At 43.4% G+C, this 63,811-nt stretch overlaps 1 protein-coding gene across 2 annotated transcripts; it reads right to left on the bottom strand.

Annotated features, from left to right (window-relative positions):
* Positions 1-4,244: 4,244 nt before the first annotated feature.
* Positions 4,245-35,527, bottom strand: HTR1E (5-hydroxytryptamine receptor 1E). Of its 2 annotated transcripts, XM_084512568.1 has the most exons (4): positions 35,391-35,527; positions 21,432-21,509; positions 20,385-21,304; positions 4,245-5,970 (listed from the first exon to the last, which is right to left on the bottom strand). In XM_084512568.1, exon 4 carries the CDS (start codon positions 5,789-5,791, stop codon positions 4,697-4,699), a length of 1,095 nt encoding a protein of 364 aa, XP_084368694.1. In that variant the 5' UTR covers positions 5,792-5,970; positions 20,385-21,304; positions 21,432-21,509; positions 35,391-35,527; the 3' UTR covers positions 4,245-4,696. The 2 variants fall into 2 exon arrangements, with proteins under 2 accessions (XP_084368694.1, XP_084368693.1); XM_084512567.1 differs by having other exon boundaries at positions 20,385-21,509.
* Between the last annotated feature and the right edge of the window lie 28,284 nt (positions 35,528-63,811).

The raw sequence follows: 63,811 nt of genomic DNA, 5'->3' as shown, positions 1-63,811 counted from the left end.
GCAAACAGATCAGTGCATTGGGGCTCATGGATGTGGATGGGTCACATCTGAGTGGCTCAGTAGCAATTAATGCACTTTTGCTGTGCCTAGGATGTGTTATGCACTAGAGAAACATAACGTAACTTGGGAGATGATGTGACCTATGTGATTATGCCCATGTTTACTCTTTTTCTTTCAACAGTGCATTGGGTTTACAAGGCAAGGTTTTGGTAGTGGGGGGCTACAGGGGTGGTCTCTGTGAGCAGAGCCCAGCAGCTGCCCCATGTCAGATCAGAGCCAGCTCCTGATGGCTCCAAAAAGGACCTGCTGATGGCCAGAGCTGGGCGAGGGAGCAACACTGGGTGGGCCTCTGGGAGAGCAGATTAAAGGAAGGGAAAAAAAAACACCTGCTGTGGGACAGCAGCTGAGAGAGAGAGTGAGAAGCAGCCCTGCAGTCCCCAAGGTGAGTGCAGCAGGAGGGCAGGAGGTGCTCCAGGCAGGCAGCAGCAGTTCCCCTGCAGCCTGTGGAGAGGCCCCTGTTGAAGCAGGCTGTCGCCCTGCCGCCCATGGGTCCTACATGGAGCAGATCTCCACGCTGCAGCCCCCCCATGGGTGGAGGAGCCCCCGGTGGAGCAGAGGGATGTGGCCTGGAGGAGGCTGCGGCCCATGGAGAGCCCCCGCAGGAGCAGGCCCCGGGCCGGAGCTGCAGCCCGTGGAGAGGAGCCCACGCAGGAGCAGGGGGTCTGGGGGGAGCTGCCGCCCAGCCGTGGTGGCCCCGTGCTGGAGCAGTTTGCTCCTGGGGGATGGACCCCGTGGGACGGAGCCGTGTGGGAGCAGTGCTTGAGGAGCTGCTGCCTGTGGGCAGCCCCTGTAGGCTCAGTTGGGGAAGGACGGCATCCCGTGGGAGGGACCCCAATATATTATATGAATTTCCCTACACCGAGTTTGTTTTGCCCACGATGATAATTGTTGAGTGATCTCCCTGTCCTTATGTCAACCCTTGAGTCCTTTTCCATCATATTTTCTCCCCCTTTTCCTTTGAGGAAGGGGAGTGATAGACCAGTTGTGGTGGAGTTGAGCTGTCCAAGAGGATGAAACAACCACAAAGAGTCATGTCAGAAGTGGGTTAGGGAAAGAAAAAAGCACCAGCTGCAAGGAGGGATGTGGCACCATGTGGTGAAGTGAAAGCTTGCAGAGAAGAGAGCTGAGGCTGACACAGGCAGAACAGAAGGGCTGAGTACAACATGAGTTTCCTGTGCAGGTATGGGTACAAGACCCTAAAAGTGAAGATAGGAAAGTTGATTTTAATGTGGTAGAAAAGGAGCAACAGATGTAGGGTACAGAAGAAGGTTGACAAAATAAAAATAGCAGGTAAAATAGCATTTGAAGAGTATGTCTTCTGAGGAGGCCAGCTGGTTGATGCGTGAGGTATTCAGGGCTAAGGATATACAAACTCACAGCAAAGCACTGTCTGCTTACAGAGAGAAAATATTCCCTGAAGATGTGAAGCACATGCAAGAGAGAGTAAAAACTTTCAGACTTGAACACCCATGACCATGAGAATCTTGCTAACAGCACTGAGACCTGGGCTGAGATGGGAGGAGAGCGTGGAGCCTTGTTCCAGCAGGACCACATTAAATTTGGGATTAGAGGGAGTCAGAAATCCAAAGGTGGGATGGTAAATTGGGGGCGTAAATATAGGATGAAACAGTACCCACTGAAAGTATGTAGCCTGCTGTAGAGATAGGGGATTGATACGGAGAGAAACCTTTAGATACAGACAGGAAGAAAGGTGATAAGAGAACTGATCAAGGAGACCATCAGAGAAAATAAGACTTTGAGGAGAAAAGACGTTTCAGAGAGGCTAAGGTGGATGTTGGGTGAAGGTCTTGGATGCTTCATTAAGAGCTTGCTGGGAGAAGCTTGCATGGCAGGGCATAGTGTGGGTGGGCCCGGGCCAGGCCAGGGATGAATGGGTAATTGCCATGGACAAGAAGTCTAAGTTCAGGAAATGTCTCCAAACCTTTTGTAAAATCAGAAAATACTTAATGGAAAGAAAAAAAAAAAAAAAATATATATATATATATAAAAACTTGCTAAATAATGATGCCAGACTAGCAAAGGTTTTTATTTCCATCAGATAACAGGTAATTTCTGGTCAAGTTAAATTGTTATAAGTAAATAGTACTTTAAACTCTTCCTGACTTTGTGCGTGCGGAAAACGTACAGGACATCTTCATCAGTCTAGTGGCATTTGTTAGAAAACATAGCTCTGTGTTTAGCTAATGACTTAATTAGAAAAGCAGTAGTCAGCTGGCAGTGAATGGTGAGTCTTTATTTAACAGGGAAGCACGAAAATTAGCCAGCCATCTGTTTTTTCCTGTTAATTACCTCTAAATATTAAATCTAAACACAGTCTTCAACCTGACACTGATTGGTGGTTTGAGTGATAATAGTGCAGACCAGATACTAGAAGGACTGCTAGAAATGAAGATAATGCAGCCCCTCTATTTTACAGCTTTCATACCTGTCTGAAATATGTCTACCTACCTGCAGCAGCTACTATGGAGATCATGCTCATCACTTCTGGTCCTTCAGCCATTTTTTTCCCTAATAGCATACGTACTCTGTAAAGCTGCTTTGAGAGTTTTGAATGGGCAGGGTCAGGCCACTGTTCCCAGATTCAGTTGACAGTTTCAGTCTCCAACAAGTTGAGAAAGGGAAAAAACACTATGGATCTCTGGACTTTCACACTGGAAGACATTCTCAGTGGTTGGGATGATTGTTTTTTCCCTCATTTTAGATATTAACTAGTAGGAAACCTAAAGGCAGATGGGAAAGGCAGCAGTGAGGAGAGCTTCAGAAGGGCAGCTGGAGATAAGCCTCCTAAATCTAGGCATGGGAAACTTGTAGGCCTTGAAGCAGAGTCCCACTGGGATGTGGGTAAGCAGTAGGTCACACTTTTGTCACCTTCAGATTTGATTTACACTCAGCTTGCAAAACTGCATCTTTCCAACTGAACGCTTTCCTTCAGAAATAAGGATGTAATTTCTCAGCTCCATCTGGAGTTTATTACTCATGTTACTTACACTTCCTTGACTCTTGATAAGAAAAATGATCGTTGTGCTGTAAATTTTCAAAACATTTTTCAGGGCTGGCTTCCAGTGCTGTTACAACATTTCTGCTACCTCTAATATTTGTTTTGATGGATTTGGAGCTGCCATGTTGTAGTTCACTGTTATTGCACGTCAGCTTGATATATGTGATATTTTCTATATGGTATATTGGTTTAATTCAAAAAGAATTTGTCCAGAAAAATGGACAGGGGAGAAGATTATGGTGCAAGATAAGTAATCAATATCTAAGCAGTATTTAGGAGTTACTAATGGACAGTACCAGATTCTTAGTTTGGATTTTGTCTCTTCCCAGCCTGATTTCCAAAATGTTTGAACCAGGGCATGTTAACTTCCATAGGCACAGAAGACAGCATACGAAGGACTCTGTCTCTGTATGGACAAGGCAAGTAACTCCTTGGTGGACTGCCAAAACAAGAAATCCTACTAGAGGACTTGATCATAGGTTAAGTTTCAAGAATGCCATTGTGAATTTTAAGATGAAGATAAGAGGGACATGCATACAATAGACTTCTATTTTAAAAAGTTCTTTTCCCTATTTTTTTTTTTCTTCTGCTGCTGCTGTTCAAATAGAAAGTAATTTGTTTTTAGATGATATTTCTGATCACCATACATTACTGGCCTTCTGAGAAGACACACAACACTCTGAGTCTGTGGGGTAAGGTTTGTCAATCCATGGGGTTGTGCACTGCAAGGTCCACAGGAAGCAGGGAAAAACTGAACAATGCCACCCCACAGCTGACCGAGGCACAAAGCTTGAGCCCTGAAGAAAGATGGTAATAAATAGTGGTATTAAAAGGTGACCAGTCAGATGTGCAGCTGGTCGTACAAGCACAACACTTGATAGCTGTGTTTTCTCAGTTGTTAAACAAACTTCAGAGTCTGTCCAATACTTTTAACATAAATCAGGTCACTTGCACAAAAAAAAGAGCCACTTATTTTGGACTACGAGATGCGATCTGCTTTTAGGAGACACGAACTGAACTTTGTTTTCTGTTTTGGCAGTGTATTTCTGTGGGGGTAAGAAGAATAAATGGTTTATTTTTGTTGTAACCTATGCTGGAAATGGTGGCTACTATCCTTCTAAAAAACTGTTACAGTTTTTTCAAAATGCCACAATAAATATTTTCTGTTTAGATGTTATGACCATGAAGTGTTTATTAATTTTGAATGCATATATATGGAATTCAGTTTATAAGTCTTCATATTACTACAGTGCATGTTAAGTTAGACATTTGCTTCTTAAATTAAAAAAGTATAAAAGAAATGTGAATATTGTTTTCTTCTCAAGTCATTGATTACACAGAATGCCGTAAACATGACTATCTAATGTTTTGTTTGTTTGTTTCATTGCTAAAAAATCTGTTTCTTTGTAGAATAAATTTATTTCAAACTCTTTACCATGAATGACACCAGAGTTAAAAAAAAACAGCAAAACAAATTTACAGGCTAAAGAGAAGTCGAGCAAAGAGGCAAACACAAAAATCCCTTTTTCCCTTTGTCAAGGGCAGTGACAATAGTCAAATTAGTTTTCTCATTCTTAAGGCCAGGAGTCATGTCATCATCATCATCTCCCAGTACTTTTAAGAATGTTCTCGACACCTGATGAGCTTTCTGAAGGCCAGTTTGAAATCTTCATTAAAGCTAGTGTACAGCAAAGGGTTGATAAGGGAGTTGACATATCCAAGCCAGGTCAAGAAATCTGCTACTTCTGGAGAGACAGTGCAAACGTGGAGGCCCACCAGCAGCTCCTTGATGAAAAAGGGCAACCAGGACAAAATGAAAGCACCCAAGATCAGTCCCAAAATGCGAGCAGCCTTTCGCTCCCGTGTGGTGGAAATCTGCTGCCGGTCACCAGCCAGGTCCAGGTCATTCTCAAAAGGAGGGATCCTCACGGACGCGTTGATTTTATCAAACTCCATGGTTGGGTCGGAGGTGGAGAAGTCCGAGACGCAGAACGTCTGTGTGAGCTTACAGCTGGCAAAAGAGTTTTGGCTGTCGGTGCTCCTGTTGCTGAGGTGGCGGCTTGACCCCCGCTTCTGGTAAAGGCTCTTGGCAGCGTGGTAGATCCTGTAGTACAGAATCAGGATCAAAGTCAAAGGTATATAAAATGCCCCGAATGTGGAGTAAATAGTGTAGATGACGTGATCATGCTGAATGCGGCACTCGCTGGGAATATTGACGCTGTGGTGATTTCTCCAAAACAAAGGGGGCATGGATATGAAAATGGAGATAGTCCACACGGTGACGATCATCAGCCCAGCCCTTTTGGCTGTTCTTTTCCTGGCATATTCGATGGCATCTGTGATTGCCCAGTACCTGTCCAGAGCAATGACACACAGGTGAAGAATCGAACATGTGCAGCAGGTCATGTCGACGCTAAGCCAGATCTCACAGATGAAGTATCCCAAAGTCCATTTGTCTATCATTATGTAAGTGATACTCAGGGGCATGACAAGGACAGCAACAAGGAGATCCGTCACAGCTAGCGAACATATTAAATAGTTTGCTGGCTGGTGGAGCTTCTTGGTTGTGGAGATTGCCGCAATCACAGCTGAATTCAGCAGCATAGTCAAGGTTGTGATTGTGGCCAGGGTCAGGGTAACAAGCATCTTTTCAGTTACAGTTTTTGGCTTTGCAGCCACGTTGGCTTCAGTGGTGCAATTTGTGAAATTCATTTTCGCCCTGCAGGATGCACAGTGAAAGAAGTGGCTGCTGCAGGTAGCGGGGTAGTTCCAGCTTCAGAAGTCACCCATTGGAAACAGGGACAGAGATGCTCCAGGTACAAACGTTTTTATATTTCCTTATTCAACAGTGCAGCAAAAAGCTTCCAGGTTTTCTCCCGTTCATTGTTTTCCTAGAAGACAAAAGTACATCTTTTAGCAAATCTAGGTAAATCCCACTTTTTGGCAAAAATCCCACACTTCTAATATTAGCACCTCAAATACAAATTTTGCTCATTTTTCCTCCTTTTCTTCTCTCCTTCCTTTTCTTCCCCTTTTACTCTGCAGTCATTTCTTTCTCATTTTGGGCCAGATTTTTCTGCTGGTGTGAAGTGCTTATTTCTCCTTTGACTTTGAAGATGTCACTTGAAGTGGGAGGTTAGACTAGAAGACCTTCAGAGATCCCTTCCAACAAACATTTCTGTGATCTCTGTTAATTATTGATACTGGCAGCTAGTCTTTGCCTGCTTGTTAAATAGGCTCCAGCAAATGAAGAGTTCAGGAAATCTGCCTTTTCACTTAAATTGCTGTATGAAAGGGATCAATTACTTCTATATATCACCTTTGAAAAAAAGAAACGGAGCAGCCTACATCAGAATAGACATGCCAAAATTTCATAGTTTTCTATTCTGCTTTTTCATATCCATGACTTTATTAATATCTTGGAAACAGTACTTAAAAATTACTCAGGTTGCCTTTAACATGCAGGTTTCAAACAATGTTTAAAGCTTTATGGTGAACGCTTAGTTTTACACTGCACATTAGTGTTGCTAGGAGCTTATATAGTTTTGGCTAATTATTCCTGACATTTCACATATCCCACTGCGTGTCTTTCAAGGAGACAGACAAAAAGCTTTTGCATTTGCTTTGAGATTTCTATCAAATTTTGCTGCCTGTCAGGCAGTCCACTAAGTCCACAAATCCAAGTCCACTGCAATATAGAAATAATATATATATATTTAAAAAAAGGTTTACTTTTGTTTCAGGTGTTTATTTTGTGAAAACATGTAAGTCCTTTCCATGCATCCCAAATGCTGACTGAGGCCAGAGTTAGCAACCTGTGGGATGCAACTTCAGATACCCTCCAGGGCCTTGCGTTCTTGTTTGTAATTTATTTCCTCATAAAGGGTGTAGGAAACTGAAATCCTGACCATCGTTTACCATTCAAATAAACCAAAAGATTCCTTTCCCTGGCTTTACTGATCCAAAAGTAAGGAGTCCTCTAGGCTAGTTGTGTAGGCTCCCGTGATGAGGAGTAGATTGAGATAGCTGCTGCCAGAAACATATTTGTCCCCTCTCCAGACAAGTCTATAAAGCAGATGGTATGAATCACCCCCTGGAAACATTGATCCTTCTCAATTTTGACTACAAGTGGCTCTTCCATACTTGCTCTTAGAATACATGCCTGATTTTTCAATGGCTAAATTTGATAGGTAAAACCCATTCTCATTGACACCAGTGGGACTTGGGTTAGGCTCTGAGAGAGAGTTTGCATATGCAAGCTAATGAGTAATTAAGAGTCTGAATGAGAAATTATGAATGTAAAGTTAGTCAGCTGCTTCTGTCTGTACATACACTCTTATTCAGAAATTGGAGTGCCATCTTCTGAATGAGCCGAATGAGGAACAATCAAAAATAGAAACTTAAAAAAAAATAAAAGAAAAAAGCGCTGTACTTTGCAGATCAGCCCTAGGAAAGAAGATCTGTTTCGTTGCATCACTGCAGACTGTAGGCAAGCAGAACATGAGTTTTAAATCCCTAGATGACCTTTCATACCAACATAACCTTTCTGAGCTCTGCCCTCCTTCTTTGCACCACCACAAAGATACTCTGAAAAAAATAACATATATATATATATATTTTTTTTTTCTTAATGAATTTGTCTTTAAACAAAACCTATCATACTTTGTCAGGCCCAAGTGCTGTGGCTTCCATTAGAAAAAAAAAAAAAAAAAGGATGCTGCTGATTGCATGGAGGAGTTTGTTTAAGTCTGCTCACTGCTCAGCAGGTATGATTTTTTTTTTTCCCCTTGGAAAATCACTGCAATAATTAAAGTCAGAGTAGAAATATAAACAAAGCATCCTCCCTGCAGAAGACAAGCTCGCAGGTACCTCAGACCAGGCAGACACAGTGTGTCATGTCAAAGACCATCACAGAAGAGCTATTTGGTTTTAATTCCCACATTCTTTATAGGAAATGAGCCTTTAGCGATTCAGACAATAGAAATACCACATACAAGAACTGTATTAAACCAATGTTATTAGGGAAGTATATTTAAATGCTGAAAAATCTGGAGAAGTCAGGCTGAAGATTTCCTCTATGGCTTAAGCCTTCCCCTGTTCTCATCCCTTTCACCCATTATGAGGCATTCTTATGGTATGGGCACTTCTCCTACTCATGGTAGAGGCACATCAGAGAGGTTCTGGCCTGGTACAGACAGGTCCTGGCATCACCAGCCAGTTCTCACCGAGGTGAGGACACAGCAGACACTTTTTTGGCTGAGTCAGAGCATTTGGAGCTGTTGCACAGGTAGCTCAAGGTGGTGGCAAAGCTGGAGGCACTGGTGAGCTCCCATCCTCAGGACAGACCAGCACTATCTTGCCTAGACCTAGTCCTTCCCACCACACTCCCAGTGGGATGGAGCAACAGAAATTTTCTTTCTCCTGCTGCTTGGCCCCTTGCTGCTCCCCATTTTCCAAACCATCCTATAGGATCCAAGCATCCTATAGGATCTAATCACAACTCCTGCCTCCCAGAGCACGTGCAGTCCCTTAACCCTAAGCTCCCTGTGCTGGACCAGCTTGAGACTCCCCTGACTTTCTGCTGCAGCCTCAGCCTCTACCTCCAGCAGCTCAGCCAGCTTCAGTGTGCTTGCCCCATCCCTCACTGTCCTCGCTTGTCCAGCTTTCATCTCTTTGCCTTTGAATCAGAAGGCACCCTATACAAAATATCTTGGCCCAGAAAAGAGGTGGGGTTCTAAACTGGGAAGTGACTTTAGTAGATGTCAGTGACTGACCTTGCTTATTAATATAGGACAGGATTTAAATGATACTCATCACTAATCTTTAAAAATGCAGGTGTGACTGTGGTCACACATTTTCTAGATCTTGTATTTTAATTCATTGTCTGCTGTCTTTTGAGGTACCTGTCAACCCCTGCCCAGTGCCAGGGACCACATAGTTGCTATTTATAGCATTACTATCACTATAGTGATCGACTGTGGTTTTATAAGTCACTTCTGGGAAGCGTCATTAATAACATAGTTATCTTATTTAAAGTACTCTCACTAAAAGCACTGCCATGCTTTTGGCTTGTACTTGTATCCCTTCAGGCTGTCAGTCATCTCGCACAGAGACTGATTTTACTGGTTTGGTGGGAGAAGCCTGCGTGAGTTCCTCCAAATGAGAATCAATCACATTGCATATTAGCTCATTATTGGTAATGGCACTGAGTGCTGTCTGGGAGGGAGAAGGGGAGAAAAGGGTGATTAATTGTTCCCTAAAAACAACAGGACAGGTTTAAGCTGTGAGATGGCAGTGTCCTTGTCTGCTCTTGCCAGGAAATATCTCCATCATCTCAATAGAGTAAGAATATTTTGCCACATGGCACAGTACTCTGAATTTCTAATAGATAAGTGGACGGGATGACTCCAACTCCTTGACCACTGAACTTTTCACTGTTTCTTAAGAAATAGAATAAAATCACTTGCAGAGAACAAGGACAACTAGCATTGTATGTCTGCATGTGCCTGTGTGCATGTGCATGTGGATATGTGTGCAGAGGGGTTAGTTCCTTTATAACCATGATTTTACATTGCCTTTAAGCAATTAAGGCACTGGGCAGTTACGGTACTTCATGCTTTTGGCAGCAATAGATCAATATGACTTTGTTACACTCTGAATGGGTCTGAGTGCTTTTCACTTTCAATATTTCCATTTCCATAGTTGTGAAGAGCAAGAACTGCGATGTGCTTTGTGAAACAGGTGGTTAGCTTATGGAAAATATTACTTAGCACATTTATGATAATGTTGATATTTCAAGCTATGGAAAGATGTTAAACTTCCAATACTCCTCCTTATTATCTCAAAGAGGTTGGCTCTTCCAAGTTCAACACAAAAAGCACTGAAATTCAAGCATTTCACATTGAAGTTAGGTTGCAAGGTTTTGCAACTTTCCAGATCATCCTTGTACTTTACTCTTGTAAAGTCAAGACTTTCTGGACTCCTTCATAGCCAACTGATAGAGCTGATTTTAATTGAGGATTACAGGTGCCAAGTACCTTGTATTGTTTTCTGTCATGCTGGTGTTTCTCTGGGTTTCTGAGTACCTCAGTGCTGCAGAGGTAATGCTACAGCAGCAGTCTTAATTAACTACAATTTATATAGCCACTTGATTCTGATTGTAACATCATATTACAAAAAGTGGTACCCAAGAGCCAACCAAATGGAGGTGGTCAGAATCACACCAACCCCTGGAAGGATTGCCAGCAAGATAAAATCCTGCAGTCACCAACAGCTCATATTCACACTCACAGCATGAGATTTCTGATGCTGACTGTATTGAAGGCAAACTATCAGAAGGTGGGCTGAGACTGCCTCACAACAGAGTAAACTGATATAGATAGGAGAATAAATGAAGTGGCTATTTTCGTGCTAGATCAGAAATTTTCAGCCTGTCTGTGGGAAGTTCCTAGCTGCATTATAGTTCTCAGGTTTACGGATGCAGCCTTCTTCAACGCAGACTGAATGAGGCCCAGAACAAAATTACTATGACATTTGTATGGATTGAGGTACAAATTTGACCTTCAAGTCAGGTTTTCACTCTGCAGTGGTGACCTGAGCAGCATGCAGTTTCATCAGAGGGGCTCAGCACCAAGCAAGACATGCGGAGGCTTGTCTATTTGTCTATTTGTCTATTTGTATCTCTGACTATCTGACTAATCCTGATATATATACTCACCCTGACATAAATAGCCAGGGTGCAGTACATTACAATCAAGGTGATAATGGCCTGCAGCCTATTCTCCATCATGCCTGTGTAGTGAAGATTGCTAGGGCTGTGGGGACCCTTAGGAGTCCACAACCTTGCAAGATCCACAGCACCTTGGTCACCACATCAGTAAGTGAACATATGGCTGAGCTTGCCTATGAAACTGTATCAGAAATACCAGATTTAGGTATGGATGTTGCCAAACTGGGACCAAGGTGCAGAAGGTAATTCAGGCAGGGTTGTCCATCTGGGAGGAGACTGGGATGGAGGAAAGGACGTTCAAGGCTGGTGAAAAGGAGGGACAAGAAATGGCAGAAGATGTAACAAGTATAAAAGGGGTATGTATTGCTTGCCCACAGTCAGTCAATAAGCCAACCGGTTGCTCAGACCAGAGCATGCGAGTCCAACCCACCTCCGTGGGCCAGCTTGGGGCCATGGGGGGTGGAGGAACGCAGCACCCTGGTGTCACGGTGTCAGTGGCTTCCCCAGACCTGGTGGCACTGGCAGCAACCCACCACCTCCTCAGAGTGACGAGGTGCCAACCATGGCCTCTTGCCTGTCAAAGGGCAAAAACCAAGTGCTCATACAGGCCATTTTTGGATGTGTGTGCACTTTCTCCAGGGGCAAGGTATGCAGCTTTCTACAGACTCTTCCCATCCACATCATAAATGCTTGTGTCATGTTGGCAATGCTCAAAATCATTGTATTTGAAAACAATTACACTCTAACCTGAAATACCGACTATATGAAACTGTTAGTCAAATACCTTAGAGTGGGCTTATTCATTTGTTTTCAACAGGTCACAAACCTACTTAAGTCAAATCGATGTACACCAGTTTTAAGCTCATTCATGATTCTCCAGGAGAAGTTTTACAGTGACGTTTGAAAATGAACCATTTTGCCTAATCATTGCAAATTGGGGCCTGAATCAATCCAATCCATAGTCAATGAAAGACCCCAAGCAGGGAGCTCTGTGAAGCAAATTTTAAAGAAATCCTTTCAGGATCACACTTCAGAGCTAAGGTTTTCTGGTGTAGATCTTGGCACATTCAAATGAGAAACAACAACTGGTGACGATCTTCAAACCATGCTTCCTCCCACAAGCAGCAGTATAATTGTCATTCACAGATGACTACTCATTTTTATCTACTTTTAATACAAAAATTACTCAGTCTTAGGCAGTGCAAGCTCATAAGACAGTGCTGAGCTGCAATCTGATACAAACTAGGACTCAATGTGGATTTCATCCCGTCTTTAGTTAAATATATGTAAAATCCTCTGTTCAGGTAAAATACCCCGATTTCTCATTTACAACTCAAGGAGATGCCTCATTTGTAATAATTTGCTTTATAGAGACTATCAAATTAAAAAACTGACTTTAAAACTCATCACCACTTGTCATAACACTTTAGACTCTTAACACTGTACATTAAAAAAGTCTCTTTTGTTTTATAGTACACAAAATACTCATTTAAGTTTCAGCTCATTCATTGCAGCTGACTTCACGTTCCCCTTTTCCTGCACTAACTTAAATCCTGAGTTTAATCCCATGAACACCACAGGCTGTATCTCCCCATGTGCTGGAGCCAGGAAACATGGGTAGCTGGATCCTGCAAACTTTTTTTTTGGACAGAATTTGTAATAATCAGTCGTATAACTGTATGTTGCCAAAACATGCAAGTGCTGCCTTTCATATTATGTTGTGGCAGAGACCTCCTTATGTCTCTCTTCTTTCTTCAGAGATGAGTTATGGATATTTGGAGCTGCTATTCAGCATGATGAGTGGACTGAGGAAGTAAAAATTGGTGTAAATGATGAGAAACAGCCTTGTCGTGTGAGCTAACCTGATGAAAGAGCTGACAAGCCCTTCCCTGGCACATAGGGCATCTGTTAGCAGAAGCACCAGCTTGTTTTGGTTGCGCTGAGGCAACAACCTTCAGAGCTGTGCTTATCAGCAGATCTCGCCTCAGTACAGAGAGGGAGCTCTTGATCCTTGCTGACTTCCTAATTTAGTAGATAGCTATAGCCAGGAGACATGTAACCTGCACACTTAACCTCTTGTCTGGGAAAGAAAAATATGGTCTGCGCAGGTTGCTGACTCTTGCAATGTTCACGCCTAGCTGTTACTCTCACACAGACAGGTTGTTCTCTGACTTATTTATTTATTTACTTATTTTTAGAAAGCCTGTGGTGCAGATCATCTTACTCAACTCTACATTGCTAAATGCTTTTCATCACTAAAGAAGCCCTTTTCTCTGAATTTTCTGTTTTACCTCTGTGCACACATCTGTAAAAGATGCTGGGTTGCCAACATTCCTTCTCCTGTGTTTTTTAACTAATTTTTTAAACGCTGTTTAAATTTTTTTTCAATTTTGTTGTTTTATAAGACTGACCATGGCACTGATCTCTGAGTGGTTTTACTGAATGGCTTAGAAGCACACACACGTGCAGAAGGAAAGAGCGCCCATGCTGAGCATTGGCGGATCTGTGGGGCCCTCTACTACCCTTCCTCCTACTGCTCCAGCTTCCATTCAGACTGTTTATTCATTGACTGCATGACTAAGATCCACAATCAGATAAAATACAGGTGGGAGGACAGCTCAGATAATGAGATGCCACGTTAGATATTGCCAGCTAAGTGTAATTTGTAGAAGGGAAGGAAGAGGACCATGCCACTTCTAGCACCTACAACCTTCCTTAGGGAGGCAGCAGCTAAGATGCAGCTCCATCCACAATGAGTCCCAGAAACGTTTTTCCAAAGAGAAAGGAAATGCAATCACATTCAAAACCCTAAGCGAATCACTTCAAAAACTATAGCCAGGGATTCTAATTGTGGGGGCTATGCTGTCATGAAACTGGAAGGCCATGGGAAGACATCCCCATTTCCTAGCTGGGAAGAGGCTAAATAGTGTCTTGGTGTTTTGAGGAAACAGAGTATGATGCATCAAGGAGCTGGAGGACTTAGGAAGAGAGGAGTTCACTTTATTATCTTCTGGAAAAACAAACAAAACCACTTCAAAAAATAGACCCAGGGTCAAAATATTTCAGTGTCCCTTTGGTCACTAACAGCTTAGCTTAACAGCTAAGCAAGAAATCTTTTTTTCCCTTTCAAATGGACTTACAAAAAGAAAATCCAGTATGTAAAACCTTTTGATTAACGACTTACTTTTTTTTTTTTTTTTTTTTCCAGAGAATGGAAGTTCATTCATAAAGCTTCAGGAACCAAAACTTTTTTTGCCATCAGCTGGACTTCAGTCTTTCTCCTGCCTAAAGGGTCTGAGTCTGTGCGGTCATTCACAAAAACACAGACTCCCAGAATGGCTGAGGTTGGCAGGGACCTCTGCAGGCCACTTGCTCCAGCCCCTGTCCAAGCAGGGCCACACAGAGCAGGCTGCCCAGGACCATGTCCAGGTGGCTTTTGAAGGTCTCCAAGGATGGAGACTCCACAACCTCTCTGAGCAACCTGTGCCAGCACTTTGTCACCCTCACAGTCAAGGAATGTTTCCTGATGTTCAGAGGGAACTTCCTGTGCTCCAGTTTGTGCCCATTGCCTCTCGTCCTGGTGCTGGGCAACACTGAAAAAAGAGCCTGGCTCCATCCTCTTTGCGTCCTCCCTCAGGTATTTATAGACATTGATAAGATCTCCTGAAGCCTCCTCTTCTCCAGGCTGAGCAGTCCCATCTTTCTCAGCTTCTCCTCATGGTAAATGGCTCTCCTTCATCATCTTGGTGGCCTTCTGGTGGAGACTCTTTCCAGTCTGTCCAGGTCTCTCTTGTACCGAGGGGCCCAGAACTGGACCCAGTACTCCACGTGTGGCCTCACCAGTGCTGAGTAGAGTGAAAGGACCACATCCCTTGACCTGTCAGCAATGCTTTGTCTCATACAGAACTTTCTTTTACAGAGGAACAAGCCCATTATAGAGGAGTTACATTATTAAAGATGCCTTAGTCACTTAACTCCAACTGAGAAGAAACCCTGGTCCATAAAGACCCTAACTCTCATATAGAGATTGTGAAACACTGGCTGATGGGTGCATAAATCCTTTCTGAAAACAGGAATGAAGCCTCCAAATTACTTGAATGTTTAGGTTTTCTATCTGAGGAGTGTTTCCAGGCTTGCAGCTTGCAATATAACACAGCATGAGCAGTGGAATCAGGAAACTTTTGGCAGGAGCCTATCATGCCATGGTCTGTTATTATTTTGTTACTTCACATTTCAACCAATATCTAGGAAAAGAAGTATCTGCTTGTCAAGGTCTCCCAAATGCATTGAGAAAAACTGTGAGAAAAAAAAAAAACAACTAAAAATCTACACTGAATTCTCACCTGCAAATGCATTTTCCATCTCAATTTCTCATCTTGCTGCTTAGAGATATGTCAGAGACACACAAATATTTGCTGATGAATATCATTTATTCAGCTCTGGGGAAATGGTGCTATTTGTATTTATATGGAGACAATCACTATTCAAGCTAAATGTCACTGTACATGCATTGTTTTTCAAGTCATTATTTGCTTCTTGCTGCTATTCCCTGTCAGGAGACCGATGTCAATGGGGTTTATTTGATCCACGTGACTTGGTTCTGTACACAGCTGTTCTGCAGTTCATAATGGCCCAAATGAAGAAATCTGGCAGACTAAAACTTAATGGTGTATTAAAGACATGGAAGATTGATCCAAGGCTCTTTGAAATCAATGGAAATGTTTCTGTTGTGAGCAACAGATTTCAGATTAAGCCTTAGTGAATATATGTCCAATTTCTAGCTGATAAAAAAAAAAAAAAAAAAAAAAAAGCAAATGACTCATACAATGGCTCCAGACTTGGTTTGGAAGGAAAATTTTGTGACAGAACAAATAGTTTTATCATAGCAGAAGGCAACTGTGAGTCCTTCCTAACACTGAATAATGTCTCGTGACGGTGAGAGTTTTGTGCTAGTGGCACGAGACTGCTGCTGGGGGCTGCCAGCGTGGGATTTCCATCTGGCCAGCACGCTCGCTGCAAGTGCAAGAGAAATGAATTACTGACAGCCCACGTGGTGTAAAACACCCAGCAGGTCAAGGACAGGCTCCTGCTTAGTATGGCTCTGCCACAGCAAAATTGCTGGCGATGGCCCTGAAACCTTCGGAGAAGGCAGTTTTTCATCGTATTTGCCAAGTGCAGGTCAGCGGGGCCAGGTTTCCTGTGCTGGAGCATCATGGTGAAGTCTGCGTATTTGCTGAGTGGAGTTAGACAGAGTGGGGGAGTGTTTATAGCACTGTCCCTAGCAATATACCTAGCTAAGAACTGAAGTCACAAACCAAACCCAGTCAATAGCACCAGAAAAATCACATGAAAAAGAGAATTGCTGCTTTTGTTTCCAAACTTTGTTGGTGGTGCTAACCAAGAGATCAATGTCAGAACTCACTGAGTTGACAGCACATATGGAGAATTTTTTGGTTACCAGTGTGATACAGTGACTATTGTAATACTGCAGTTATGTTCTTTGGAGTCCTAGCAGTAACTAGTTCTAGCTGTAGCTTTGATATGAAGACCCTTCATTACCTACAACCAAACTAATGTGCTTAATTTTGTCCATTGCCTGGGATAATCCATATCTTTGTTCTTGGAAACTTTTAACTTTGTCTAACCTCACATAACTGGCACTGTAACTACATGTCTGGATCAATTACCATGTAGATACAGGATAAGTAAAATATAGCATTATGAAACTAATTCAATATTAGACATGTCATTATATGAATTAGTGGTAATTAGCTGTCAAAACCCATAAGCGCTATATAATTAACCCACAAATACAACATAAATACAGAGTAATTATGAAAGTTCATCCACTACAAAGATTGAGCTGTCTTTTAACAGGTGTAACAAAATGTGATGAACCAAACTCTGCTGGAAATAACATATATTTTGACAGCAGGTGTTTGCGTGTGTGTTGGAGAGACAGAAAGACAGAGAGGAGGACAGTGTTTGGCTGTCATTCTCTATGATGTCTCTATGTGAAAACATGCATTTTTCAGCTATGTACCATATATACCATATTTCCATTTTCCCTGTTTGTAGTAGATTGGTTATAATGAGTACAGAAGGCTGTGGGTCACACTCAAAACATCCTACGACTACTGGTACATCACATCCCTCTATTAGACTCCTAATGTGGATATTTGTCCAGCCCTTGGTTAGGTTTTGCTGCAGCAGCTAATAGTCATAATAAATAAGAATTCTTAAAATTATGCTAACAAAGGAAATGTCACAAACACATAGACACATACAAAAAAAAACAATGACCAAAAAAAAATAAAATCAACCATAATCTCCTCTACTGCTCCACCCTGGTGCATGTCTCAGTGGCAGAAGACTGATTTTAAAGGCAAGATAGATTTCATACCTACTGTGTGCATTTCAAATATGTTTTTCTCATTAAGAACAATATTAAATTCTGGAATAAACCAGAGTGCTTTAATCATCACCATAAGCAAAGCCTTGATTTACGCCGCCTCAGAAAATGAAGGAGATGATGAGGGGGTAGAAGATGAAAAGCGTATGCCTCATTCACTTTACCAGACGTCTGCTTCAGCAAACTGCAGATGCTTGCTTGGGTAGAACTCACTGTGGGATCAGAGGTGACTCTAACAAAGCAAAGTGTTTTAAAATTCATCAGTTCTATAAAATTCAAACAGCATATATTCTCTAAGTCATACATGGGCTGAAAATGCGTATCTGCATGTGCATACACAAATCCAATGAGACTGTATAAAACAGTATGCTATTCCTTACATTCTTGCTGAAAGTTTGAGGAGTTTTGACAAATGCCACCACTATACTGACTCACCTGCCTCTGAAGTGATAAAAGCAAAGGAGCCAGCACTGTGCGACTTTTGTAGCCCCCAGCAAGAGATGAACAACACTTTCTTGGTGTTTGAGGCTTCCTCATCCCACATGGTAAGACTTGCTGGCTCCCTTTCTGGATCATGTCAGCTTTGCACCTGAAACCCAGCCCCGTGTTACTTGCAGTAAGAGATGATGGGCAGCATCCAGCTGTACAATGCCAATCCTTTGCAGACAGGCTGTTAGGTTTGACACCCCTCCTGTTCTCTTAAGTGTGGACATTGCTCACCAGGCAACGCTCCTCTGTCTCTAAAGTGAGCTCATACAGACCTGAGGAACATCAGCTGGAAGGAGAGTTAGTTTCTGAGGGACTGTCCTGAAAACCTACCAGAGCAAGTAAATTTTTCTCTGTCAAAAGTTGTGTTAGGTAAATATTCCTTTTCCATTTAGTGGAGACCGTAGGACACTAACAATGTAAAAGAGCAGAGCTTGGGGTAGGAGAAGGGGCTGCTGTGGTTCTGTGTCACTGTTATACAACTTTATTTCTAGGCTAACGTGATAGTAATCATCATGAGGAATTCAGAACTCAGTAATCATGAAACAGAATAGATCCAAAGGAATGGTTTAGAAAATAAACAGAAATACCTGTTCCCAAACAGAAATCCACTTTGATGGCAGTTTAATTACAGGTATAGAAGAACCAGATCCCCAGAATGCATGAGTGAGATTATTTCCTAAATTAATAATCTGAAGGGCAGTGACAGAAACCTTTGCAGAAAATATAAGGTTAGGTAGCTATGAGATGATTTTCCCTCCTACCTGTTCACCTGTGGTGGTCTGGTGGATGCTTTGCATTTGGACTCTTCAGATAAGGAGAGGACTTGGTCTAGCTTGGAACGTTTTCTGGTTACTGGTCAAGAACAAGTAGCCCGTCTGTCTGGGCCTCTACATCTGCAGGCTAGAGTAATAGATAAGTCTGGCAGGGTCCAGCAATCTAATATCATTTCCTAGGATGTCCAAACCACCACTAAGTTGTACACACAGATTCTGGAGGAAGTGGAGATCATCTTCTGGTGTCAAGTCACTGGGCTCAAGATGGAGCAAACTTTATTGATGGGCACATAGAGTAGTTCCCACCATTACCAGAGTCATTATAAACCAGAGTTTAGCAAACTCTGGTTTAATCTTCTAGTCTCAGCTTGCCACCAAAGCTCCTTCAATAGATAAGACAGAGACCTCTCTGTAGGGCAATTTATCCTTCCTGCCTTCCTTCAGTTCTGAGCTGTGCAAGTGCTTGCACCATGTGGGAGAAATTAAACTTCTTCCCTACTACCAGAACAGCAGGAGCTGATGTTCTTGCTCAGACTTGCAAAAAATCACACAGAGGCTGAAACATAGGAATTCTCAGCCCACGGGGGACTTATGAGTAGCTGCAGAGGGTGAGGGCTGACTGACAGGAGGTCAGACCCAGTCCACAGCAATAATCCTCATAATCAGGTGTTGACTCTTGCCCCTTAATGGCACCATTGCTTTGGACAGCACAGTGCAGAAGTGCTAAGGAGTCAATGAGTGGCAAAAGCAAAAATGGAACATTTTTCATCCTACACACCTGCTGTCAACGTGCCACAACAGTCACCTCTAGCCCCAAATCCCAGCACTGATGTACACAGTGAAAGATTTATAATGGAAGCATCCAAAAGGAGTAATCTTTTAGCACCATTTTAGCATTGCTTTTCTTTTCCTTTTGTTTTATTTTTTTTTCCTTCTTTATTTTTATTTTTATTTTTTCACCACAAACTTCACATATCCATTTCTTTGCTCTGTGTAAAAGTAGACTGCATTTATGAAATACAACCTAAAAATGCTGCTTGTGCGTACTGCCGTGTTGTGACCTTACAAGAAAGAGCTCTATGAAAATCTGACTTACAAGGAAAACCTTTTATTCTAGTGCCACCACTTTTGTCATCTTTGGTGCTGAAGATCAGTGGCACACAAACAAATGTATGTCTACCATTATGGAACATAAAACATCTTTCCTCCATCGCTTCTGAGTACAGATTAACTAAATTTCCAGATACCCTTAAACATGCCACTTTCATTCATTCTCACTCTGCATTATCTGCCAGATAATGCAGATAATGCACAGGAGTGCATTATTCTGGCTGCTACTATGAATGAGAAAAGTTAATTTGCAAGAGTATCTAGTTCTCAGGGTGTAGTAGCTCCATAAACTCACTACCAATACATAGTATCCCCCAGCTGGTGTAATGATCATGGACAGTCAGCTAAAGATCAGACTCTGAAAAGAAGATTGAAGTTTTCATTTGTTCCCCTCTTGACCCTGGGCTTCTTAAGTATATTTAGATAAAATCTAACTTAAGCTCTCTAATATATCAGTTTACATTTTCCAGGCCATCCCTAACTGTACAGCAGCAATCAAGATCGCACCATGTCCTGTACTGGCAGCCAATAACCAAGCCTGCGAGTGAGCCAACATACTCTCACAGCAGCTAAAATTGAATCTTACTGCAGCAAAAATGTTTTTCTTGTTCTAGAGCTTGGGACACTCTTGCCACCTCTCACCATCCTGGGGGGACCAGTGAATCCCTGCCGTAGCACTAAGCACCACCATGGGGCACAGATGGCACAGCGTGGTAGTGAATCACATCCTTCCCAAACCACAAAACAGGACAGGAGGTTGTGTCTGGAGAAAGCCCACTGAGATGCACCAACCTGCTGCACAGCCTGGGTGCTCCCGAAGTTCTTGCCCCAGAGGTGGTCACCCGCTCTCTGTGGGGACAGCCAGGCCCCGGGGTGCCTCCTGCCTCTCCCCACGGCAGTTTCAGACGCCCAGTAAAAGGTGAGGGACCTGCTGAATGCTCTGAAGGCATCACACCGCTCTGTCAGTGCTGAGGTGCTGGTGACGCAGGGACCCCTCTGCTGGGACAGCATCTCTCAGGGCACCAGTGGGTTGTGAGAGGGAGGCTGAAGCAGCTTGGATGGCTGTAGGTTGCTGCAGCGAATTATGTATGATGAAACTCAGTAGACAGTTTTATATGCTCTATTCGCTGTATTAGACCTTCTAATCAGAATAATGTACCGCTGGATTCTGCACCACAGATGCGAAAGGCCAAACCTCCTCTGGTTCAGGTCCTTTCCACAGGCCTTTGGTAGAAGATACATCCAGTAGGAGTTACCAGGAGGTGGAATTTAATCTGGAGGCTATCCCAGCTTTGAGAGAGGAGAATGAAATTGTCTGTTTCTCACCACATTTTGACCAGTTCGAACACTGCCCGGTACCACCAGGCTACCTCACGGAGGTGAGGCCTGCAGAAGCTGACAAGCAGTGGAGGAGCAGCTGGAGCCCTTACTCCTTGTTCTCTTCTGCTGTGTTGGCACTGCCTGTGCTCTCAGTAGGAAATACCAAATCCAAATTGGTGTTGCAGTTCCCTGGAGACTGTCCATCAACTCTTCATATCAATGACCAAGTGAGAGATATTCCAAATTACAAACCAGGTCAAACTGCTTCTCACCTAGCACTGGTTGAGGAGAAGATGATCTCCCACTGAGTGTTGCATCTACTCAGCGTGGTGGAGTCACTGCCAGCTTCATCCATTGCTGAGCGGTGGCAAACACACCCCTGGGCTGACAGTCTGCAGCAGGAAAATGAGGGAATTCAGGAGATTATCTGCACGTGTCCCAAGCCTCTTGGAGCTTCTGCAGGCAGGAATGTGGTGCTGCTCCTCACGCTCCTCTGCATCAGGATATGGAGACACTCACCTCTGATGGATGACTACTGCTGGATGAGCTTGCTAATGGCTCCAGTCCTGTCGTTCTTGAAGCTGATCTTTGCAATTCCTGAAAGACCCCATTAACACTGCATTAGAATCCTGATGGCTTTCACTTGCTGAATTATTTAATTACTTAAATTTTTTAAACATTTCAGAATACCTTCCAAGCAAAATGTGACCTCTTGGTCTTCCATGAGGGGGCTGACCTTGAGCGCGTTTCAGTGCGCTGTTGCAGCCTTGCTTTTCTCTTCACACACACTCTCCCTACAGCACTCAGCCTTGTACCTTCAGAAAAAGGTGTTATTGAGGAAAGCAGCTTGCTAAGTGGTTTTCTTTTTTGTGATTTATCCAAGTGCCTGTTTGCTCCCACATGCTGTGAGTGGATAATAGCAGTTCTCAATCAAAGTTAAAATTACTAATGCTCTTGTCTGTGGAAAATTTAGTGCAGCTACAAAAAGAAAAAAAAAGAAAAAAAAAAAGAAAAAAAAAGAAAAAAAAAAAGGTTAATGATGCTGCTATACTACTGATTGTACTATGGCTTGTCATATCTTCATGGTGCACCCTCGTGCAGCATTATTATGTCAGCTGTTTATTCCAGTCCAGATCTCCACTGAAACTGGTATGAGACAACTGTATCTGATATTCTGCTATAATGGTGAAACTAGTGTAAAAAACACCATGCAAAAAACAACAGAAAAATAGTTGTTTTTTTTTAGACATCATGTACACCATCTGGTGACACTGACAGTTCAACAGTATGCTGACAGTGATTAGCACAGAGCATTACTCTGTCCTCCTCTTGAATATATGTTTATAGCAACAAATTTTGGCTACATATTTCCTCACAACTGGAAGCTGTTGAAATTATTTTTGCATGGGATGTTGAAGCAGTCTGAAAAAAACTGAGCAACAACAGCAAACTCTCTTGCTTCAAGTTATTGCCACTTCAGTGTCTGCCTGCAGTTCAGACATACACAGACAATATACCACTAATTCTCTTTTTCTAATTGTGTTCACCCAAAGGTCTTTTGTGACTCACAAGTTATTATTACTTTTTAGTTGTAGTCTACTATGATTTTTTGTCAGTCTAAAAGGGCAGAGAGCTGATTCCTTTCACTTATATATTCCCAGCCTTCTACTGAACACATTTATTTTATGGAAACTGAGGGACTAGAAAACGGGAGAGCATTAAACTTTCATATATTCATGTACAAGGTCATTGTTAGTTGAGATAGATGAACGCTGATGGATCACGCAGGGTCAAATTATATGCCTGTGCCTGACACTGATGTAGTGATGGAGTGGTTTGGCCATGTCACTGTAGGCTCGTTATCTGAACAGATCCTGTATTAGGCATCTGAAACCACTCTCAGGTGCTTAATCAAGACCAGTCTGGTTTGCAGGGGTGGTCAGCATGCATGGGTCACTGCCTAAATTGCTCCCTCTGTATGGTGATAATAACTGATGACTGCTTGTTAGGTGGTCTAGGATCAAGTCACCCTTTAGTGGAGTGCTTGGTCTCTGACATACCACAGACTTCAGGGGATGGGTGAAATTATCCTTTGGGTGCCTCAGGTCTGATCAGAGCCCCATCAGATACTTCTAGTTCCTTGTGACTCTGCAGGGAGACATTAGCACACTGCAAAATTTACTCTGAAGATATAGTTATGCCCTAGGCTTGTCCTATTTAAGTTCTCTGTGAATCACCCTCCACAACCATCTGCCAACAGCCAGCATGGGTGCTAAGGCCATGAGCCAAGCCTGCAAGGTGTTGCCCTAGCAGGTACAAGACCTGTCTCTTTCCCTGAGACCTTACAGTTCTGGGTGCGCTTGCCTTAGGAGCAAAAGGGGAGCTAACTCAGGCCCCTCTAAGACACTTCTTGCTTTAATTGTATTTGCACAGGAATAAAATAGAGCAGAAGGAAAACTCCACTATCATCAGCACAGTTTGACATTCCCAGTGCATTAGCACATGAAATGATCTGGTGACAGAGTAAATAAGACTTGAATTACTGTTAAAAAGCTTTTGCAACAAATGCTAAGATGCTTCCATCTCAATGGTGACCTGTAATTGTTAACAATTTGCAAAGAGAACCACATAAATGAAGATGAGGTTTGCAATGCTATTATTACAAATGCTTCAAATAATCAAGTTAAAGTACTCAGCACAACTGACTTCAAAAATGCCTTTTCATTTCCAGCTAAGGCCCTGTGACAACTGGGCTGGCTGGGTGCTGGCAGCCAGCAGCAAATGTCTCTGCGGGAGCCCTCTGCTTTTGCACAGCTTGCACAGCTCCCCTGCTGAGCTCAACAGTTCTTGTGAGTCCCTCAGAGATGCCCAATGCCTTAACCCTTCTGAACATCCCCTGCTCTGAAGCTGATTGTCACACCAGGGGCTGCTGGTTCAAGACAGCTGCTGCATTCAGGTCTGCTGGCAACAGCACGTGCTTGTCCCATTGCATTCTGGATGAGGGCTTCAACATCTTGATGGGATTTTAAATAGCTTTTATTGCAGCCTCATATTATACCCACCACAGCCAGCGATTTATTTAATTTAGAACAGCTTTATTCAGAGATGTTTACCCACAGAGTGTCCCAATCTGGCGGCGCAGGAAAGGAGGTCACTTACAATTTATTTAATTCTTTTTCTGTTTATTTTCAGCAGTCCTCTATTCAAAATAACTTGGAGCTGTGCATAGAGGCTGATTATCAAACCTATCTAGGAGATGCAGCCACCCAGATGTACATCTAAGTCTTCTCAACTGTGTTTCAACAGCCTCAAACACATGATGCTAAATTGGAGACAGGACTTTGCATGATAGATGGGGAAATGGAAGAACGAGCAATTAAACACAGGTAGGACTTGCACATGGCAACCCAGGGCAACCCAGGGCTGTGGGGTTGTACTATGAATGGTGGCACGGAGAAAGGATCTCCTTGGCCTGAGAAAACCAAATAGCATAGGCTGTTCCAGGCTTTATTAAACTCTCAAAGAAGTGTGTGCCAGGACAGCAGCTCAGCTCTTAAAAATACAGCATATTTTTCACCTGAGCACTTTTGCATTTGCCTGTTTTACACATGAATGGATGGCACACTCTACTTTTGGAAGAATTGCCTTGACGTAAAGGAAGAGAGACCCAGGGCTGACACGATTTCTTATTAAGGTGAAATCCACACCATGGAGCTATCCTTTCTCCCCCAAAACCCAGCCTCACAGATTATTTTGACATGTTTTCCCCACCCTGAGGATTTTAACTTCAGTTGTAACACTACCTTTTAATTTGGAAACATTGCTGCTTTTCTCTGCAGACTCCTGCCAAAAATACGGGGGGTGGAGGTTGGGTGGGGGGGTGGTGAAGAAGGAAGAGCTGATTTCTAGACACTTGAGAGTACTGGGATTGTTCATGTGCTGAAGTCAATGCGAGCAATATCAGCTGATAAGTGGGAGGCTGAAATGTTAAAAATCTCAATGCAGCAAGACAACAGTTTTAAGAGGCCTTCTCTCTTCCGATTACTACTGAAAAAGGATGATATTACAATGAACCTTGTTAAGATGTAATATTCCCACTGGAGAATAAGTGATGCTGAGCTAGTGTCAAATTGAAGATCTGAAAGGGACTAATTACTTTTTCTGCAAGGAAGAACTTTCCATTTTGTCACTGCTTCGATACCTGAGCAATTCCATTAATCTCAGACGTCTGAATCCCAGCTCCCGTGCTTAATTTCTGCTGGGAATTGAGGGAAATCACAAAAACAGCCAAGCCAGAGCTTACAGTAACTGGATTTGATGTCCTTTAATCAGAAGAAGGTGTCAGATTGTCACTCTGGATGATTTCTTAAAATTCATTGTTAAGGAGCATACAAGGTAGAAGAAGGTGAGTCCAGCCTTGTCTTGCTCATAGGAAATCATTCCTGGTACTTCTTCATCCCCTGCCTATGAGCACTTCCATGGCTAACATCTCCTCTTAGCGTCCACAGTCCGATGCCCCAGTGGGTTGCCACACCAGCTGGAAACAACAGCACACAGTGCATTCCTCCTCCCAGCAAGCAGGGTGTCTCCCCGTGGGTGCTGGTTTGGGTATGCACTGCTGGGATGGGGAGCAAGGATCCTGCACGGTGTGCGCCTTCCCTGATTATCTTGCAAAGAATGAGAGAGAAGTTGCATGAACAGTTTCCAGACAACATGCCACTCTGCAAGAATTTTGCCAGACTGTTTGAAATCAGCACGATGAAATAAGTTTAATTGCTAAGAGCTTGGAGGAGGGACATTAAACAACATTTCATTATTCTTCACAATAAAGTGAGAGTTTTGCTAGCATACTTGAAGAGCATGAAGATGACACTTATGTGATGCTTTAGAAATCCAGGAGCTAAATCACATTAGAAGTACCATGCTGGAAGGGAGCTCAGGAGATGATGTGCCCTGGCTCCTCCATGAGACAGGGTTATCCAGAGCAGCCCTAGTGTGGGAATGCAGTGCTGTGTTAGCCCATGTCTTCTTTTACCCAGGGCTGGGCTGTCAGGTCCAGTGCACATGGCGGTAAGTGGCCCTCCTGCTTGTCTGCAAAGAGTGACCAGGCACCACAGGACTAGGGGAAAATGAGAAAGATCCCACTTTACCAATACTGGGGCAATTCAAAGTCCCACAAAGGTTAGAAATCTGTAAAGGGGGGTGGAAAAGCAGAACAGATTTAGATTTGCACTCTCTCTTGGCATCCTGGAAAGACTCACTGCTCTGAGGCACCTAGGGAGTAGAACAGGGCTGATCCAACTGAAGGTCACCAGCAAGAGCTCCTACCAAACCCAGACCCTTTCCTTGGGTGTAGACACAGAAGCAATTTGAACAAGAGAAACACTTTATAGTAACTAGAGAAAAGAGGTGCTCTGGACAACAGAGCCCACATTTGAGCCCTATCAGAACCAGGAGAAAGGGCTTTCTCCTCAGCAAGGCTATGTTTGGAATGAGATATCAGGAAAATGCAAGTTTTTTTGGTGCCATAGGAAGCATATATATTTGCCTGGATGACATTGATTTGGCAAAAGAGCCTACAGATGACTCTCTGGAGGTCTCTACATGATCAGAGGTGCTTCGATTCTTTCCAAAGTTGCTGGCTACATCCACACCTACTTGTGAATTCAGTGCAAAGGGTAATGCACCTGGGGACAAGTGTTGGCACAAGAAGGTTAACAGTAGAGGTAGGCAACTGTTTCAACATATCTGCCAAATAGATAAGGAAGGACTGAAAGTGCCCTGGAAATGCCTTCAAGGTAAATTTGTGCCTAAACAAGCTGTCAAAATAAGCATTTTGGGATGCTTTTTTGTAGCACACCTGACAGGTATAAAACAGAAATTTAATACAAATTTTGAGAGGACAAAGAAACTAGGTTAAGAGACACCATTTCTGAGATCCACTAGTAGTCAGTTGTCCAGGGATGTTTCTAAAGACAAAGCTGGTTCAACCAGAAACAAAGACTAGTGTGCTGGTGCTTCAGTACAGAGTCAGATGCAAGGAATCATCAAGGAATGGTTGGCAATTTAACTCCATCATATTGGGGATGGGTAGATGGACAGGATGCGGCACCTATCAGTGGGCATAGCTTGTTGACAAATTTCTTCCCATCTTCTGGCTTCACTGTCCAAGGCAGGCTTTTATACGTATTGCACATTTCAAGCACTTTTGACACCCTAGCATCTCCTTTTTTTTTTTTAATAATATATCTCTATCTGCCAAAAAACATTCCAGCATAATTGAAAATTCAGAATGATTGATTTTCAGGACCATTTTGAAGATCACGCAGTATTGCTCAGCCTTGTGCTGCACACAGTTTCAACCACATACGCAAGAATTCTTGCCTCATGGAACATCTTAAAATGTTCTATCTAATATGGACCCAAATTAGATCAGTGTTGGTACTGCTGTACTAGATAGTGAAATTATTTAAATGCTGTTACCTGAAAATATCCATTAAGATATTTATTGTTGAATGAACAATGTAAAATCATTATGTATAAATAGTCAAAATAAAATTACTTGCATGCTTTGCCTGTTAAAGAAGATATTTTTAAAAAACAGTTCCAGAGAGAAAGAGTATTTTTCTGAAAATAGACTATCATATCAACAATACCAGGAAATAAATACAGAAGTAAGAGAGATATTACATGCAGCCAAAGTATAATGTATGAAAGAACTATAATAGATATTTTTTCTCTTGAACCATTCCCACTGCGTGCTTGGGTAGAAAACAATAGGTTGGTTATGAAATAATGGAAATTTTATCCATGTAAATGCCACCCTCACATTAAAATCATCACACAACTCACAGTCTGCTGCCTGCAAGCTTCTCAGGTAGAAAGCTAGCAATAAATAGGGACTACTTTGCTATGGCTCTTAACCTCACAGAAACATCTTATAAAATGATTGTTTAGAATGTGCTGTACACTATCAAACAACAAAAAAAGAGAAGATCAAATTAGGCTGCCCTGTAAAAATTAAACCAAGAGAAGAGGTAAATGCCAGCCTCTGTATTTTTATCCTACTTTTATGTCTACATTTGAAGTCCAAGCACCAAATGCTGTATGGTAGCAACTCTACTGCTTGCTCCTTGCTGTTGTGCTCCACGCTTGTGGCACAGGAGCTGGTCACAGCCCAGGGCACTCAGAAAGCATGGAAGGAAGATGCAGCTTGATTTCATTCATTTTGGGAAGCTGTTTTAGTCAAGGATGCAAACCCTCAGTTTGATGCCCATCAGCTGGCTCTGGCTGCTCAGGAACTACCCTTGCAATCCCCACACTTTTCCAGTGTGGGGATTCCCACTCCTCTGGTGCCTGGACAAAAGTACCAGCAAGGGACAGCCAGGACAGATAAAACCCTGGAAAATCTCCTTCACATATGAATAGGTTAGGAAGGAACTTGTCTTGGCTATATTCACATCTGCTGAATTCCCCAAAGGATAGAGAAAACAGGATAATGGCATAAATAATGGGTTCCTTAAGAAAACTCCCTCAGCAAACAAAAGAAATTGGACTTCAGAAAAGCCAACTCTTACACAAAGCGTGGAAGACATTGAAGTAATATTTTCTCCCTTATCTGACAGCATATTAATAATTTATTTATGTTCTTAGCGGTTCCCAGACATCGACTGGCTCCAGTGAAGTCTATGATGCCTAAGGGATGTGGACGAAACCCCAAAGCACATGCAGTGATTGGACCAAGTTCTTGTTTCTCCCCTGGACCTGGCATCTGGACTTGCCCACACTCTAGATTTAAGCTTTCCCGGTAATGCAAAGCAGTGCTGTTATAATAGTAAGCTATCATAACACAAGAACTTCAGCCTCTGCTCCCCCCCCCGAACTTGGCTGTCCCTAGGGCTTGGCCAGGACTTTCTCACCTCATTTCTGCACTCCTTCATTTGGCTGCACATCAGCAGTGTTAGGCAGGGTTCTCTGCTAGCACTTATTAACAGGAACACTTAGCAGAAAAGGCACCAGAGTAAGTTTCCAAACACCCATGAGATGCTCTTTGACAGCACAATGCTATGGGCCCAAGCTGAAAAAGTTGCAAACACCTCTACCAGTAAATCAAAATATACTTATCTCTTGCCTAGCCACAGTTTGCTTCAAAGGCGGCTGTGCACAAACCCTTTGTGTATGGCTGATCTGGTCTTATTTATGATTTAATTTTTCCTCCTGTATCAGATACTTCAGACATTTCCCTTTTTTGCTATTTTTTTAGCAAAGTGCTTGAAAATAGTTCTTCTATCATCAGGTAGTTGTGAAATATGCATCCTTTATGTTTTTAGCATGCTTTTCCCTTTAACAGCTTAGTATATATGTTAAATCATAAGCCGGAGCCTATAAGGAACTATTTATGCTAAATGCTGTATCTTTTTCAAAGTGACAATTGAGCAATGATGTCATTAAAAAGTGTTAAATCTGGCACCCATTGCTATCAGTGGAAGATTTCTCCCTGTTTTGCTAATGCTTCGGTGCCTACAGAAGAGAAAGCTCGCCTCAGGCTCTTCAGGACACAGACCTTCACAAGCAGCAGGTGAAACGCAGGGCCTGTCCCACTTCTTTAACAATAATGTGAAAATTACACTCCCTGAAGTCTGGCTCCAAACATCTCCACAGGTGGGAGCAGTTAAAGCCCTACCCCATCCTCCCAAACCCAGCTGTGGACACAGCATTTCGGACCCCCGGGCCCAGCTCAGCTCAGCCAGGCAGCGCAGGCCAACCACGGGAGACTTTCTCATAGCGGGCTCCAGGCCCAAATTATAGTGCTTTGGGGATTTCTTGTGCTACAGTAAGAATTTCCTATTTCTTCCTTTCACGTTGTTTTCTTCTCTTCTGTAAGAGGGGGCTTTTCCTTTCATGGCCACGCGTTACCTGACACAACCGGATAACACTCCTCCTCCCTGTGTCTGCCAAGGGCCCACGGGAGGTATGCAAGCATGGGCATGACGATCACTGTTTTTCAGAGGAACATTGTGTGTTTTAATGGCCTGAAATCCCTCCTAAGGCGCAACCAGCAGGCACAGTGGGAGATGCAGCCCAGAGAAAGGCTGGTACATGCACTGCAAGGATGTGCACTTATAACCCCTCAGGTGAGCGGTTTCTTCCTACCAGACTGTACTGCATACCATGTCAAACTATTCAGGAGTTTCTGATTTTTGTTTCAGCTCAGGGATCAAGACCTGTGTCAATTCATGCTTTTAATTCAGCAAGATAATGCTCAGCATAATTTGATTTTTAGCTGTCTTGCAGTGTTGAATTCACACTCATGCTGTACAAAGCCCCAACCGGCAGCTTCATCAAATATTTACAGCTCCGTGAGGCCTCTTGACTAGTCTGTGCTCTCCTATGAAATGCAACAGCAACAAAACCATTAGTCGTGGCAAAAAGAGAAAGGTGGACACTTGACGTGCACAACTCATGAAGGCGTGAATTGCATGGATGCCTGCCTGAGCATCGCAATGAGCTGCCTTAATCAGAGAGGTGCACCCTGCTGGACCACTTCATCCTGCAAAGGGCAGGCACGTGCTGCTCTGACCCCCAGAAGTCTGGAATCATTGGCTGGAAAATACCTGCTAAAGAAACAGTGCATGCTCCTGTTTGTGTGAACCTTTTCAGACCTTGCTCTTAGTTTCCAAATTGGGTGTTGATTACTGAACCTGCCCTATTTCAACAGCATGAGAAGCACTTTGTTACGTTATTTCAGTGTTATAATGAAGTGTCTCAGTATATGGATCAAGATTAATTTATTGGCTGTATAAATATGTGTGAATCATGCCTGTGTATTACTGTCACCCACTCCCATGATTGGTCTTGCTGAGCATTCACCTCTGGTTTTGTGCAAAGGACTGAGGATGTGAAGTTAAAGCACAGCATGGATATTAAGTTTCATGCAAAACTTCACACATACGAGGAGGAATGATACCACTAAAACACTCCTGCAAGAACACAGTGGTGTTGATATGAAGCTGTCCATTTCAAAATTAAGGTATCACACATTTGACTGGCAGTTGCTGCATGTTTGCAACTCAGGGAGACATGGTTACAGTTAGGCTGTCTACAAAGCTCTCTTTAGGAGAAAACTGAAAGATTTTCATCAAGAAAACACTTGAAGCAAGGCACAAAACATTAAATTCTGTGAAACACAGAATAGTGGAATTATACTGGCAATTTACATGTGAGCTCTGAGTCAGTGCTTTCAGGCAGGCAGTAATTCCACATAAGCATCCCTGATGAAACAGGATCATAAATCTCTTTCTGAATGGTATCTTTCAACTGATGTGCTCGGCTTCAATCTCTTCTCCTACAGGAAAGACACTCGGAGACAGAATAAGAACGGGACCCAACCCACAGAGCACGTTTCAAGAGTGTTTTGCTACGCTGGCCCCCACTTGCATGCTTTTCTTTATTAAAAGCTAGTCTGAACTGATCCCTCGATATTTCAAAACATGAAGAAAAGAGAAAGAATATGTAATGTAACAATTGCTGTCTGTGATAGCAGATAGCCTGGCCTGTTTGGGAAAAAAAAGTACATCAGAACCAGTAGTAACTTAATGGGAAAAGCTGTCTAATTTAGCTTGTGGAGAGGAGTAAGTTTAGCTGAAAATAAACAAATGTGTAGGTTGTTAGTTCTATAAACGTATTATTTTTTTTTTTGTTTGCTGATTGTATCATAAATATAAAACAAAACCTGCTTCCCAAACAGAGAAAAAAGGCAGATGTGGAGCTGGGCAGTGTATTTGGACTGGACTGGAGTACAGAACTGACACCACATGGGGAATGGCAAGGAGCCCAAAGACACAAAGAGGGTGTCTGGAAGGACAGGACAGGGTCAGAGGGCTCAGGTGACCATGCTGGGGAGAGCAGCTGTCTGACCCAGGGGACCAGGTAGTTGCTGCTCATCCCCTCCAAACAGAGCCCATCTCATCTGAGATGTGGATTCAGGAATGGGAGGCCTTGCTGGGCTTCTTTGACTTCAGCATAAACTGATAAATCAACTAATGGAGTAATTAGAAGCAGTCAACATGATATCCCTTCAGGACATCCAAACCTGGGAAGTCTTACAGGCACAGAAGGAGAGCTGCATTGTCCTGGAGAGTGCCTGGTGATGGGTGGGAGCTTGTGAGTGGTGGACGGGTGGTGGGGCCAGAAGGAGTGGTGGCCTGGGGGGAGCAGGCAGACATGGTGCAGGCCAAGAAGCTGCCAGCTGGGACAAAAGGTCCACCCAGCAGAGGCCACAGAGGGGGAACTGGAGCTCAGAAAGCCCCAGGCAACAGCCACAGATTTTGTGACTGCCGTGTGTCAGACTGTGGCTCACCTTTTAAAGGACAGCCCTACTTTTGTCATTTTGGCCCCCTGTGCTCATGCTGGCTGTGAAGGAACATCAATGAAAATTGTTAATTACCCGTGAGCAGACGTTAGATATTGGGGCTGATCAATGTGCTTCTGGGGTTACCAAGCGATTTACAGCCCCAAACAGTTCTGCTCAACCTGACTTTGCTGACTGTGGGACTAAGAAAAAGTCTTCCTTTGTCACAGTGGATTCTTGTCACCTGTGCCCAGTCCCACCTAAGGCCATGATGTCTTACAACCTCCTGTGACTCTTTCAGGGCTGCTGAGTGCCCCAGCCTGGGCCTCATGGCCAAGTGCTCCTCTTAGGACCTCAACAGCACTGAGCTGCAGGACCTAAGCCCTTCACATGCTTTGTAAGGTCAAATCCTACAAGCTCCCTTGTGCAGCCCTGTGAGATACCTCCCATGTGAGAGTGCGATGCAGTCATCTGAGAATACTACCCCTGAGAGCTGCTTCCCCTCCTATAGCTGTGCAGTTGATTATTCTCAGCTCAGAGCAGTACTTCCTACCTGGCCTTCTGCTTATCACATCTCCAGTTCATCTCAGCCACATTTAAGTTCTGACCTCACTTGCCTCTGCCAAATTCTCCACCCCAACCTCCCCCACAAACCCCACACTTCTTACTGCCACAGCCATTAAGAGCACCAAATTAGCTACAAGGGGAGGTTCAGAAGGGCTAATTCACTGGCTGCTTGCAGAACTAAAACCCATGCAGGTGGTCAACCTCGCAAAGGCCAAACCCATTGAATTCATGAGGGCTGCTCGCAAGCAGGCATATTTACATATTTGAGTGTGTGGACAAGAGGTGCCAGGCTGTTTAATATACCGGTCACTCGATTAAAAAGAACCGGCATAATATTTTCCGTCAAGATAGGCCAGGGATTAGTTTGACAGACTTAATGTAATTACGTGGAGATGAGTTTGGCCCGGTGACCTTTTTCTTTATCATCATGTCTTCCCAGTGTTTGATCAATGACTTCAAATAGCTTTGAACTGATTTAAGGCTTTTCTCACTGTTTGCTTTGAGATCTTGTTCTCCATTTTTAATAAACAAGACTGCTCCCTTTTTGTTCCGGAAGGGACCCTCATGTCTTAAACATACCAGTCTTGCAGGGAGGTTATGGCTAAATCCGAACCCCTCAGCCAGAAGAGCTGCAATTGCCAGGTTCCCCTTCTACATCCTCATGTGATTGCCTGGATATAAGTCTAGGGTCAGGAAAACACGAGATAGATTTAAAACAAATATCCACTGTCCTTAGGTGGCCACTTGGTGAAGCTGGTGGTAAAGCTTCAAGGCTTCAACAGCACCAGGCTCAAGCTCAGAGCTGCTGAACCAACACTGCCTCTGCTGTGCCGAAGCTATTATAATAGCAGTACAAGCAGAAGTGCTTCAGAACTTTTCTTGGAGCTTTTAAGTACAAATGCAGGCATGTTTATCTACTTTCAGAAAAAAAAATAGAAAAAAAGAAAGCTACTTGAGGGTACAGATGGTTTCAGCATGTGCAGGACTTCTTCAGAAGGGGAAAAAACGGAACAGTTAAGCACAATTTTCTCTAATTTTTAAAGGAATCAAAGCGTTCCTTGCAGAAGAATCAAGCTATTTAGAATAACTCTTTGGACATCTTAATTATGTAATGTTCTCTTTTTTTTAATGCTTGAAAGTGCTTTGGTTCCTGACAATCACCTATGTGTTCGGTGATTGTAAAATAATTGCAGATCATCGTTTTATGGAATGAGAGATTCTCTCTTTTTTTTTTTTTTTTAAGTTGGATGGCTCATGTAAGAGCTGCCCTCCTAGGTCTCAAAGTTTGTGAAAGGACTGAACTGCAAAGATAGGCTACAGGCAGCCCATGATCACAGAGGGCTACTGGCTCCTATGAGCTTGTTGTCTGCATTTCCAGGAAAAAAACCAAGGCACTGGTGATTTCCTAGCTCCTGCACAGGGGGCTGGTGATGCTGTTCAGTCCATGCTTCCCTGACTCGGTCTGCACTGAACTCCTGAACGAGCTTGATTCATCTGAGCAAATGCTTTTCAAACAGGACTTAAGCCTTGGTTTGGGAAAGCACAAAAGCACATGTTCGCCTTGAGCCACTGAGCAGTTCCACTGAAGCCAACGGCCCCTAAGCCCTCACCAGCATTAAACATGGACTTTGCTGGCCAGAAGCCATATGTACATGTTTCTCTAAGGGAAAGTAGTGCAGTTCTCATACCATAAATTGCAATATTTGATGGTGCTTTTTTTTTTCTTTCACCTGGAGCCCTGGGTTTTTGGAGTGTATGAGTGCATACCCATTCCAGCTTTGTTCTTTTAAAACTGAAAATTTCTGGGCTGTTTCATGAGGATTCCCAACCAGCAGAAAATATAAAAATGCAGATGAAATGCCCTGTGCTTTCAACAGCTGGATATTTAGAGGGGGTGTGGACCCGAATCAAGGATTTTGAGCATGAGGTTAATGGCAAACACTAAAACAAATGAGCTCTGTTCTCTGCCCCGACAATCTCTCTCTACACACACTCAAGGACCCCGACCCTGTCTGTGACCAAGGGAAGATCCCTGCTCCACCTGCTGCACATCTGGGGCCACGGGGACTAACAGGTAGGCAGACAGCCCAGTATTTCACTTTCCCGGAGCTCCAGCCCCGAAGTGAGGAGCCCGATGCCCCTTGCTCAGCACCGGGAATCACCGATACTTCCCATACCCTGCGCATCTCCCAGCCGCTCAGCCCCCAGCCGCGGGTGCCAGGGCAGGGAGCTGCCCTTTCCATGCACTGAAAGAAAAGGGTGATGCACCTCAGAGACGGGCTCACAGCACCGCAGACAACGAGCAGAGACGCCCGGACAGCCCAACAGAGCCCCGAAGCAGCGCTGGGTACCGAGGATGCTCTGCGGGATGCTCATCGCCACCTACCCCATGCCGGCACCCCAATGGGAACCGTCTCAAGCCCACGGAGGAAAACTCGGCAATAAGTACGCTGTCGGGAGGGGGCTGTTCCCCTGCGGTGCCCCATGGACACCCCACAACCTCCCACCCCAACACCCCCGGGCACCCCACAACCTCCCACCCCTGCACCCCGGGCACTCACCTGCGCTCCGGCGGCAGCCTCTCCGCTCCCCCCGTGGTCGGGGGTCTCTCCCGGAGGGGAGGGGGGATATTTTGGGGGGACAGGCGGGGTGGGCTGTCCCCCCTCTTGCCCTCAGCCCGGCAGCCGCGAGTGCGGCGCAGCCCCCCCGGCGGTGGGGATTTATCGGCGGGCGGAGGAGGGGGCCGGCACGGCCGCTTTGGGGCGGGGGGATGCGGGGAGGGGGCCGGGCTGCGGGGAGCCTGCGGCGGCTCCGCACCCGCTCCGCACCCGCTCCGCACCCGCTCCGCACCCGCTCGGCTCCGCCGGGGGCACGGCGCCGCCCCCGAGCCCCTCCGTGCCCAGCAGGGGGCACCGCCGCCTGCTGCCGGGGCTGGGGTCGCGGGGAGCTCGCCGGGCAGCGGGGGGAGAGCGGCGATAGCATCCCCCGGGGGTGGAGAGAGACTTGGGTGCCGTGGGGTTTTGGGGAGGGTTCCAAAGAGAGCGGAGGTGAAGGCACCTCTGCTTTGCCTAAGGAAGTTGTCTCTATCCGGGGATCATGTCATTTCCCACGGCTTTAGAAATATTTATATACATATATATATATATATATATATATGTATATGTATATTTATATACATATATATATATATATATATATATATATATATATATGTGGTTTTTTTTGAATGTGGAGTGGCGCTGATTTAAAACCCATTCACAAAGCCTCTGTTCCTGTCTCTCCTGCTCTACCTCGGGAGGTCTTCTGCTCCACTGCTTTCTGGTGAAACGTGTCCGAGGCTGCTGGAGGGCTCCGTGGGCTGGAATGGGAGGGGAAGATGACACGGAGCAAAAATCTCCAGGTCTCTGTAATCACGGCTTTCATGTCCTCCTCAAATACTGAACAACAAGGGAATGAAATTCTCAGGCATTTTTTTATGGTCGTCATTTCTGGAGAGATTTTCTGCCCAGGACCTCCTCTAGAGTTCCTGATGTCTCCCACTTATGTTTAGGGGAAAGCTGCGGTGATTTCATGCAGCACCAGCCATAACAAGGCCATAAACCTCAGTGGGGCCATCATCATGATGGTAAGACAAACAAAACCTGCTAGCTGTAGTATTTATTCTGACACGTCCACAACTGAATAAAACAAGCTACGGCACAGCTCCATTCTGGTGTACAGCCTAGGCAGTGACCCCACATCCCACCTCTCCCCACCACCACACTGCAGCTACAGGTCGGACAAACCTCCAGCAGCAGGAGGTGGCTGCATCCATCACATACACATGGAGGACTCTCTGGCCAGGGTGCCTGATAATCTAAACATAGACGTGAAAAATAAAAGCAACATTATGCAAATATGAAGCATGGAAGGAAGAATTTAAAGGAAGACAATGGTCCCTTAATGAAAGGCACAAACATCAGTCACTCACAGCTGAATGAGTACAAGTTGATCCGAAGCTGAGTGGAGTGACAGCCCAGAAAGCTTCATATTAAGTCAATTAAATCCCATTATTCTTTATTTATTTTTTTTTAATAATTAAATTAATTTCATGTGACTGTGAAGGGAGCTGGAATGACTGCCAAAAACTGTTCTTGTCACAGGCTACAGAGGCAGGATTAGTCAGTAATTATGGCACCAGGCTGGTGTTTGGGAGAGGTGGGTTCTGCTTTTCAGCATGCATGGCCCAGTTTGAGTCCTGTAAGCTCTCTGTGCCTCAGCTACCCAGCTCTAACCAGCAATAAAAGGGCTCTGCATGCCTCCAGAGGTATGTGGGGCAGGGAGGTCTTGCAGTGCTCCCCAGACCTGGTTGGAGGTTTCCTGGGTGTACCTGCAAGTGCATGATAGAGGGCACGTTGAGTTGCTTCCTTTTGGATAGCCACCATTGCCATGACAAGGGAGCTGCATTTCTGATGAGCTTTTGTATGCATTCACTCGCTCAGCCAGCCACACTTCCATCACAGCAAGGCTGCAGATACAGGAGGAAAGGGAGCATAATAAAATCTTTTTGCAGGTTTGTCACAGTCTCCCTTACTTCATTTCAGAACCATTCAGATATAACTGATCATATTGAGCCATGCCGCTTTGGACAGGAAAAGTCCATCAGGGAATTGCTGGCTGGTTGCTACTTGTACACACACCTACTCTTTCTTTGGCATATTGCCCTTTCCCAATCCTTTCTTTGCAGTCAGGTTGCTGATTCTTTCCTAGGAGATCGCTGGAAATGTCACCAGGTACATCTCTGCAGAGCTGGAAGGAGCCACTGGAGTGGCTGTTGGCAGCGTGCTCCATAATCCCCTCCCTCCTGTCTGTGGGGCTGAGTGCTCAAATGCTAATGCCCTGCATGTGGGATTTGTCTGCCTTGAGCTTTTGACGTTGTAAGTTAATCATCTGCATGCAAACTTGTCACCTAAGGCTCTCCATATAGTTAACGGAGAGAAATAGACACCTCCAGAAGGCAACTCATCTCATCCATCTTGGACATCTACGTGGAGATGAAATGAGCTGCCTTTTGGAGGTGCCCATTTCTCTCCAGCGAGTCTGAAGCGAGCCCAGGGTGACTGGCTTAGATGGAGGTGATTAACGTTCGGATGCGTACAGTGAGGTGAAATGAATCTCACCCCTTTTGAGTAATTCTCCTAGTCATGACCCAGCGGTGATTGAGAATCTCTTTTCTGCATACCCTATCAAATCCTAGCTAGGGGCAAATCTGAGCTGCTGTGCTGTTTTCTAGCAAATAAAAGCGCTGCTGATCAGTCAGATTGATCCCTGTGCAGCAGGATGATGCTGGCTTAGGAAGGGGTGAAGAAATGTTGTAGAAGCAGGTCCCAGAGGTGCCATTTCTCTCCGGGCTGCTCCCACCCAGCCACCCATCTCTACACCACGTCTCTACATCACTCACAAACAGGTGACCCCAGATAGACTTTTGCCTACACTGAAGCAAGTTCTTCAGCAGAAGAGGGATCCAAACGCTCACTTTCAGGGCTCTTGCAGCTCACTGAAGCACCTTGTGCTGGCTGCAGGCAAATGATGAGGTGCTGTAGGAGGTGACCACTGGGCTCACTGGAGTCCTTCTCTCAAAGTTACGTCTTTCCCCAGCTCAGGACACAGTCCATCCTCCTAAGGACATAATCCTTTTTTGTCTTCTATGAAAAAAATGATCTATTTGTGCCCAGTAATTGCCCTGCAATTACTCTTCAAAAACAAATTAAAAAAAAAAATACAACAGCATCCTCATTTAATTTGGATTAAACTCTGCAGTTAAGAGCTGATAGAAGATACCAAAAATGCCTGTGTAAATGCTGTGTATTTTTATGTTTGAGCTTCTCAGAATTGCTGCCAGGCCGATGTTTGCCATGGGTGGTCCCCAGTCAGAAGTAGTGCTACAGCCCTGAAGGATAAACAGATAATACTTTTGCAGGGAAAGGCATAGCTGCCCTTTACAAAAATACCATCCTAATAAAAGCTGCTGAAATTCAGAGCTTGGCAGGCTCCTATTCATCAGCAAGAAGAAGGCAGCAACAGGTCACTGCTGTGCTGTGGCTTTGGGGTCCTTGCTTGTCCCCATGTTGGTGCTGCAGCCTCCGGTGCCTTGGTGCCATCAGCATCATCTTTCTTTGAACAAAATGACAGTGACATGGCACAGGCACAGCCTTCTGGCTCTGCTTGTCTGGGGCAAAGCCCCTCTGTGACTTGTTCATTTGCACAGTGGTCAAAATAATTATGCATCAGCTTACATGCGTGCCCTGCTCTGGGTGTTTTCTTTCCATCTCCATCAGCGGCACTCGTAAATGCTCAGCAAATGTCACCCTTTCTCCATCGTTGTCACTCTGCTGTTTTGTAGGCTCATTCATCTTGTAGCCTCCTCCCAACCTCAGCAGCTCATGCTTGTGCGGGCAGTTCATTTATTGCTCATGGCTGGTAGGGGATCTGCTTTGGTTAATGCTTTAGTGACAGTCTTAGTATGATATATGCCAGCCGATGCTTCACCAAGGCTGACATTTGTCACAGGCTTTTGACCTAGTTGCAGCCAACCTGGTTGCATTGCATTCTACTGTACACAAGCTCCAACTCCCCTGAATCACACCTTTGGGATTCACACCTCCACACTGGGGGCATGGAGGGCTTTCTAGAAGAGATGGGAAGTTGATGTACCATTATACATATTTTCCTGGCACTCGGATTTGGAAAAAGATGTGAAAAATATATACTTGTAGTTAAGGGTCTTCTAAACTCCACAAGAATGCACTTGAAATTTGGATTTTCAACAGCATGAGTGCTGTTATCACATGAGTGCTGTTATCACAGAAGTTTTTGTGGACACCTTTCTGAAATTGATAAAAGCCCCTGATGTTGATTAAAATGTGATCAAGCACACAACACAGAGTACTCTTGATGGAGGACTATATATTTCTTATTTAACTGGAATCTAAAATTAATTCGTAGAATCCTAGAATATCCTGAGTAGGAAGGGACCCCCAAGGACCATCAAGTCCAACTCCTGGTTCCCCATAGGACCACCAAAAAAACAGGCCATGTCTGAGAGCATTGTCCAAATGATTCTTGAACTCCAGCAGGCTCGGTGCTGTGACCACTGCCCTGGGGAGCCTGTCCCAGTGCCCAGCCACATATCTGTGAATTACTTTAATTATAAAATTATATCTTTATTTTGCTACAAATAACCTGAGGATGAAAAGGCAAGCTTAAATTTACCCCACATTTTTATGGCAATAAATTAACTGGAGCAGGATCTCACAAACTCTTGTTTTATGATGACTGTCCATTTCTGGAATATTTATTCCTCTTAAACTGAAAACAGTCAATAATCTCCAGGCTTGTTATAAATTTGTTTAAATTTCATACCAAATTTTTTCAATGGCTTTATATGTATGGAGAGATTCCAGTGTAGTGGTCATTGTATCTGAGCATACTCAAAACTCTGCTAAAGCAGGTATTTGGCTAAGTATAATATTTAGGCCATATTGTACAGTGATGGAATAACTTCTTTTTCTTTTCTTTTTGTGAAAATCAGTGATATTTTAACAAACCGCTACAAAGATATTCTTCTAGGCGACTTCGGTACTACAAGATATGGAATACCCCAAACAGCATCTTAAAACCTTGAAAGTCTATATTTTATCAGCCCGATTAAAAAATAAAATAAAATGTGGAGACACTGAGAAAATGGTTGTAGTCTGCTATAATTCTAAATTTAAATGCACGGAAGTTACATAGAAAAGAAAAAAATGTGGTTGAAGTGGTGAAAAAACACATCAGTTTCACACTGACCACACAAAACAAAGCATGTATAAGGCTATCGTAGGCAATAGCTGTACCTCATAAAATCTTCCAGGATAAAAGTTTTATATAATTGATATTTGTTCTTTCTTAAAAAAAAAAAAAAAAAAAAAAAAAAAAAAAAAAAAAAAAAAAAAAAAAAAAAAAAAAAAAAAACCTGTCCCAAAGCATTAACTCATTTTGGCAACACCTTGCAGCTTATCTATAATATCTTTCGTATCTATCCCAGCTACTGAGGGCACGCCTGTGGTGACTGTAAATTTTATGCTTCAGTGTGCTCTGTTATCGTGGATTAAATATTTACTTGAGATGCTATTTGGGCACGTTCTGTGGTTCTTACCCTGGATGTAATAGGGATACATCACTGACTCAGGATGTGCTTTCATAATTCTCCTATTGCCAACGCCAAATGGTTAAACAGCGATGTTGAACTGGGTGATAAATGGAGGCGGGGACAGTGCGATCCCTTAATAGGGATGTATCTCAGCATGGGTTTACGAGAAGATGAAAAGAAGATGATACTCAGCCGCCACAATTTTGTTTCAGTCTGACATTCTATTCAGTCACTTCAACTTGATTTAAGTCTTTTCAGACACTTTTATAGCATGATTTTCAGTTGCACCCAAAGCCTGCTGAAGTTGATGAGAAAACTTTCCCAACATGTGCTGCATCACATCCTTGTGCAGAGCATCTCCGGTCAGACATCCTCTCTTCTGTTCCTACCCTTCCTTTAGCAAATACGTAATAGCATTTTCCATTATCTACCTGGAACACAGTAAAGGTGTCAATGCCCAGTGACAGGTTCACTAAATAACAGGATTTTATTACTACCGATCAAAGATGCATTAGGATCTAAACATGCAGGAAAGTTTATGGGCCAGGGAGGTACGTGGGGTTTTAGAGAACGTGTTTTAGGACAACAGCTGCAAGCAATTAAGTGAATAAATCCTTCACATCCTTATAGCTCTAGCTAGCCAGATAGGTAACTTCACCACTGCTGGGTCACACAAGAAGCCACTGCTGTCCCACTTGATGGCACTGCCCCAGCCAGTGAAGCTGACACTCTTTCTCTGTAAACTGTTTGACACGCCAGAGCCTATTTTGGATATGCTGCTGTTAGGAACGGTGTTTTTTATGGGTCGTTTCTTTCTCGTACGTGCGTGGCACATTTGTTTCGCACAGCACTTGTTGCTGGTGGTCGCCCAATTCCCTGCAGGGGCTGTTGGGTGCATCCCAGCTGCTGAGGCTGGCTGCTTGGTCAAATCGCTGACAAGATGACAGCTTTGTCTCCTTCTCAGGGCCCTCATCCGGTCCCTTGGGCTTATTCCCCTCTATTCCTAGAGAAAACAGAGTGTGTAATTTAAAATTACAATTTATATGCTCGTGGGATTGTTCAACACAACACATGGGTGAATGATAAAACCCAGGCATCCTTGTGAGAAGAGGTGCTACGGTGCTATTGGATCACAGGGGGAGAAGCAGATGTGCCTGCTTCATAACACCAGCCCAGGCTAAAATCTAATGAAATGGGTAGGACATTTATGCATGGCATCCTGCGGCTATTGGACACCCCATCACTACCAAGCAGTATTTTCTTCTAGTCTGTATTCCTTTAGGCTTATCTCATTTGGTCTGTTATTTTATAGAGGAGGCAGGTGGAGAATTCCCAGTGAGAGGAATAATATAAATGGAAATAAACTTCTCTGTGCAATCAAGCTAAACCATCTGGATATAATCCAAACACATTTGTTGCATGAGAAATTCCAGGTACCACTATGTACTACCCAGCTCTCCACATTTTCCTTATCTTATGCATCATTTTGTTCTTTTTCCCCAAGACCTGCCTCTATTTCTAGTGGCAATTTGTAATGACTGCACATTTGCAGTCTCTCTGACAATATAGCTAACAGTATTTGAAATGTCCTGTGTAGTATCCACTAGTTTTTTCTTTCCTACATTATTAGATCTGTTTACCCCAATCTTCTGAAATCCCGTGCTGGTCCATTCCTTCTAGAGCCTCCGACTTCCTTTATGTTCATTTAAATTCTCACACTTCTGGTGGATAAAAATAACAAAAGCTCTGTCTGCTGACAGGAGGGCCATCAGTAAAACAAGATTTGTTTCACTGAAAGGTTGCCCCACACATCCTTCTGGAAAAGCACTGCTCAGACAGAGGTGAGCCGTGGAAGGAATTGAGGTGCTTTTAAAAACATAAATGTCTTTGCCTGCACCTTACGCCTCCAAAAGCTCAATGGAGGACTGGCTCAGGCTGCTATGGTCCTGAAGCACTTTTCCATAATGGATCTAGATGCACAGCAGCACAACCTGACATTTCATTATTTTTAATAGTGTTATTGCTGGAAGGACCTGCTGATGCGAGAGCACATTCCAGCAGCAGTCGGGGTATTAATGTGGAATCACGGCAGCAAGTGCTGAAAGATATGTGGCCGGGAGAAAAGGCAGTGCCACCGGCAGGATACACTACATCAAGTAAGATTCAATTACACAATATTTATAGTCCCATACCTTCTGTTTCAGGGGTGTGCAGCTGCAAAGAAAGAAGAATAAACCTCTTCCCCTATGATTGCCTCCATGGGGCACCCAGCAGCTCATTAGCAGCAGCACTTTCCCGACCAAGGAGAGAAAGTACTGCCCTGTGTGCTAATTTTTTGTGTCAGAGACCAAAGTTGGTTCTGATGTGAATGCTGCTGGGAGCACAACCTTGCGACCAGAACACGTGAGTCAAACCCACCTCTGTGGCTGGGTGCTTTCCCTGGCCAGCTTGGGGACCTGGGGGTGGAGGAACCCAGCACCCTGGTCCCAGCTTCAGGTGCTCTTACACGTTTGTGGTGAGCACTGTCAGATGTCCTCAGCAGCCAGGGTCCAGCATTCATGGACCACATGAGTTTCCCATCAGTCTCTAGCCTTTACAAGTCACCAGAAGGTCCTAACTCCATCTCAGGTGCAATCACAAATGGACTAAAACGGCAGTCCCAAGACCTGTGTCCCAAAACACAAACTCATCATCAGGGAATAGTAAGAGTGATTTAAATGCCAGTGGCCAAATTCAGTGTGGCAACACTTAAAACTTGGGCAGCAGAATGTGTTGGAAGTGCTCAGCAGAAACAGGAGCAGCTCATGGCTGTCAGCTTTTAATGTATTTATCTGCCATGGTTCAAACACCAGCCTGAAAACAGCATGAGCAGGAGAAGAGGGAAAAGCCTTGGCCACAGCCCAGCTGCAGCACAAGACATTGACATCTCGGTCCAGGAGGGAGAGTGTGAGCTGAGGTGTGCAGAAACTGGCAGGGAAGAAACACATCTCAGTGAGCACCTCCACAGCTCAGGAGATCTCCTTGGGGCCCACAGGAGAGGGGGGAGCCCCAGGAAGCAGGGGAGGTGGAGGAGGCCACCGCTTCGTATCTCAAGTGATCACATCTCAGAGCTGCCTGCTTCTTCAGTGAACTGCAAAAACATCTTTATCTGCAAAGGGGCCTAAGCAGGAAAAAAATTTGCAATGGACACCAAGTGTGCAATGGTGAATGACTCTAATAGGGCAAATTCGCAAGAGAAATAATCTCCTCTTATCTCTGAAATATGTTTTAGATACTTTCACTATTTTACATTTTCCTTTGTTTGCAAAGTGGCATAATCCCTCAGCATACTCATTTAACTTGACCCTCTGCTAACCCCTCACTGATTTCAGTATTTAGTTTTTACAAAAAACTAAATACTTTAGGTTTTTTTTTACAAAAAAAACTAAATACTGGAATATGTTTTTACAAACAAGAAGAGCAATTGCTTAAATTTGTATAAATATTCAGGAGGATTATTTAAGCCCCCCCTCCTGCTCCTGACTGTCTGATGGTTAGATGCCAGCTGAGATAGCTGAGTTGAAGTGCCAGAACCTCTGGCCGGGATTACATTACAGAGGGTTTTGTGTGCTGCTGGAAATGGGGAACATTTAATTACAGCACACTCCCTTGAGACAGGATGGGATGGGTCATACGAACTCCACAATCTGTCTGCTGCAGGTAAGCAAGTCATGAATAAAAACGTACTCTAATTTAGGAATGTAAATAGAGGGATGCCTGCTTTGAAGCACTGAGGTCTGAACATTTTAAGCACCATTGTACAAATAAAGCAAGCAATTTTGTACAGCAGTTTGGGCTCAGAATGGGACTTGGCTAAATCCACTTTCCCATAGCGAGGTTTCAAGGGACATTTAATGATGCTGCAAACAGGTCTGTGCAAAGCACAGCAACCAGTTACTTCCTTTTAGGTTACGGCAGAGTTTTTAACTTAAAAAATAAAAAATAAGTAAAAGTTATATACACATTGTTCAGATTTTGGCTATAGAAACAGCACTTACAGTTATCTTAGCTTTGCATGATGGCTAACCCAAATTCACAGTCTATATCTCGTTTAATATCACCTGGTACTTTGGGAGAATGTGTTAGCCAGTTACTCACTTTGATTTGATGACACCTAAGTGGGAAGGGTAAAGGCCCTGGGGATGGGCTTTTCATGTGGGCCTGGCTGTCTCGCTGGGATGGAGGCACAGACTTCGGCTTTGAGTCCCTGCAGTGCCTGTGTTCATGCTGTGTGAGCACAGCTTCACCCAGAATGGTCTTTTCTCATCCTCTCTTTTGCTGGTGGAGGCATTTCATACCCAGGTTTACCTTCTCTCCCTGCTCCACTGGGTGGGAACAGCCTAGGGAGTCAGCGCAGCCCTCCTTTTGGGAGGAACGGTGAGAAAATGGTTTGTCACAACATAGGCAAAGATATCAGCTTGCTGTGGCACATCTTGAAGGAGCACATTAAAATGTAGTAAATCCTTGTGTATGAGTAACAGAACATTTTAAGGAGTAGTGCTGCAGAACAGAGGGAGAAGTGAGTGTGCCTTCACGGCCATCTCGGGCCACCCTGACACGGATGCGTTCAGCCTTCAGAGCCACCCACGGATGCCTCCTTCTGCAGGCTCTGAAAGGATCTGCTGCAAGTGGAAGAACAAAGAGAAGGAGGAGAGGGATGTTCTTGGGATGACAATTGCAGGCCAAGGAGAGGTCCCTGAAGGAAGCCTGTAGCTACATGCCCATCACGGCTAACAAACAATAGGAGTAGTGCCAACACAATGATTTGTGGTTATATACATGCACTTCAGGCTTCATCTTCCTACCTGGATGTGGTTTTTAATTAATTAATTTATTTTTTTTATTCCCAAAATATGTTGTTTCTATCCATGAACACAAGCTCAGCTGGTGAGTAAAGAAATTGCAGGGCTAATGTGAGTAGTTTTCGCTAGTGTTACCAACCAAGTTCTGGATCTCTTGAGCTTTTATGTGGGAAAGTGGTTAAAGATTAGTTATTTGCACTCCATCCATTTCAGCTTTGTTGGTGTGGCACAAAACATCTCTCATAGAAACAAAAGAAAACCAAAGACAAATGTTCAAGCAAATCATTTTTTTTCTCCTCCATGCCTTTTCAGGGGTACTGGTAAGCAGTTAAGATGCTTAGCAAGTGCATTTAAGATGCCCATGCAAGGCATTGCCATGTATTTAGCAAATAGCCATGGAAGTCCACTGTGAGCAAAACTGAAGCTTGCTCATTATGTTCCCTGAGGATTTTTTTTTCCTTTTTCCTTTTTAAATACCTCCAAAATTCACCCACAGCCAGCTCTTCCACATGGCACAGACAATGACACAACCTTCTCTGCAACAACTGATGTGCCTTTACAGACAAGGAGATAGATGCATAAGCAACCTTAGTAACAATCATAGGTATTAACAGGAGAGTTTGCTTTAAAGGCTGCACCAGTTAGTATTTTACAGATGCCTAAATAGTAATCAGGAAACAAACAAACAAAAAAAAACAGATTCTTAGAGGTTGTTTTTTTTTTTTTTTTTTTTTTTTTTTTTTTTTTTTTTTTTTCACTTACCTAGCTATTTATTTATTTATTCATTCATATTTAAGCAGGATCAACACTTGCCTTCACTTTAATGAGATACTCCAATGGTGTTGCTGATTGTTTAGCAATCTCAGTTAAAGCAGAGAGGATAACTTCCCTTTTAACTTGCAGGGGGATCTCACCTCTCAAGTAAAATATACAGCCACAAGTTGGGAGGGATGGGGAGGGTTTGTCTCTCATGTAAGCTGGTTTTGTTTCCTTCTTCATGCCACTCTGTCACCCACTGCATTTCTCATGTGTGTTTCCAGCAAAGTCCACGTAGCTTTCAGGTGTGTGCTGCTGCTACTTCCTTGCTCAACTACAATTTGTTACTTTCTGCTACTTTTACTGGACTTGAACAAGGCATCCATGTTCCGTATCTTTGTGACCATCTCCAATTCTGTCATCCTCTTCAGTTCAGAAGGTGAATCCACTTAATAGTGTGATTTTTTTTTGCATTTCACTCTTCACGTTACTCACAAATTGCTGTGAATTGCCAGTGCAGCCCTTTCATCTCCATGCTGCCAGCCAAGCTTTCCTCTGCCAAGTTCAAGATGAGCTTCTTGAGATCAGGAACTTGGCTAGAAGGTGACCTTTGTGGTTGATATATGACACGAATATGACAAGCCATGGGGTTTGGGCTACTCCAGCAGGAAAACCCAAATACCGGCACTATTTTGGTCCATTCACTCAGCTAATTGCTCACAAGGCAGCGAGTGCTGGTGTCAAATCAGAGCCTTCATTTAACAGAGGGAATGGAGCCAGAGGTGCGACAAAGCCATTACCTGTGGATCATGCTATGTACCCATCTTTCATGGTGTTGTGCCCTTGGGGTGCTCTTGGGGTATGTGCTTGGTGGGTGCCATCCTCACCAGCTAGTGGTGGATCGTGCTGGTAATATCATGCTGCCTCAGCTGCCACCACAAAAGCACACCAGCTGAGCAGTGTCAGGGCTGACAAAGCTGGGGGAAGTGTCAGCCAAAGATAACTTACATGCAGAAGATGGTAATGGAAGAGAAGATGTCCCACAGTGATCTCTCAGGCCCTTCCTCGACTGATCTGTGCTTTGTAGCTCATTGGAATCCAAGAGATGTCCCACTTGTCTCCCAGTTCTTAGCACTGGGATTTGTGAGTGTAGCACAGTGGGGATAATGAAGGCTTGGTGTGCATCTGACAATCAGCATGGGTAGCAGAAAGTTGTTTTACATTATCAGTGTATTATGGTTATATCTGGAGTGAGAAAAATATCTCACAACTTCTAGCAAGCCTGAGAAGAACCCCCGATCTTTAATTTGCATGTTTATCACTTAGTAAATACAGGCATTTGCTATTTCTTTTGTTAAAAGACACTGATGCAAGATTGCTAGGATTGATGCAATACTATGGGAGCTCCTGCTTCCTTTTTCATGGATGTCATCCAGTAGCTGCCCAGGTTGCTTCTTGTAGTGATGATGCTTGATCCTTGCATCCATGGGGCAAAAATGGAAATGAAAAAATCATAACAGGCTTCTCAGACTGGGCAAGTGCATAATAAATATAATAGTAAACCTGAGAGTTCAGAAATGCAGAATCAGCTCTGGACTATATTCCTTAAGACTGAAAGGGAAATGTTTTCTTTTGCTCTGTGTCTGATTAAAATTCTCACTTTTTGGGGAAGGGGCTCTAAAATTTTTTTTGAAAAGTCCCAAACAAGGCATCCTTTAAATGAAACCCTGAGTGACCATGTTTGCCAAGGAGATGTGTGAAGGAAAGAAAGACAACTTTCCTGACCAGCTTGTCTTTCCTCAGCCTCTCTCTGCTGTCCTGCTTGGACTTCAGCCCCCTCAGCTCAGGGGTGGTTTCGTGCTGGGGCTGTGACTGTGTGAGCTCTCTTTGCACAAACCTAGGCAGGGACATTGCACACACCCCTGTGCTGCAAGGAAGCCAGTTTTCTGCTCTCCACCTGGAGCTGACTGCTTCTTTACAGCCGGTATTTCAGTGCAGTGGGGACAGGGATACTCATCAGCATGCGTGAGCAAAACTGAGGCATTTAAGTCGTAAGCGAAGCTTTACAGCCTCTGCTCACAAGCACGGTGAGGGCTGGGACACTCTCTCGCAGGATCTGGCATAACAGGGCTCATGAATAATTACGGCCTCTCTTTACTGCTCATACAAATTGAATAGATAACGGGGTAGTGGGTTTGTGCGGAAGAAAAGGAGCAGAAATGACAGCACCATAGGATTTCTTATCTTTTTGGAAGGTCACTTGCAGAGAGGTGTGCATACATAAGTTTCCCAAGGTGTGCACAGGGGAGTGTGAGGCTCTGGCTGGCTGTGAATGCTGAGGTGCTGCAGATGCTGATGTGTTGAGGAAACTCAGCTCACAGGTGAAATTCCTATATAAAGCTAGAGCTGAGACCCTAGGTGAGGAGGATCTTGAGGGAGGACACCAAGGGTAACATCGGGATGCGCCAGCAGAAGAAGTAGTGAAGTGAGCCCAAAACAGCTTAGTGAGCTGTGAACTGAGTGAGCAAAAGATCAGAAGTAAGGGTTGTTGCTTTTTTTGCCTGAATCTGCCAAAAGATGGGCCTCAAATGCTGGCATTCACTAGCTGCTTTAAGGCCAGGCTTATTTTTCTCCTGGTATTTGTTGATGTTAATAACTTTGGCAGGGTCTTGGCCTCATCCTGATACAAAGGGTAAGGATAAAAAGAAAAAAAAACCTGAAAACTCAGAAAATGTTTTTCAGGGCAGGAAACTCATTTGGTTAATGCTAAAAGGATTTTCTAACACAACTCTACAGTAGGGACACTTAATTCCTCTCAGAGCTGGGTTCAAATTTGTGCTTACACTGAAAATGTATTAAATTAACATTTAAAAACACATTTTAAAAACAACCTAATATATCCTGTCATGTTCTATCTCAGTGCAAATGCATACTGAGAAGTTATGATAGATGCCTATTTATACCAGAAATACCAATAGGCCTTTAACTGTAGCAATGCAAATGATGCCACTCTAATTAAAATTGGTAAATGGGTATATTCAGTTTTTAATGAAAATATTCTTCCATGCACTGCCAATCTCTAGTAGCATTGCATTTTGTCTGTAGTGGACAAGGAATTAATTACTTCAATTGGAATTTAAATTCCCCTGAATACACTGGTAATCAAAGACTTCTTCTATCAGCACTTAGACAAGCTATTCTGCAATAAACAGACTGGTGGAGAGCTGCTCTAACTGCAAAGCTGGTTTTGCTTAGGGAGTTGGGCTGAATAAATGTTAGGCAGTTATGAGTATCCACCAGCTGGACTGGGCAGTTTGTGCTTTACAGGGGTTTAGCTATAATGGCAAGACATCCTGAGTGTACCTAATTAAGGAAAGCAACAAGGTGCTTTCAGAACTGTGATTAGGTGGAGAAACTTTTTGTCATCATGACATGGAAATGTCCTGTCCTCTCCTAGAAATAATAGAAAAACAAGAGAGGGAACTTCTCTGCACTATGTGGTTGCCTTTGAATAGGAGGCCAACTGAAGGGAAATGGGGTAAAAAACAAATGGGAGAACTACTGAAAACCTGTGGAGAAGGCTTTCCTTGACTACTGTCACTGCTGGGTTTGTGGCAGCCAGCCCTGTGCCCTTTTCTGTCAGTGGAGGGAAGGCATGGACCCCACAAGGAGGTATTTCAGCAGTCTGAGACACCTGCCTCAGGGTGAAATGATTCACCCTTTGGAGGTGCCTCTTCATCCATCAGCTGGACATCGGGCATGGATTGCCACGGTAGATGAGGGAGCTCCCCATAACGGTCTGTAGTCACATTTCTGAACTTTCTTGTGCAAAAATCTTGACCTTTCTCTTGTCCATCTTTGACTTGATGTAATACCCAGAGTTTAAAATACTGGAATTTGTTGGGGGATACAATTTCCCATTTTCACTCAGCATTTTGTGTGACATTTCTAGATAAGCCCCACAGAATGGTTGAATAACATCAGACTTCATAGCCCTCCCTCTTCTTACTAGGTTTAATATTCTGTTGATGTTTTTGTAGAACTCACATGTCAGAAAATAACATCCCTCTTCAGCTGCTAATACTGATAGAAAGCAAAGGCAGAGACAGCATCCCTTGTGATCTGGGACATTCAGCAGCCCATGTTTCTAGGTGCTCCAAAAGGAAACCAGTGCCATTGTGCACTACAATTCTTTCTCCATGAGAAAGAGTGTATGTATAAGATATATAAGACTATATACCATAAGTTCTTTTCTTGTAACTCTTGTTTTCTAGTCCCTTCACCAGATCTGTTGCTCTTCTCTGGACATGCCTGAGAAACTCAATACCCTTCTTGGTGAGGGGCCCAGAACTGAACACCATAATCAAGGTGCGGTCTCACCAATACTGAGTACGGAGGCACACTCACTTCCCCAGTCCTGCTGGCTACACTCTTTCTGATACAAGCTCTTTCTGATACACTATTTCTGATATCTACAGGCTCACTGGTGTTGCAATCCTCCCTCATCCCAGCACTGCAAACAGCCATGGTGGTACCTGCCATCATCCACATGGAGGCCACCCTGCATGGTGCTGGGTGGCCAAGCAGCACCCTGGTGTGGGGCCAGCCCAGCTCACAGGCTCTCTTCTGGGCATCCTTCTCTGATGAGGCATGTCCCAGTTTGCCTCCTGAAGCCCAGGGTGACAACATCTCATGGGTGGTGCTCCAGGCTGGGCCTTGGTGGGAGTTGCAGTACCTTCAGAGCAAAACAAGGCAGATTGAGGAAAACTGGGATCAGACTTTAAAAGGCTCAGGAGAAACTGGCCAAGGTTCAACCTCCCCTATTGACAGCAGGTTGTTGTTTTCAACTCACTGTCAGCTTTATTCATCTGCACTGAAAAGTCTTGACTGATGTTCAGGGGAAGATGCTTTGTTGATTCTGCTATAAAACAAGGACTTCTAGCAAATCACCTCTCAGCAACCTGGACAGCTTCCCTTCACAACTGATCCCAGTACTTGCTTTATTTCATGCTGTATGGTCTATTGTTTCAGTGAAAGAGATGATGTGTGGATTGATAGGTGGAAAGTGTTATCTTCTAATTGTGTTTGTGAAAAGGCCAGGATCCTGATTCCTTCTGAGGCCACAAGACACCACTAGAATGACAGCTCCACAGTATATGCAGCAAAGATAGCAATTATATAGTTGTCAGAAGGAAAGGAGTCACTAGTTTAGTGCAGAACAATGTTAATGCCTTAGTATTTGAAATAATATTTAACTGTGCCTCTAGATTCATCAGGATCATTTAATGGGGTAGTACTCATTAAAATCACCCTAATTCTTTGCATATTTCATCTTACCTTATTACACACACCAACATAAAGGTTCAGTGTCAGAAAATCTCCCAGCTGCAGACTCTGGAGCTAGGTATTGCCATACTGCTTACCCCTCTCCTGCTCTGTTTGCATCTGTTCTTGACAGCACTCAGCCAGGCTAATGGGCTCCACAGACCAGACACTCTTGTGGTCTTCATGGCCTGGCTGGAGGGTTTAGCCTGATCTCTGTCTGGCTTGTTCTTCACAAGTGGTACTTGCAAAGGAACACAGGCTCACTACAACAAGCCCTGTTCTCATAACACTCCAAAGAGCAGAAAAGCAGAGTGAATCTATGTCCAAAGCAATTGAAGTAATAAAGAGATATTTTTTTCCTTTCTCATAATATGATTTATTTCCCAAGAAACATCATGTTCCACTTGCTCTACCCCTGCATTTAGTAAACTTTTAAATGAAATTACCCATTTCGGTCAGCTTCTGCAGACTTTCTGTATATGGTGTGTTGCCATAGGAAAAATATTGTGTTCTGTCTGAATGTTTTCCTGAGTGTGATGAATTTTGCCTGTAACTTATTATCTATTTTCTAAGCAGTGTATATTCTATTAAACAACTTTATTTTAGCCATGCTACTAATATCCTTTTTTTTTCTGAAAGTAAACATGTCCTGGCAAACAGTACTGACTCCAAAGTCTTGAAAAAATAAAGATATTTCATGCAGTATTTAATTTGACTTTAATTAAGTTTGTTTCTATCACTTTTTCAAAAGTCTCCATCTGACTGTTACAGCTGCTCCTTTTGCTGAAATACTTTAACCAGCAATGCAGCTAGGAAAACTATTTTCTTTTCCTGTGACATGATGTTGTTTTTGAAGATAGAGTTCTGGGTTTGTTAGAAAGTGCAGGGATAAATACCTCCTCCTGTTCCCAGCCTTAATAGGGACATGTTGATGCATTTTCACAACATGCCCATTGAAGTTAGTGGGAGATGAAGGCTCACAGTCACTCACAGGAACAGAGGCCTTGGTAAAAGAAGAGCAAGGACTGCAGAAGAAAAACATGTTAAGTATGAAGTTAAAAAAATGTGTTTGTGTTCATTAGAAAAAATACTTGCATTTTACAACAGGCTGGAGAGAGATGCAGGCATTACAACAAACTTTTCTCACAGAAAGGATAATCTTGTTGCACATTACTTACTCCAGGAGGGTTTTTGACGGCCATTTTTGGGTTAGCACAATCAACAATATCAATTTGGTAGAAATATGAAGAGGAAAGAAAGCCTGAAGACCTGCTGAGAAATGCAATTTCACTGAAAGTAAATTGAGCAATTGTCTAGGAGTAGACATGACACAGCCCAATGTTTTACTTAAGGAAAATCCCCTTAAGAATTTTTTCAAGATGAAGCTGATGTAAAGAGATGAGTTCAGAGATAATACTGAGCATTCATAGAAAAGTTCTGACTGACTAAAGACTATGTTTTATTGGAAATCAGGATATGGAGGGCTGTGTACTTGAAATCCAGAGACTGCCATCTGAATATGATGAAAAGATGCAGATTGACTGGAGAGGAAAACGATCAATGTGGCGTATTCGCAAGAAGTGTTTGTTGAGAAGGGATAGAGAACAACAGGCAAATCTCGTAATGTCACAGTGACCTCCTTGCCTGAAAACAAAAAAACACTTCTGCACCTTTCTCCTCCCTCCTACATAGCCCACCTTCCTGTTCCCTTCCTGGAAGGAAGTGAGAAAACAGATATTCCCTTAGGGGCCAAACACAGAGAATTCATTCAAGGGGAAACTAAGCAAGAATAAATGTGAAAAGAAAGCAGTAGAATTTTCTGGGTAACTGGAGACATGGTGGGAGGAGTTAAATGTTGTAAAGAGTAGTTCCTGAGAGATAGAAAAGACAGACTTTATCAATGAAAATAAATAAAGGGAAGCAGAGGTGCAGAATGAGGGGCAAGGTATGTTCTTCTGCATGGTGTGATGAAGATGTTATTAAGGCTTCCATTGACGGAGAAATTTCAACACATGCCAAAACCCTGAAGACTTGAAGACCAAAAAAATCTAAAAATCATGCTTGAGGTCTTCTACAAGGTCACAGACCCGTAAGTTCACAATTAACATGTCTATGCAGGGGCTAGTGCATTAAAGTTGTCTTGTCCCCACCAAGAGGCAGGCAACACTCAACTGTTTGCCATACATGGGTTGGCACAGATGAGCTTTCCCCACTGATGGAGCCATGTGTGCGTGGAGTGGCTCTATGGACACAAGGCCAGCCTGGCTGGTGGGACTGGATAATAATGAGATGCCAGTAACTCCACCAGCATACTGAAGTATGCATCTGTACAGTAATCCACTCACCCAGGCATACCCAAAGGGTGTTGTCGTCAGGACGAGGCTTCTCATGATGCGTCAGGTGCTTCAGTGGAACTGATAGAAACCTGACGAGACCCGTCAGAGATGCTGGGCTTCGGGACTGAGAACACTACTCTTGGAGACAGCTGGGACCTCCCAGCAGTGAAGCACTGCTGTTGGGTGTCCACAGGGTTGAAGCCACAATATATGTGAAAAATAAGGGGGAGCCCAAGTGTGTCGTTAGCTATAAGGAAAAAATCATAGAATCATTAGGGTTGGAAAAGATCTCCAAGATCATCTGATCCAAACATCACCCTACTACCAATGTCACCCATTAAACCATGTCCCTAGGCGCCAGGTCCAACCTTTAAATCCCTTAGCTCTTTCTCCCTGAAATTAAAGCCTGATGCTGCAGTTTTTAAAGCATGCACCAACCTGCATCACGGGCAAAACGGAGCAGCTGGAAGGTGAAAGGTTTGCAGTGAGGGGACAGCACCATGCGTATATTTATGACTAAGCATCTGGTTATTTGTAGGTGACACAGCACCAGAGAATTTTTAGTAACATTCAAATTCTGTGCGTTTCTCCAAACTACCCAACATAAAAGACTAACTGAGTTTGTCTCAGGATGTGATGGAAGATTAATGCAGGATGCAAAGGAAATCTGAATATAGCTCTAGCTCCATGAAGCTTACAGGCTGCATATTTCTAGTTTAATTCACTGAGGCACCTTCAGGTTACTGGCTGTGACAAATACTAATTAAGCAAAGAGAATGCTTGACCTATTGAACAGTGTTCTGCAGTTATAATCATTTAGTGCAATAAAAACATAAATCAATAACATTGGGAATTCAGTGTTCATTGCAAGATTTACTTTGGATCATCTGAATAATTTCAAATGCATCTGAGTGAGAGCGGTAGGTCAAATACATTATACAGCACAAAATTAGCCTACTCTGACATTTTCACAATGAATGAACTTCCAAGAGTAGAGGGGACGATAACAATAGGTTGTGTCCCTTGTGATCAGTACATTGTCTAGTGGCATAGCTGGCTCCTAAAATTCCTATTTAACGTGCTATGAAATATTTAACAAATTGGAGGAAAGGCTGCAAATCCTTAAGTAAAGAATAAAGCCTGATTTACTTCTCAGTATTTTCTGATTGCTCTTTGGCAGCCTTTCAGCTGAGCAGGTCAATCGTTTGTGCAGAGCAGGGATGGTGCCCTGCGGCAAGATCCAGGTGCTGGGCCGGGCTGGATGCTGAACGGGGCACAGCAGGTGAGGAAGCAGCCCAGCAGCACGTTCCAACCTGAAGCCCTCGTACCATGTGCCTTTTCCCATGTTTTGCATCCTCGCTCCTGCGTGGGCTTTCGGCATTCTCCTCGGCCCTATGAAGCTTGCAGCAGATTGTTTCTGATTCAGATCCCACCCACTGAAAAGCACACACATTTTTTGGTACGCTGTAAATACACATCCACCACACTCCACTCAATGCCAGGTGGTCCCATAACACACTTAGTGTATGCAATGGGGTGCAAGGCCTAGAGGAATCACTGTGAGCGTCTTGTCTGTCATGCTAAATGCATCATTGTCTGAATTATTGGGCAGGACTGAGACAGGCACTTAATATTTTCTTTAAAAATTCTGGTCATGGAGCAGGTGCCATCAGCACTATTAACATGCTACAGTGCTTAACTCCTCTTAGCAGTAAATTTGTACATCTTTATGCTCTATCTGGCTGTATTTAGACTAAAAATAGGTGTTTATTTTGAGTGTCCTTTCTCTGATTAAGTGAGGAAAGCTTGTGACGAAGTCAGTGCTTAACCTCAGTTTAACAACCTGAGGAGTCCCACAGTGTCTTGACATTTTCCGTACTGCCAACACTCACACTTCATTGTGGACCTGGTCCAATTTTTCATCCTTCTCTTCCATTTGTAAATCCAAATGTCACACGCTTTTTTTTTGCCTTGTCTCAAGAGCTAGGTTCAGCTGTTGGTCACCACCATCCATCCACACAACTTTCTCAAAGTCATATCCATAACAAGTTTTCTCTGAACATATATCTTCCCCTCACCATGCCTTAGGTACCCCTGGAGGCAATGGGTTTGCTTGGAGAAGAAGTTCAAACCCTACAAGAAGCCAGGTCTCCACCATTGTGTGTCCTTTTCCACTGAAAGATTCCTTGACTCTGCAAAGCAGACTGGTTTCTATTCTCACTCACTCCTCTTACTTGCATGTGTTAATTTTGAGAATCATGAATATACCACTGCATGATACTGACTATGACAATACTCCTCATCCTAGCCTAAGAAGAATGAAAATTTTGGGGGTTACTCAACCTGCCACTGCCACCTGGCTTCTGTCCAGAACAATTTTAATTTAAAATAGACATGCAATGGATATGGAAGATAATTTCCCACTTTTTTTTTTTTTTTTTACTTTTTTTTTTTTTCTCCCTGGTAAAAATGCCAGGAGATCAGCTGTTCACACTCTATCCTTAATTAAGTAGCAAAGGAACATCCTGTTCCCACAATATTTTACATAATGGCCAGCCAACAGGATAAATTAATGCAGGAACAGACAGGGAACAAAGCTGGGAAAAAAAATGACAGAAGATGGTGAAACAAAGGAAAGCTGTGCCATGTAGGACAGAGAAAATGAGAGAGATGGCAGATGAGAAAGGTGCCAGGAAATAAGAATACTGAGCAGAAACACATACTTCAGGCTACAGGGAGAAACACAATGGTGCAGTGGAAAGGAAGAAGGACTCCAGCATATGCAGAAGCATCCATCAGTTTCCATCTTCATGTCTGATCCTGTGTCTTCAGCCTACAGGAGTCAGTGAAGGGTTCTTTATCTTCCCAATGGCCGCACAGTTTTTGCCTGTCCATGTCCTAGTGCATGCAGTGGTGCCCACCATCTTCTGCCTCCCACCTTCCTGAGCAACTCCGTGGCTCGTCACCCTGGCTTATGTGCCTGATGTCCACTGAGTAAGTCCACTTACATCCTGAGAAATGAAAAAATAACAAGCTTGATTTATTTGCTGAAGGCCTCATATCACCTACGTGGAGAAGCTGTGCTTAGACACCTTGTCTCCAGTCTTTCAGACTTTTTGTTTGTTTGTTTGTTTCTTTTATCTTTTAGGTGATAGACTCCAAGCTTTGTTTCATGGTGCACCAAAGGGGACAGGAAATAATCCTCAGTACCATTTTGACTTAGTTTGTCTCTTGCAGATTAGATAGTGTGGGTACAGAGGGACACTGTCTGGTGTTTGAAAACTGCTGACACTGAGTTCCCCAGGTCTGTATTTGGAGGGCCCTGACCCCATGAGCAATGCATGGAACCTCTGCCATCACTGACCTCTTCCCTCTGAAAAGCCAGTGACCATGGGCAGCAGAAGACAAACCAAGCTCCTCTAGCAGTAAAACAAGGTTGAGAAAATTACAGTGAAGGTTCTCTGTGCCTGTTAACAGGAGCTTTAATCTAGAAGCATGGAAACATACCAAATATTTTATTTGCCTATGCAAAACCAATTGCTGCCACACAGGAACGTTTGTCTGTGAAACGCCTCAGCTCTTGACGACAGATGCAGTTTTCAGAGTAAGGTAACAGTTGTGATGGCTACAGTGAATTCAGCATGGTATCAGTTCCAGGCAAGGATACAGGAATAGATGTGACAGCGGAAACAGTGGGATACAGCGAGGATGGAAATGCACTGTGCTCCTTATTACATCTGTGCTTTCAGACCAAAGACAGGAGCACATCCAAACCATGGGGAAGAGGGGCAGGGCAGGACACTGTGTCTTGGATGTACTTTGCTTCTCTGGGTTTTCATCCGCATATGCCAGAAATTTTTCATCATATTCATCATACTATTTCTCCCCCTTGTTCAGGTTATATCTGAACATTATATGAATGCGCCTTCACAATTACCCAAAGCAGATGAGCTTCAAGACACCGCTGCTGACATTTTCAAGCACCATTGCCCATTCTCCACTCAAAGAGCCCTTGGCTACTTGCGAAGCACCTGCATGCATTCACACGTGTCTGCAGAGGCAAAGACCTGAGAGCCCATCTGCTGGGCAAACAGAGCCTTCAGGTGGAGGGAAAGGAGTGAGCAGCACTGGCTGAGACAAAGGCAAAGAAACACTTTACCAAATCTGTGCTTAACAGAGTTCCTGGAATATAGGCTGATTGTTTGGCTTGGTTGTGCTGCTTCGTGCTGGCTTCAGACTGGTCTGGACATGGAAAGCTGGGAGCGACTTTGTACCTCAGAAGGTGTTTGTCATCAGATAGTCCTTGCCAATGTTGACTGTGAGGCTGGACTGAGACTAGATCAAGTTTAATTGTTACTTTTGCTGGATTTGACTAATTGTCGTTAACAGCATAGCACTCTGCAGGCTCTTGAAAGCAGAAATTGAAGGTCAGTGGTTAAATTCTTTATTGCTCACATGAAAGATGAATTATTTTGAAGCAAAGACTTGCAAGCAGTTTTTTATCCTCTTCATATTCATCACCCTCTTGGACAGGGAGAAAAAAATGACCAGCTGACATAGAAGACATGACCTGGAGCAGTCTTCAAATACTCATTTCTGAAACATACCATTTCTTATAGAAACGGTTTAATTTGTATCCTTATTTGCATATATTTTCAATACATTAAATTATTCCACTGGCCAGTTGTGTTACTTCATTGACCCCATTTTGTTTTTATAGTAACATTTGGGTCACAAATGCAGTAACTGAAGAACAAGCAGTTGCCCTGATTCTGGCACTGATGCAATGTGTTAGGTCCTGACTGAGCTGCTACAACAAGGATGCACGACACACGTGTTATTTTAATAATAAATTTTCTGTCCTACACATTCCTTGTCCTCTCCCTTCATTTACTGAGTGACCACTGGCAACAGAAGAAGGACCCAAGCCCTTCATCAACAAAACAAGGTACCAAAAATTGGTGCAATGCTTCTGCACCCTTCGATAAACAGCTTCAGGCCATGGGGCCAAGTGCTTTGTGTGCCTGTGCCAACCTGGCTGCTGCTGCTCACCAGCCTTTGCCTCCAAAATGTCTTGACTCCTGATGACAAATGCAGTTTTTGGAATTGGGTAAAAACTCCAATGATTGAAAAGAATTTAATATGCTATTAAAAACAGGCTCTAATTACTTGTGGTTAATAAGGTTTTTTTCTTCTCCGAGAAAATCCAGCGAAATTACTGATTTTTTGTTATCTCCTGTTTTATGCTGATAAAATTACATTTCAGAAAAAGATGGAAAACATGGAAACAGTTGATTACCTATTTTACTGAGCCCAAGTACTGTCACATTATTGAACTTGAATAATGTGATTAAATTCGCAAATGACAGTATACCTTTGCAGAGCTTTTCTCATTCAAAACACTATTAAAATGTTAATTAATTTATCCTACTTCCACTATCGCATGCTAATATTATTATATTTGTAATACACAAACAGAGAGACTGGACGGGAGAAACTAAAGGACTCAGATAATAGCTACCACTAGTTTTCTGAATTTCCACTTGCCAGCATTCATGGTTATTCTTTACACCAGAAAATCCAGGAAAGATGTTAACTGCCTGAAAAAAAGCCAAGAGCCAGCCACTGAATCTCACAAGATGCTCTGTTGCACACAATCCATTGCTGGTATAAGATGAATAGATGAATGTGAAAAAACCTTTCCAACGTATTTTTATGACTTGTCTCTCCTGGACAGAAATAGAACAAGGAACGGGTATGATTGTGTTAGACGTGAAAAACAAACAAACAAACAAACAAACAAACAAAAAAACAAACAAAACAAAACAAAAAAACAGCAGGATCTCAGGGGATTAAAAAAATAAAAAATTTAAAAAATAAAGTACCAATGCACTGCAGTGCTTTATTTGATCCTGAAAAAAAAGTATTTAGCTTACTATCCTGACTTTCTACTGGTTACTCTGCTTTCTAATCCATACCACTGCCTGTGAAGGGCTGTGAAGGCTGTTGAGGCCATGAACAATGCAGCACGGAGTTTGCCTCTTTTGGGCGAGTGTCCTTTGTCCAGTGGCAGTGCTGTGGAGGTTGTGACGAGCCATAAAGCACGATCCCTCTGTGCAAGAGACTGAGCTTGGTTGTCAAGGAGATAGGCTTTTTGTCAGATGAAGCTTTGAAAGTGGAGGAATAATATGATGGAAAAGTATGTACACTTGTGAAACTTATGGAACCCACTTCTCAAACTCAAGAAAAATTTGTTTTTTCCTCCTCACTTGCATAGATGCAACAGTGATGGGTTTATAGTCATTTCTTAGTAGCATGCTCTCAGACTTAATAAATTCAAGTGGTAAATCCTTCTTATCATCTCCCAGGCAGACAACATGCCATTCTGCATTGGGACTATGAATGGTAGAATTGGTGTTTGGAAGTTGCTGCTATTTTATGCCTTCTCCCAGATTTCAGGGAGAGCCTGCTCAGGGGAAGGGTCTGGCCAGTGTCTGGTCTGGTCTTTTGGGCAATGGATCTGCAAACAGTCAGGTCTTATGTCATCTATTCTGATGCAATTTTGAGCTGTTGTGCAGACTGTATCAATTCCATGTGCCTTAGAAGGAGAAGGTTGGAAGGAACTGTCAGGGCTTCTTGGTCCCTGCTCCTGCCTCCAGACTAGTTTAGCTACACCCATGCCAGTCTTTGGAGAAGCTTTCTTAGCTTCCTCTTGGGGATCTCTAAGGATTACTCTATTTCTCCTCTTACCTTATCATTATAAATTTTTTCCTAAAGTCTAGCCTGGTATTTAGGTCTTTCATATCTTGGTCCCCTCCACATGACAAAAAGGACATATCATTCTTTTCCTTTTCACCTTGGGATTAGAAATGTGCTTGGTATCTCATTTTCCCTTATTATTCAGTTGTTTGTTCTAAATCTTTCTTGATAGGCAGGGTTTTTGGATGTCCTGCCATGCTCACAGTTATCTTCTGGTCTTTCTCCGAGTGGCTAACAAATCTGATGGTCTTCTATAATGGCTTTGCAGCATTAGTTGATAGGGGAAGAACTGACATCATCTACTTGGGCTTGCGCATAGCATTTGACACTGTCCCCTGTGATATCCTTATCTCTAAATTGGAGAGATTTGGGTGCAGTGGATGGAGGACTTGGTAGGGAACTGGCTGGATGGTTGCACATGAAGAGTTGTGTGTGAGGGGAGATTTAAATTAGATATTAGGAAGAAATTCTTTATTCAGAGGGTGGTGAGGCCCTGGCACAGGCTGCCCAGAGGATCTGTGGATGCCCCATCCCTGGAGGTGCTCAAGGCCAGGCTGGATGGGGCTTTGGGCAACCTGGTCTGGTGGGAGGTGTCCCTGCCCATGGCAAGGGGGTGGAACTGGATGGCCTTCCAACCCAAATCATCCTGTGATTCTGTGATTCTGTGATTCTGTGCCTTTCCAGTACCACAGGGCCCCATAGCAGGTGTGATACTTTGGATGAGACATTACCAGTGCCAAGCAGAACTTAAGGGATTATCTCACATGCTGAACTCCAGTTCATACATTCAGTGATGTGGTTGCTTTTTTTTTTTTTTTTTTTTTTTTTTCCAACAAGAAGTCACATTGGGCTTGTATGTCCATCTCTTGCCTAATGTCCACATCTCGCTAACCCATTTCTTCCCCAACACTCATTTCTTCACCAGCAGCACCAGCTGTTTCCCACTGTGCACCATGCCCTTTGGATTCACAGCTGTTGCATGGTGCCTAATGAAGACAAGGATCAGTACCACACCTGGTAAATTCCCACCCATTCCTTTCAACAGTAAATTTTGGATGGCAAGCTCTCTGGATCAAGGCATACACTCTGTTTGGCATTCATCTCATAACCATTTTTCCTTATTTTTTTAATGAGAACATAATTGAAACAGCACCAAAAAACTTTAATAAAATCACATTGTGACAACACAATCTCCACCCCTATTCACAAGAACAATTATTAAGTTGCAGGAGATAATTTAATTGATTTGACACCATTTGCTTTAAGGTATAAAGCTCAGCTATGTGTCTCTTAAAACAGAAGAAATTGTTTGGTATAGTTCTGAGAACTTATAGCCTACATTACAATGAAAAAATCTTTAATAAATATTCCAAAATTCTGGTTTCTAATGTGTATTTCACTTTGCAACACTCCATATTCAGATTTTTTTTTTGTTTAGATTTGTTTTTATTTAATCAGTATCCTGGATTTGTAAAACTGAAAATGTGTTTTATTAGAGTACTGAATATATCTTTATACTGCGTGAAATTTCAGTCTGAGCTGTCACTGACAAATGTGCTGGGATTTCAGAAAGTGGTTTCCTGCTGTGCCGAGGATTAGAAATCTTCCCACAATAGATTTTTTTCTATTGACACTCTTTGGTCACTTCAAGCTCATTAGGCTATCACACTGATGACATCCCCTAGTGAGGCTGCAACTTCAGAAGTGCTCTGTACTTTACTGTGTCATTATTTCATTTTACGAAGCACGGGAAGGACAGGAGTGGGAACCACACTTCACCCAGTCCCGCCCCACTTTGTCCTTTCCCCTGTGTCTCTTTTACTGCTGGCTACAAAATCACAAGGCTGATCTAAAGGAAAGCATCACCAGTTTTTATAAGTGCACATCTTTTTTATCTGTTCCATTTTTAATACATTGCCAAAAAGTGATGGCCAGCAGGCATCAAGCACTGGTATTTTTTTCACATTATTCAGAGACAACTGTTACAGTGGGAATTATTTACTTTGTGTGGCTGTGGAGTGCAAGGGAACGGGCAGGACTAAGATTTTCATTTTAAGGCCGTAAGCCAACAAGTGCTGGTTTAATGACGCCTTCACTCCTGGCGGGCCCGCTGCCTGGCCATTAGCAATTGGCAGCTTCAGAGGAGCGATGGGCTCTGGGAGGTGAACTGCTGTGCTGAAAATGAGCCCGAGGAAGCAGCCAATGCAGGGGAAGAGAGTGTTGTTGCTTCTCACAGAGGCTGGTGGTGATGGAACGGGGAAGGCAGGACAGCAGGACGCATAAGGAAGTCAGAGGTGAGGCTGCACAACCAGGCCAGTGACAAGGAACCAACTTAGGAGGTATAAGGAAGCTATATGAGAGAAATACAGAGTCTCAAAAGGTAAAGAATCAGTTTTATTGTTCTATAAGATTAAAGTATAGACCTAGACCTCTGGGACACAGGTGTCTTCAAAGACAGACTGATTTCTAGCAACACCCATGTGGTACGGACTCACATGGTTCAATGGATTCTTCTTTGTTTATGCAAGGAAGACTGAATCTTCAATTATCATCACACAACTATGATATTGCTTCATAATGAAAAGCATAATGAAAAGAATTCTTTTTTTTTTTTTTTATATTGAGTGTGGACAAGTAACATTTTCTTTTAAATAATTTTATTTAAACATTCAATAACATTTCACTTAAACACTTGGGACAGATCTTCCTTTGCAGATCAAAATACTTATCCTTCCTTTTCAAACACCTTGAGTCTCTGAGTTTTGTGGTTTGCATTTAGGTCTGTAATAGATGTG

The sequence above is a fragment of the Aythya ferina genome, assembly GCF_964211825.1.
Source record: "Aythya ferina genome assembly, chromosome: 3".
In the NCBI taxonomy this organism is placed as follows: domain Eukaryota; kingdom Metazoa; phylum Chordata; class Aves; order Anseriformes; family Anatidae; genus Aythya; species Aythya ferina.
The sequence above is the reverse complement of the archived record's forward strand: the minus strand, read 5'-3'. Positions and strand labels throughout refer to the sequence as shown.

Coding starts and splice junctions, on each gene's coding strand:
- HTR1E (XM_084512567.1), bottom strand. CDS start 5,791: ATGAATTTCACAAATTGCACCACTGAAGCCAACGTGGCTGCAAAGCCA.